The sequence below is a fragment of the Lepidochelys kempii genome, chromosome 21 (assembly GCF_965140265.1).
Source record: "Lepidochelys kempii isolate rLepKem1 chromosome 21, rLepKem1.hap2, whole genome shotgun sequence".
NCBI lineage: Eukaryota > Metazoa > Chordata > Testudines > Cheloniidae > Lepidochelys > Lepidochelys kempii.
This window is the reverse complement of record NC_133276.1, coordinates 9,266,826-9,337,283: the sequence shown is the minus strand read 5'-3', so window position 1 is coordinate 9,337,283 and position 70,458 is coordinate 9,266,826. Positions and strand designations below refer to the sequence as shown.

The 70,458-nt window shown below is 48.9% G+C and overlaps 1 protein-coding gene across 1 annotated transcript; it reads left to right on the top strand.

Moving 5' to 3' along the window:
* The first annotated feature begins 10,771 nt into the window (after nucleotides 1–10,771).
* Nucleotides 10,772–45,664, top strand: MDFI (MyoD family inhibitor). The gene is made up of 4 exons (XM_073320295.1): nucleotides 10,772–10,865; nucleotides 32,251–32,469; nucleotides 43,157–43,426; nucleotides 45,408–45,664. Exons 1-4 carry the CDS (start codon nucleotides 10,772–10,774, stop codon nucleotides 45,662–45,664), a joined length of 840 nt encoding a protein of 279 aa, XP_073176396.1.
* The last annotated feature ends 24,794 nt before the right edge of the window (nucleotides 45,665–70,458 follow it).

Sequence of the window (70,458 nt, the reverse complement as noted above, 5' to 3'; positions counted from 1 at the left end):
TGTGGCTGTTTTGGGTAATGTTGATCACTAATTTGGCTCCTGAACCACTGAGGGTCTGAGTATCAGTATTAGTAACGTATCAGTCAAGACCACCTGGGTTCAGTTCTCAGTTCTGCCACAGGTTTGCGGATTGACTTTACGCATAAGAACAGCCATACTGGGTCAGACCAAAGGTCCATCCAGCCCAGTGCCCTGTCTTCCGACAGTAGCCAATGCCAGGTGCCCCAGAGGGAATGAACGGAACAGGGAATCATCAAGTGATCCATCCCCTGTTGCCCATTCCCAGCTTCTGGCAAACAGGCTGGGGACACCATCCCTGCCCATCCTGGCTAATAGCCATTGATGGACCTATCCTCCATGACCTTATCTAGTTCTGTTTTGAACCCTGTTATAGCCTTGGCCTTCACAACGTCCCCTGGCAAAGAGTTCCACAGACTGACTGTGTGTTGTGTGAAGAAATACGTCCTTCTGTTTGTTTTAAACCTGGTAATTTCATTTGGTGACCCCTGGTTCTTGTGTTATGAGAAGGAGTAAATAATTTACTTTCTCCACACTTACTTTGTGCCTCAGTTTCCCATCTGTAAAAGGAAATATTCTTTCTTTTCCTCACCCATCTGTCTTGTTTATTTAGGCTGTAAGTTCCTTGGGACGGGGATGTCTCTTACCATGTGTCTATACAGCACCTACCCCAATGGAGGCCCTATTATAATACAGATAATAACATTGAATAATATTCTCTACAGTGATTCCAGTTTGAGAGCTCCTCCCACTGCTAGTCATCTGCACCATTTTCCCCACAATGACTCGTGCTGGGAGAAACTGAGGAACTGTGAGATGTTCCTATGTCACCAGGCACAGCATTCTGCCATCATTCCGTATGGCTCTGTCTTTCCTCTCTACCGATGAAGACGCCACACAAAGCCAGTAGGGGCAAAGTAATTTTTCAATTTCTGAAGGAGGATTTTTTTTTAACTTTTTGTCTATTCCCTTTTAAAAAAACTATTTACAGAAATAACTCGTGATCCATCAAAATATTTTTACTGAAAATATGAAACAGTGGGGTCATTCACTCAAAACCTTGCAAACCACATTCCCTCCACCCCTTACCCCATCCTGCCCCGAACAGAATGATTTGAGAGTGTAATTTTGTTTAGAGAGTTTGTGCGCACGCAAAGAACGGTAATTACGTAGACAGATCAGTTATGGCACTGGCCCTACTCAAACACGACTCAGCCAATTACAACTCCTCTCTGTATTGAGACATAGACTGAAATGTATGGCACCATTCATGGGAGGTTAACCACTTTGCTGCAGTGCGGTTTCTCAGATGGCCTGGTTTGGATTTTGTTTTTTCTCTCTCTTTTTAAACTGAGAAGAATTTGCCTCTGGTTAGATTTAGAGCATGTTGCAAAACATCCTGTAAAATGAAAAGTCAAGTCCTGTTGCTAAATTCTTGTGACAAATGGAAGGGTCAGATTCTCAGCTAGTGTAAATCTTGACTCATGCATTGACTTTGATGGAGTGACACTGATTTATACCAGCTGAGGATGTGGTCCAGAGGAGGAAATCTTCCAGGATGATAAGGTGCAAAATACCACCCTGAAATAGAAGGGAAGGACAGTCTTGTGACTAACTCACTGCTGGGCCCTGGGAGAGCTGTGCTTAATTGAGCTCTGCCATAGATTTCTTGTGTGGACTTAGGCAAGTCACTTATGCCAAAATTTGCAAACGTGTGTCTATAAAGTAGGCCTCCTAAATAAGGGGCCTAGTTTTCAGAGGTATGAGCACCTGCAGCTTCCACTGGCTTCAGTATGATTAATTGGTGCATTTTTGTGGGATCCGTCTTCACTGCAGACTTAACTCAGATCTTACTTAGGTGTTATCCTGAGCCCCCTTCTGATCCACCCACACAACCCTCTGATCTAAGTGGTGTTTTCTACCCCAGCTAGCTGGCCCGGCTGGGACTATAGATCTACCGTGCCAAGTGATCTCTCAGTCGGGCTGGTAACCCACCCAGGATGAAGGCTAAATCACTCAAGTACTCAGAAGGACAGAGAGTTTCTCCCACAATTCACTGGGAAAGAATCCTAAACCGGCTCAGCTTACTACAGCACAAAGGACCACGCGATGTGCCTCCAGAAATCCTAGCAACACACACTGCGGAGCATAGTATCAGGGAGGACAAACTAACTCAGGCCGGACTGTGCAGTGTGGCAGGCTAAGATCTGGATGATGGTCACCCCAAGTTAATTCTGAAGTGAAGACAAATCCCTGGAAAATCCCACTGCTTACGTAGGCATCCAAGTATGGATGTAGGTGTCTAACATTACTCACCCCAGATTGCAAATTTTCTTTCACATCTTTGCCCTTTAATTTCCCCACCTATAAAATGAGGATGATAATCACCTGCCTCAGTTGCCAACAGTCCCTTATTTCTTCATCTCTGTACAACAAGATCAGGTATTGCTGAGTGCCGCAAAAAGCAGCAACAGAAACTCCTGGCGAATGTAGGTGAGTGCTGCTTATTATTAATAATAATAATAAATAATATCAGGAGGAGGGGTGGGGCAGAGGTGCTAAGAAAACAGTCCTTTATTTTTGAAATACAATGTTGGCATCCCAACGTAGTAAGGCATGGCAAGGTTTGGTTTGTTAATAGTTGGGAAAGTGCTTTGAGATCCTTGTGTAATATACTTGACAAGTGGGTTACCCATCCTGCTCTGTACCTGCTCCACACAGCATGGCCGCCTGCCACAATTGCCAGCTAATGCACTGAGGCCTTATTTCAACATGGCTGCAGCTACGTTCTGCTCCTAGAGGGACAGGCCCTCCAGAGTCTATGGAACGTGCAAAACTGCCATAAAGGAACGTCTCAAGTTTTCCTCTGTATTAAAGAGGCGCAGGACCAATATTCACCCTCTGTGGTGCCTGTCTCAAGTGTCTGGGACTTTTAAACCCCTCCCAGTAGTATCGGAACAGGTGTCCGTGTGGTTACCAGAGCCCTCCATGCCTGTACCGCTGTAAATAGCTCGTGCGTCGGACGTGCACCTGTCGATGGCGCTTGAGAACATGTGGCCTTGGCCCTGGATTTTGTAGGACCTGTAAAGTTTGTTGTTGCTGGTGCTGCAGATGGCTTCCTTTGTGGCGCCCGTAAGACTCCTCACAAAACCAGCAGGTGCATTGGCACTGATTCGCTCCGCTCCGCAGGCAGCGAAAAACACCCCAAGCAGCAAGTGCAAGCTCCATGTGGCAGTAGGTGCCTCTCTCTCTGAACAGGCCACCGCCGAAGAAGTTGTGTTAAGACCAAGAAGTGGGTGTCTGATCAAGTCGTTACTGACAGGTGTCCAACACACACACACACAATCCTCTCAGCTATCAGGGGGAGATGATTTAAATTAATCTACTCTGACTTCCATCTTTAAGGCCTTTATTTGTGGGTGTGTCATGTAATTGGCCGAATTAGTTTGTGGTTGACAGGTTTCAGAGTAGCAGCCGTGTTAGTCTGTATTGGCAAAAAGAAAAGGAGGACTTGTGGCCCCTTAGAGACTAACCAATTTATTTGAGCATGAGCTTTCGTGAGCTACAGCTCACTTCATCGGATGCATACTGTGGAAACTGCAGAAGATTTGTGCTGGAAATGGCCCAACTTGATGAATACTTTAGATAAGCTATTACCAGCAGGAGAGTGGGGTGGGAGGAGGTATTGTTTCATGGTCTCTGTGTATATAATGTCTTCTGCAGTTTCCACGGTATGCATCCGATGAAGTGAGCTGTAGCTCACGAAAGCTTATGCTCAAATAAATTGGTTAGTCTCTAAGGTGCCACAAGTCCTCCTTTTCTTTTTGTGGTTGATACTGTGTTTTATTTTAACTTTATTTTATTTTGAATAAGGGAAGATAGAACCATAGCCACTGAGAAGAGAAGATCCTGACCCTAGTCATGGGCTGTAACCCTAATCCATGCCAGGCGACTACAGCCAGGAAACCAAATGTAGGTTTCCAGCATTCCCGTGTGTCACTGCTTTGTTACAGGTTTTGGTGTTGAGAAGGAAACAACCTCAAAGTATCTACTTGGATTTCTTAAGAAAATTCTTAAATGTTAGCGATTAGAGCGGGTTTTCAAAAATGAAATTAGTTCTGTGAAAATTCTGGAGATCGTTTTAGTTCTCCATTTTCTATATGGAGCTGATTTTCTTTTTCTTTTTGTTATTGTTTAAGAAATTCTGTGACATGTTTTTAATGGATTTTGAAATCTAATTTTGTTTTTGTTTTGAAAATATTCAGTTCTGAGCCCACCCCTGCCCCATTTGACTAAATCTACCAATCAAAATGAATAGTTGAGTAGGGAGGAGGGATCTACCAAAAAAAAGGAGGGTAAAAAGAAGCCTGGTAAATTAAAACTGAAAATGACCAGCAGAAATTTTCATTGAATAACATCGAAAAGTTTTCAAGAAAATTTTCATTTTTGAAAAAAAAAAAAAACACCTTTTAATTAGAAAAATTTCAATCCACCTATTCGACGTAGGAAAGAAATGGTAACAAATGAGCCAGCTAAATTATCTAACTGGCTTCCATATGCTCTTTTTAGTTGCTCTTCTTAATCCAGATTCATCAGGTGCAGGCTAGAACATGGTTTGCAACAATGCTATTGCCTTTCCCTCTTCTCAGAAACTTCTAGCTTATACGAACAGACCAAACATCTGGTACTGTCATTAACACGCATGTAAGGTACTCAGATAATTAACCCTCTAGCTGCTGGGGTAAAACAGGAAGCCTGGGTCACACCATGTTGGCTGCACATGTTGCGGCAGGTAGTTTTGGGAAGTGATAGCCGCTTCCAGGGAATGATAATAATACAGGCATTCAAGTGTAGTCTACTAACGCTCGACTGTCACTTTTTGCTCTAATAGCCTGGCTTAGGGTGTTAACGAGAGGCCCCTGTTAAGCTGCATGTATGTGCTGGCTGTGTTTTCCCTCCTGCTGCTGATTGTAATGAAGATAGAGAAGAAAGCTTTGACTCCAGATGCCTGTGGGCAAATACTTGGAGAAGCGTGGGTGGGAGGAGGGCGTTAGGTAGGGTCTAAGACAGCGCAGAGGGTGCAGAGTGGGCTCTGGTGTGGACCATAGGAAACAAATCTGACTTTGGCGTTTACCAGCCCTGGCTCGCTCTGCTCCACCCCTAGAGCTGGGATCGTCCGCCTGAATGAGCAGTTTGTCTACGGAGGGGGGCGACTTGTACAGAGCAGAGCAGCTGGTGTGGGGAGCTCAACCCTGGCCGTGGTGTGAGGCAACTCCGGGCATTGCTGGGTGGCCTGTCTCATTCCTTGTGTGTCTTACTGTATCCACTATCCATCCCACCCTTATTATTTATTTCTATTACAGCAGCATCTAGAGGCCCCAGCTGAGATCAGGGCCCCATTGTGCTTGGGGCTGTACATTCATAGTGAGACAGCTCCTACCCTAAAGCGCTTACAGCCTAAATAAATAAGGCAGACAACGGGTGCGAGGGAAACTGTGGCACAGAGCAGGGAAGCCCAAATCTCTTGATTCCCTGTCCATAGCTCTATCCCCCGGACCACTCTCCCTGCCACAGCCCCAGCACTTTCCCACCCATATGCAGCCGTTTTCCTTTTGGTGACGGATTTATTCGTTTCCTCTCAATGAGTGCCTCTGCTTTGATGTGGCAGAATGATTTCCAGCCGCCTCGCAGGGACGTCTTTTACTCTGGGAAACCCCCTGAAAATGTCAGGGCTGGGGTGAGGTGGCTGCTTCCCGGGTTGGGTTTCCATTGCAGGTGGGGTGTAGGGGAGAAAAGCATCGCTTTCCAGAACCTTGCTCTGAGCCCCGGGCTCTACACACTGGAGCTGGGAAGCTGGGATGCCCTGAAAATTCCTCCCTGCCCTCCTTCCCACAAAGCCAGATCATCAGCTGTGTGAGGTTATGGGCCAGGCCATCCCTTTGTCTGTTCCTGCTCCAGTCCTTTTCTCTGTGCTTTCCCAAGCCTCTGTGACTTGTTCTGGATGTGCCCCTAGGGGCACAGGGAATGTGTTGGGCTTCCTGCTGGAGTTTAGAGCAGCCTTTAGATCAGATACCAGGATGACAGGTGTCTTTGATTAAGTTAGATGGAATGAGGGTGGAAAGGGGAAAGCTGCTTTAAACATGTTTCGTAGGAGCAAATCCTGCCCTAAACTACACCTTTGTATCCCCATTAAATCGAACCAGGATTGCTGGGAGAAAATCAGGAGAGAAATCATTTGGAGTCAGTGAGAAAAACCATCGGAAAATCAATGGAGAAATCATTTGAGATCAAGGGAGAGGAATCACTGGGAAACTGGGGGGTAGCTTAGATGTGGCCTGTGATGTTTTTTAAGCCCTAAGAAAATTAGTTTTAGTTCTTTTTCTCATGGCAGTGCAAACGGCAAAGGATCAATAGGGAGCTGCTATCCGCAGAGGGTAGGCCACTCGTGGGTTCAAGGCAGATGCTCAACAGAGTAGCTTTCAGGATAATATTTATTCCCCTAGTCTAACAAAGTTTCTGGTTCAGTTTTTGAAGAAAACATCTTTCTGATGGGTTTTTTTTTTTTTTTTTTACCGCTCCTATGACCCCTCTGTAATACTGTCTTACATTTACATAGCACCTTTCATCCCAAAGGGTCCTGGAGCATTGGAGCTTATACACCGTGTTCGAGGATCACTTCACCACCGCTGCAGGCATGCAGGTAGCCTGGGTCCTGTGAGATAGGACAGGATATGAGAAATGCAGTTCCCATTGAACGGATGACCAAGGAGGAGATTTTCAAAGTCTCTGCAAGGTAAGTTCTAGATTGAACGATAATGAAATTGTGATTCCATTTCAATGTCCCCTCCAGTTATTCAGAGGGCTGCATCATGAGACTGAGCTTTCTGCTGGGAAGGAAATGCTGCTCTTAAAGAACTGAGAAATGGTTGGAATGGAGGACGTGGTGTCCGGACTCTCAGCGAGTGTTCCAGCAGGACGCCTGGGTTCTTTCCCCACCTTTTGGGGAAAGAGTGGGGTTCGCTAATTAAAGCAGAGACCTGGGAGTCAGGAGCTGGAGGTTCTGTTCCCAGTTCGGGAAGGTGTGTTGTCTGATGTTTGGAGCAAAAGAATAGGAGTCGGGTCTCCTGAGTCCTATTCCCAGCCCTGCCACTGATCTGCTGCGTGACCTTGGAGAGCCGGGTTAACCTGTCGGTGCTTCAGTTTATCCATCTGTGAAACAGGGATAATAACACTTACCCACCTCACAGGAGGGCTGTGTGGGCTTAATGAATGGTTATCAAGTGCTCAGATGAAAGGTGCTGGATAGCTGCAAGGTATCATTATAAAGACGCCGAGCGCACCCAGATTCGTCTTGGCAGAAATAAAGAACTGTCAGGGCCAAAGGAAAAAACCCAGTGGATTCGCCTGCTTGTCAGCATGAATCTTACAAGCGGACGAAAATGCAGCGCTGACGTTTCAACATCAAAGTGTCGGCCTTCGTTCTCATGGACCTGGGCCACTTCCTATCTGTAGCTACCAGGAAGCAGGAGGGTGGAGTGAGGGTCCCATATATCCCCCCGGGAATGGACGTGGTAAAGGGGGAGCTCGTGCTCTGATGTCGGTTATGAAGCCCCCTGCCCCAGCAGAAACAGGAGGAAAGCAGTGGATGTTAAGACATGGGGGCACAGATAAGCAAACAGGAATGTGCTCCTGCCAAAGCACAGGGCTGACCTGTACCTAGGGTGATTCAGAGGCATACTGCCTCCTAGTCAGGAAATCCAAGGCACACCCACTGAGACATGCTCAGACGTCCCAGCTCCCTGGGTGTCACAACTCACGAGCGAGGCCAGCTCCTCTGTTGTAGCTGTTTGAAACGAACCCTCGTGGAAAACTGGCTGGGTCTTTATGGTGAGTGCAGCGGCTGGCCGGAGTGGTGTCAGGTCAGAGGAATAACACGGCCACTGTTTCAAACACCAGGAGTTTCTTAGCTCGGATAATTATTTTTCTCTTATCAGGCTTGTCTGTTTAGATTGTAAACTCTTCAGGGCACGCTGTCTCCCACACTCTGTGTTTGTACAGCACCTCGCACAACGGGGCACAGCCCTAGCTGGTGTTTTGGGTGCTCCTGCAATACCAATGGTAAAGCAGTGCTCTCCATTTAGGATAGATCACTAAAGAGTGATCAACTTTTGCTAGGTTTTTTTATGCACCACCTTGTAGAATTGAATAGAGTATTCTAACGCCATGAAGGACCATTTAAAAAACCTCCATAGAGAGGGTTTCGTTCTCTATTAGATCCTGTTAGACTTTACAGCAATTTCATACCGCTGTTTAATTTCTATACATCTTGGCTGGAATTTTCACAGACGCCTCAGTGAATGAGTTGCCTTTCAAAACCCCAGCCTCCATCCTTGCTAACTTCTTTACTATTCTCGCCCTTTTTCCTTTAGATGCTTGCTTCCTCAAGGGCACCTCTGACTTTTCTTCCACCAGGATCGCTCTCCCGTGGATTGTGTGTCTGAATTAGATCTTATAAAGAGCTCCAATCCAAACACTCTGTGCTGGTTGCTCTTTGGGCAGGACCATAGCCTGTGTATATGGTACTGGGCACAGAAGATAGTAGCAGTCATATTTCAGCAATGGCTAGAGGTGCTAACAGCAACGGGACCCCCTTGTGCTAGGTGTGGTATATACACATAGAGAAACAGCCCTTGCCCCCAAAGAGCTTACAGACTAAATACACAAGAGAAAGGGTGGGAAGGGAAAGAGGGACATACAGAGGAGACATGACTCACCCATGGTAACAGCAGGGCAGTGGCTGAGGTCCTGAATCCAGGCCAGCACTTTATTCACTGAACCACACTGATGGCTCTCTCTAAATTATAAATCTATGCTAGCCACTACATGGAAATGACACCCACGCCTATTCACACTTACTGACACTGCATCAATTCTGATTTCATTGGCACTGGTTTAAATCCAGAATAACTCCACTGATGTCACGGGGGTTACTCCAGATTTACACCAGTGGAGAATCTGGCCTATTTAATAAACTTGGAAATATTGGATTGTCAGGTTCGAGGAAAAAGCCATCGGTGTAAAAAGCAGTCTTAAAAAAAAAGTGGCAGTAGATATTTTATCTAAAAATGTTACAAAGTCAGTTCCCCTAAAGCAAGATATAAAGTAATATCGCGAGTGAGTGTGGAAATAGTGACTCCAAATGTAAACTGCCCTTGTAATTAAAATATTACACTAGAAAAGAGAATTTGTGACTTGACTTCATTCTGTCACTTTAAACAGTAATACTGATAAGTCTAATCATATGTTGCCCTCCATCTGAGTATCTCAAAGTCAGTGAGTTAAACCACAAAACCCAATATTGTCCTCATTTTGTAGCTGGGGAAACTGAAGCACAAAGAGGGGAAAGTGACTTGTCCAAGGATGGACGGTGAGTTAGTAGCAGAGTCAGGAAGAAAATTGGTCTCTCCTAACTTCTGGCCATGTGTCCTAGTTCCATGACAATCCTTCACACAGGAATATGTAGTCGTACTGTAAGTATATTGGGCCACAACTACATCGGTATTTGGGAGCATTAGTGCTGGAGGAGACAGGCGTTCACGCAACGCAAGGGAGGTTTTGATGATTTCTCAGTTTTGGCTCGCTATCCCTTTTCGCTCCTTTGCTGCTGTTTGAAAATTGATCTTTTGAGTTTAAAGAAAAACAAATTTGGATTAAAAACGTGGAGCTCAAAGACTTGAGCATTGGCAGAGGGATATAGTAAGTCCATGCTTGTCCCACATATCCCTCTCCCCACACCATACTTTGACTGCTTAGCTCCACTCCCACAAAAAAGAAATCAACTTTTTTTTCATTCCTTTTTAAAGTGGCTTTGTGGATTGTTGTGTCTGTTTGTTTGTTCTCACTGCTTTTTATAAATCGTAGTGCCAACCAGCTTATTATAGGCTGCATGAACTCCAAATATCTCCAGCATGAAGGAAACTGGGTAATCAGCCCTGAATGCAATTTCCTGTGTGAGAGACGGGAGGCAGAGCTTACAGTCTGGAGATAGACTGCACAAACTTGTCCAGTTGTAACCTAACACTGCCCTGAAGAAAGAGCTGCACAGATAAAGAGAAGTGAAGTGTCTTCTTTATTTGAAATTGCAGGACATTCCTGGCAGGGACAAGGCACCAAGCAGGACACTTTGAAGGAATATGTAAAGACAAAGGAAGGAAGGAAGGAAGACAAGTTGAAGAAATCTAGCTGAAGAGGGCTGGAGGAGTAGGGTGTTTGGAGAAGGGAGCAGCTGCAGAGACCTGAAGGAGACCTTCACATGGAGAGGACAATAGGATGATACCCCACTTGTGGGAGTTCCATTAAAGTGTAAACAAAAAAAGTGAGTTTCTCCAATGTGTCTCTGTATTCTTGGGGGAGTGGGGGGGAAATTGGCCGATCACAGGATTCCTCAATGCAGCTGGGACTGAAATGTGTCTGGAGGGAAGCTTATGCAGAGCTGGAGTTTCCTGCAGCTGAACAATCAAGCAAACTATTGTGCATGTGGATGCGGCAGTTGGGGAGAGGTGTCCTGCCGGGGTGAGTTAGAAATCCCTTCTTGGGGTTGTGTGGTTTCCTTCTTGTCTCTCCACCTAACGTCTTCATGCTGATTCATTCCATGTGAGAGTTCCTCATGGCTGGGTTGTTTAGCAATCTTCAGTGAGCTTCTCTCTCTCACTCTCTTTCTCTGCATGTGGTGTGTCTGGCAGGTCCCAGTCAGATGTCCCAGGTGAGAAGTGATCTCTCAAGCCGTTCTGACTCACTCAATGGAGACCCCGTGCCGGATCAGACACCCTTCCTGCCCACTAGTGCAGGTAAGCACAAGGGGCTTTTGTCTCTCTCACTTTAAATTTACAGGGACTTGTCTCTCTCTGGCCACTGGCAGGAGCCCTAGGCTTCCCTGTTCTTTTTATTTGTTAAGTATAAGTCTTTGTCCAACTTTCTGGATTAGAAAGAGAATGGTAGTTCTTTGTGGCTGAGCACAATGTGAGCTAGATCCGCAGCTGGTGGAAATCAGCATGGCTCCTCTGGGCTTAAAATAGCTAGGCTGCTTTACACCAGCCGCCGTGTGCATACGTCCACCACACAATGGGGATCATCAGAACCCCAGCTGGTGAAATCCATTAAGGCTAATGGAGCCACACCAGCTGATGATCTGTGGGTGTGTGGAGGGGGACGGTGCCACTCGGACAAGGAACGTTCCTGGAAAGTTTCTGCAACTTTCCCATTTCCAATGGGACTTCACCAAGAGCCAGGATCGGTGGGAGCAAGGGCGCTGGGAATTAAAGGTGCTTGCTGAGCTGTTTTCCCGGCGGGCTCGTGGAGGGGAGAGGATGTTGGCTCTGCTGGAGCCAAAAGGGTTAAAGAGCAGGCAGACTAAATGTTGCAGAGACTTATTGGCGAGGGGCTCACCGCCAGGCTTAAAGCCCACTACTTCCTTTCCCATTTTCTCTCTCTCTCTCTCCAAAGACACTATTGTGCTCTCGCACGGCTGGCTGTGTGGGATGGAACCTCTCCGGAGGGGGGAAAAGGGAGCTTGGGTTTCTTTCTGCTGCCTCCTGTCTGTGTTGCAGACCATGCAGCAGGAGCCCTGATGCAGCTGCACTGGGGCTTTGGCTTCTCACAAGAACTTTTGTGTCTATTCAGCCGCCGTGTATTCTTGGGCTCGGGCCAGCTCCTTGCGAGATGCGGCTTCCCCCCTCCCTCACTCTGGGCCCTGATCCTATTAAATTTAATAACATTCTCTCGCCCCTGCTCCCTACCCAGAGAAAGCTGTCTCCTTTATTCCTTCCCCAGATCGGGCGTCAAGCCCCACAATCGGAAGGTGGGGAGGCTCTGTGTTGCTGTATGTAGGGGGCTCCATCCAATACTCATGGACTGGCCAAAGATCAGAGAAGATCAGTGCTCCGGTGGCAAACCATTGGGAGACCATGGGGCGGATCAGAGCCTGATCCTGCCACCCTTGCTCATGGCACGTGGCGCTGAGTCCCATTGATGCCTGTAAGATCGCTCAGTAAATGCTACTCACAAGGGGCCAGGGCTGCAGAATCAGGCCCTAAATAAGTGGGTTCCCTGGATCCCCGATTGCCTCCATCTCCTCCTCCCACGTGGAGCAAATCCAGTGAAATTCCACTCCCCGTGAGAGCCCTGATCTGGTTCCATGCATCGTGCTGTGTTAGCTGCAATGTGCTGGCTCTGCGAAAGCCTCCTCTTGGAGCGTAGCTATTGTGTGTGCGGAGGGGAATCGATTGGACCAGACGAGCTTTCCAGGCTACTAAATGATGACTCTCCCCCAGCTGACTCTGAACGAGTTGTTGTAGACGTAATAAGCGTTCCTGCAATGCACTAAGACCGGCTCTAGATCTCGAACTCTACGGGAATGTTATCCTGTTGTCGTTATTATGGCAACACCGTAACGCCTTCATTTGCATTTGCCGTAATGAGAACGCTGATCGGGCCGGGGTCTTTGGCTTTTTCCGGGAGAGGGGGGTGTCACGCACAGTTGGAGGACCTCCATCGTCAGCGCAATCGGCTTCTGCAGATATTTACATGGAGAAACTAGACTGAAGGGCTGAGAGAGAGGAATGGATCAGAGCAGGAAACTGACCACTAAAGGTGAAACACAGCCTACCGTGTGTGCTGTCAGAATGAGACACAAAAGAGGCCAAATTTATTCCTGGTGTAACTCCACTGATGGACTTATCCTGCAATGTGCCAGGGCCCAGATTTCAGAGAATACATTCCCTTGTTATGTTCCCCCAACACTTCCAACCGGATACTGTGTTCCCCGCTTCCTGTCCCACACTCTTGTGTGCTGCCGCTGTTTGCTGTTCAGCGGCTGACATGTTCCACCCCAGAGGTGGCTTCATTTCAATGGTGGGTGAGCAGTCCATAACAACCGCTGCGGGGCTGGGTGGGTTTTACTTGGGAAGTTAGCCCGAGCCTCCGCTGGTACTTGAATCCAAGTCTTCAAAGTCCCATGCTAGCACCTTCACCACTGGGCTACATCTCTTCACAGCCTGCTCTTGGGGCATGGGACTTTGGCCTAGCTCTAGGTTGCTACATAGAAGAGGTTTGACAGGGCAAGAGTTCTCAGCTTTCAAAACACCAGAAGCTCCTACCCCTGTTTGCAAAGGCACCAAGTGCCATTGCTTACCAGGAGACGCTCACTGGTCCATGCAGACCCAGAGTTCCACCAAGAAGAGTCCATTCCTGCTCTTTGCTGAGGACTGAGGTGACATGTTTGTTGTTGTTTTTTATCCATCAGGGTAAGAACAGCTGCTCCTTGCGGCCTCTCACTCTGCAGGATTTTCATCCTTGTTTGCAGGGCACTCCGGGGATGGCATCCAGTTTGTCCACACAGTGTTATTTGCTGACAGTTCCGTGCAGAAGCCTTGTCTCTTGGGAAGTTTCATCCGGCGATTCTGCCTCCCTGTTCCTACATCTAGGATTTGGTCATGGGGATTTGAACCCAATAACCCTTTCAAATATAATTAAGGAAGCCAAATTAACTTGGTGAGATTGAGTTGATAAAATAGGTGGGGAAACTGAGGTGCAGGGAGGCTCAAGGCGAGCGAACACGTGGCAGAGCTGGGGACAGAATCCAGGTCTCCCCACTCTTAGTCCCATTCCTGACCACGGAACCATGTGGTTTCTACCTTGTGAAAAATGACGTGACCTGGATATTTCTTCTGGGATCTGTGTCCCCTCTCTTAGTGGCCGTCTCTGAAGATGGATCCCAGGTTATCACAACCTTCTTCTCACCGCAAGGAGAGCTGGACCAAGCTCCCTCTAGGTACCATCAAAGCAACCCCTTTGAATTACCAGAGGGCAGCTCTAGAGAAAGATGAGAATGCTCTGGTTTCATGTCCAGCAGTGAACGAGTGAACACAGGCAGCCCATACACAGTCAGATGCCACCTTCGTATGGCAGCATGTTGGCTCGTACGGGCCAGTCTTTCTATGACCTTACTTTACCATGAATACCATACAGACTTCTCTTTCTTCCTCACTTCCCTAGAGCTGGTTGGAAAACATCAATTATTTTCTCATGTGGCATTTAGGGGCAAAGAAAATCTGGGGTGGGTTAGGGTTTTCTTTTTGGTTTTTGAAGAGAACTTTAAAACAATGTATTGTTTCACCCCCAAAAAATCTCCAGTTTCTTGATTTTTCATTTCCCTCCCCCTTTTCCAAAATAGAACAAATGGAGGAGACAGCTGACACAAAGATTGGGAAGGGTTGAAGAAAAAATGAAAATTGTAGAAAAGAAACGAATATTTGAGCAGGGTTTTTTTGGGGGGGGAGGGGGAGCCATTTTCCATCAAAAAATTGGTTTTGATGGAAAAATTTCGACAAGTTCTACGCTCCTCCTCTCTCTCTTTCCCCTGCCCTCTTTCTCCTGGGTACACACAAAACCTTTCCTCCCCTCTTTGTCCTGTGCACCCCGGATAGTCTCTCTGGCCACTCCACACGCAGCATAATCATCTCAGACCCAGTGAGCTCGACTCTGCTCCTGTCAGAGGCATGCCCAGCTGCCGGTGACTCCCCAGCACAACTGGGAGCAGGTCTTGGCCCAGGGTGTTTCGTTTCTTGGCTCCCCTTTGACTTCCACTCCCCGGCTTGGCTACAGCAGCCAGCAATTCTGTGGCTTCTTCAGTCTGAGCTGGGGAAGGGGGAGTGTACTTACCATGCGAGTGTGCGCACACAGTGGTTTTTTTGATCATTCACAATGAGTTTGCCCTGAGGTATAACACGGGGCTGAAAGCAGTTCTGTCTCGAGGCCCCAGCCCAGCCCCCCTGTACTGCAGGCCCAGCCCCTGTGACAGGCCCAGACAATGCCTCTTTCATAGAGGGTGCAGCAGACGCCTCCCTCGGAGTGAAGCTTATCTGGAAATGGGAGCTCTGCTGAGCTGGGTTTGCTGGGGCGCAAACTACAGGTTGCCCTTCCCAGTCCGTTGTCCTGCCCATGCCACAGTCAGGATCAATGGAGGAGGCACTGGGACTGGAGGCCTTGTCCACACGGGGGAGTTTTTCCAGTATACGTTTTTCCACTACAGCTCTACTGGTGTAACTATGCCAAGAGACTGCGTCCACACTGCTTTGTGTACGCCGGCTTAAGCTGCTTCTCTTGTGAGTCATGCAGCTCTGTGCTTTTTCAAAATAACTGCACTCTTGGCAGGTCTCCCTTGGTGTCCTATTCCACCACTGCATTCTCTGCCTTCAGGGATTTTTCTCGTGTTCCACGGTCAGGTACCTTCTGGAACCTGCTGGCATCCTGGGACTTGGGGACAAACTAACAACTCCCATGATGCCTTTCCAGAATCATTTGGTTTTAGCAAGCCAGCACCACTTTCAAACTGCTGTCAGGCCGTATGGGGAAAGCCCTTCTGCTTGGCACGATCCTGACAGTCGGGGATACAAACAGTATTGGGGACTGAGGGGTGGGGACTTTTGTTGTTTTGGTGGTCTCAGTCCACCTACCCTTCTGTCAGATGGGCTGCCAACTTGTCCTCACTGCTAAATTCGTACTTAAGACTCACCTACCTGCTGAGTTGCACCAGTTTAACGCCAGGTGCTGCTTGAAACCAATTTAGGTTCTGTCTACACGGCGGTTGGCAGTGTAATTTCCAGATCGGGTAGCTATACCCACGCCCACACGGATTGAGCTCACGTGCTAGAAATAGCAGCATCACTGCAGCTGTACAGGTGGCGGGACAGCTAGCCACCCCAAGTACATCCCTGTCTGAAAGCTTAGGTACGTCTTCACACGGCTGGCCCATCGCACGGCCCATGCTGCCACGGCTACACTGCTATTGTGTACTAGCTTGATCAGAGCTAGCACTGGGCAGACTCATGGGTTCCAAGACCAGAAGGGGCAATTATGATCATCTTGTTTACCGTCCTGTATAACACAGGCCACAGAACTTCCCCGAAATATTTCCTAGAGCAGAGTTTTGAGAAAAACATCCAGTCTTGTCTTGATTTAGAAATTGCCAGTGATGGAGAATCCACCACAACACTTGGCAAATTGTTCCAGTGGTTAACTACACTAACCATTAGACATTTATGCCTTATTTCCAGTCTGAATTTGTCTAGCTTCAACTTTCAGCCATTGAATTGTGTTCGACCTTTCTCTGCTAGACTGAAGAGCATATAATTAAATCTGTGTTGCCCATGTAGATACTTACCGGCTATAATCAAGTCACCCCTTAACATTCTCTTTGTTAAGCCAAATAGATTGAGCTCTTTCAGTCTATCAGGCAGGTTTTCTAATCCTTTAATCAATCCTTGTGGCTGTTCTCTGACCCTCTCCAATTTATCAACCTCCTCCTTGAATTGTGGGCACCAGAACTGGACACACTATTCCAGCCCTGGTTGTACCAGTGCCAAATACAGAGGTCAAATAACCTCTGTACTCCTACTTGAGATTCCCATGGATACATCCCAAGATCACATTCGCTCTTTTGGCCACAGTGTCACACTGGCAGCTCATGGCCAGCTCATTATCCACCCTAACTCCCCACATCTTTTTTCAGAGTTGCTGCTTCCCAGGAGAGAGTCCCCTATTGTGTAAGTATGGCCGATGTTCTTTGTTCCTAGATGTACACATTTACATTTAGCTGTATTTCAGTTCATATTGTTAGCATGTGCCCAGTTTGCCGAACCATCCAGATCGCTCTGAATCAATGACCTGTTCTCTTCATCGTTTACCACTCCTCTGATTTTTGTTTCATGTGTAAACATCGTCAGTGATGATTTGATGTTTTCTTCCAGGTCATAGATAAAAATGTTAAAATGCGTAGGGCTAAGAACTGATCCCAGCAGGACCCACCTAGAAACACATCTGCTTGATGACGATTCCCCATTTACAATTCCACTTTGAGACCTATCAGTTAGCCAGTTTTTAATCCATTTAATGTGTGACTCATTAAATATATATCACTCTAGTTTTTTAATCAAAATGTTGTGCAATACCAAGTGACCTCCAGTTCTAGTGTAGACCTACCCTTAATTAAACTTGTGCAAGCCCATGTATGGATGCTCTTACTTTGATTTAGTTTAAATTGCTTATGTTGGAGGACTATGTAGGACTGTATATAAGGAGTGAAACTAGAGAAGGAGGGCCAGATTTCAGGCGGGACCTAGTTTTGTGTGACATTCGGAACTTAGGACTGCAAACCAGTGGCCAGTCCTCTCAGTATCCAGAGTAGCAGCCGTGTTAGTCTGTATTCGCAAAAAGAAAAGGAGGACTTGTGGCACCTTTGTTAGGCTCTAAGGTGCCACAAGTACTCCTTTTCTTTGTCCTCTCAGTGTGTAACCTTGGCCTCTCTGCATGCACAGTGAAGGTCTCTTTGTACAGCTCTGCCTGCCTGCCATGTTACTTATTGAACAGATCAGAAACAGGTTTAAACTAAATGAAAATAAATCTTTTTTAAACTGAATTAAGAGAGTTGGCACACTAGAGTTGGCAACAGTTTAAGTAACTTGATTGCAAAATGCATGTGTAAACAGCCTCTTTAAAAAAAAAAAAAATTAGAAACGACCAACCAGTTTTTTTTTTATTTTGCCCCCCCAAGAAACAACAAAAAGCTTTCCGCGCCAAACATCTATATTTTGTTTCTCCAAGTTTCGTTGCAATTAGTGAAACTGCTGCATTTGTTTAAAATTTCAAAAAAAACAAACAAACAAAAGATGCTTTTTGGCATTTTCAAAGATTACAGTTTCAAAACAAAACAATCCCTCAACTGGGATCTGCTGTTTGCCCCGAGAGTGCCACGTTCTTCCTCCAGCTTCTAATTGAATTTCCTTTGAAATCGCCTGCCGAGATTCCGAGAGTTGCAGAAACCGGATAACACCCCTTTTGCTTTTTCTGGAGTTTTTCATATTTTCCCAGTAGCGTAACAAGGTGTGCATGGCAGTTGTGATCTCTCCATCTGTGTGCCCCATAGCCTGATCCCTCCTTGGGGGATTTTGTGTCAGGGCCTGGGTTCAACATGGGCCCTATGTATGGGACATCGTTCGTCTCTTTCACCGGCTTTGTGCTTGGGTTGTCCTGTCCTTGGCTTCTCAATGCCAGGCTGCATGGGAGGGTGGTGGAGATGCCGTGACCAAACATGGTCTTCTGGTTGAAGTGCTACTGTGCAACTCGGTAGCTCTTGGTTCAGTAGCTCACATTGCCACACGGTGCCCCAAGGCAAGTCACAGCTGCCAACATTTTCCAAAAGTGGCTAGTCTTTTGGGGTGCCTCCATTTCTGGGGCGCCCTATTTAGAGACATCTTAAAGGGGCCTGATTCCTGGCTGAGCCAAGCACCCGATCTCTGAAAATCAGGTCCCTTTAAAGGTGTCTCTAGCTGGAAACCCAAAATCATTCATCATTTTTGCAAAGTCTTGGCCTACTTTAGTGTGTGTGTGTGTTCCCCGTCTGTAAAATGGGGGTGACAATACTCCCTTCTTCTCACTTTTTGCCTTTCTTATCTATTTAGATTGTGAGCATTTTGGGGTGGAGACTTTCCCTTACGTGTAGTCTACACTGCAAAACAAACAAGCAGGGCAGTGCAGATGTTCTTACTGAAACCTAGTAACGGGAAGGGTCTCGGAGCCTAGACTCTAGCCCAAGCCCAAACATCTACCCTGATATTTTTGGCCCTGCAGCGCAAGCCCCATGAGCCTGAGTCAATTCACCTGGGCTCTGAGACTTACTGCTGTGGGGTTAGTTTTTTGTGCAGTATAGATGTAGCCTGTGAATACAGATAGCACCTAGCACAGTGGGCCTTGTTCTTGGTTGGGGTAGGTCTAACACGAAGAAGAAGAAGAAGAAAAGGAGAAACACTCTCTCTCTCATCCTCCCCAAACCTTTGCTGGGGTTCTGAAATGTTCTGATACTTGTCAGTGTTTGTGGCTTTTTATGGTCACTTCTGATTTTCAGCGAGGTCTTGTGAAAGTCCTGAACCCAAGCCCTGAACCCAGGCTTCAAACTTGCAGAGCTCATGGCTAGTCAGATCTGTGGTTTGTTTCCATTTGGAGAGCTAGGGCCAGATCCTCAGCGGGTGGCAACCATCATAGTGCCACTGACTTCAACAGAGCTGTACTGATTGACACCCGCTGAGGCTCTGGATGATAGATGAATCCAGAAGGAGATGCAGATTCCAAACACCTTGAAGTCCAAACCCCGTGTTTTGGCTCAGGCCCATTTCAGGTGACAGGAAACATGCATGCCCAAAAGAACATGAGCAAAGCGTTCACTGGGATGTCTCCAACCAGCAGCAGAGAAATCTGGTGAGAACTAAGCTTCTCTCATCCCTACAAGGAAGGGAGAGATAAAGGGGCCTCTGCTTGACCTTTGGCCAGTGCTTTGTAGGTTTCATCTAATCCCTCAAACTCTGCATAAGGCATCTTAACACCCGATCATTTTGGAATGTTTATTGCCCTCTCACCCAGGAATACACTCTGTCTTGTACATTCCAAGTTTGGCTGTAATGTCTCCTTCCCTGGATAAGGAGGTTGAAGATTAAAGAGAACGCGGTATCTGTAGAGGTCACGGGCTGCAGCGTCTGATGTAGGACAATAGTTTCTTGTGCTGAGCTATGGACTTTTGTGCCCAAATTGACCACTGTTTACTGTTGGCTTTGCTGAGGGGCACTCTTGGACCAGCATGTTAGGTACTGTTTCAGCTGCAGGATAAATAATATGATTGAAAGAGGAATGCAGAGACCAGGACTGGGTGGATTAGGGAATTAGCAATGGGGGCTGGAACTTCTCACCTCTTGGGCTAACTCTAGCCCTGCTTGGGAATGACAGAAAGATGACTGTTTGGTGTTCTCTATGTATGGCTGGGCTCGGTTCCTAGTGGGCTGGGGCCCTCATCATGAAATAGCCATCCCAAGTGGCACTGACAGGCATTGCTGGAGACTGAACTGCTCTTTCCTCACTATACGTGGCCGCTCCAGGTCAGGACTCAGGCATGTTGGCAGGGTGGGGAAATCTGGCCCTGTTGCTTCCCGTGCTGTACCTGTTTTGTGGATAAACAGGTGACTTCAGGCTGCACAGCTGTCAGTCCAGCCTGTCTCGCAACCGTTGTCAATTCAGATGCACCAAGCAGGATTGTGTTCACCCAGTCTGGCAACTCTCAATTCCAAGGCTAAGAACCCAGTGCAACGTGTTCTCAGGAGCCAATGCAAATTTGCATGGAAAGCAAGTTGGGCAATTTAAGGTCTTCATGAGAAATGACTTGCTCCACCCAAATGGCATAATCATTGGACTGCTTTGCAGTCATTAGATCAACAGCTATGTAATCTGTGGCCCGTAAAGCTTTGTGCTGCTTTTTTAAAAGGAGTTTATTTCCATATCGCCCTGACCCAGTTGAGGTAAGTGTTATGATCCCAGGCCCAGATTGGTCTGTCTATACTCAGTACCACCCCAGAAATTCTGGATTCTCTTCCCTCTTCTAGAAGGGGCGTGTTGTCTACTGCTTAGAGCAGAGGGGAAGCTGGGATTAAGGACTGCAAAATTCTGTTCTTAGCTCTGCTGCTATGTTGCCTTGGATGGACACCTCTCTGGCTTCCCCTTCACCTCCTTGGTTGAGTGGGAGTAGTAATAACTCTCTGTTTCACAGGGTTGTTGAGGTGAGATTGTATGAATGTAAAATGCACTGAGATCAGGTACTGTAAAGATGGGCCCTTGTACAAAACCCTAAGATGGCTAGCTGCATCTTAGAATGAAAGGTGCTCGATAGGTGCAAATTATTGTTCTTGTTAATAATGATGTGCATTTTGGCCTGCCTGAGTTCAGGGAACTGGACTTGATGACCTCTTGAAGTCCCTTTCAGCCCTACATTTCTATGGTTCTATGATCTTGGGTCCCTTGGTTTTATCACAACCCTCAGTCTTGCTGACACATGTACTGATCCAGCAAAGCCCTTAGGGACCATTCACAAGCTGGACATGTGCACAAATGTTTTGCTGAATCGGAACCTTACTGCATTTCAGCATCTCAAGATGTTTTGTAAGCTCCTCCATGGAGAACCCCTCTCTTGTCTGTTTAGATTGTATGCTCGGCAGGGCTGGGACTGTCTCTTTGTGCATATACAGCAGTTAGCTTGCTGAAGTCTCTAAGCATTGCTCTCATACAAATAAATAGTAATAAGGCTGCATTCTGATCTCCTGTAAGAAATATTCTTTGAATAGGAATTTCCCCATGACTTTCCACAGTAAAAGAATTCAGCTCACTTCTCTGCTACTACATCATCCTCTCTAATTCCCCACCAAACCTTCTCGCCTTGGGGGCCCGGGTCTCCAGTCGTGCACAGGCGGCTTTGTTGCTTCAAATGTACATTGGGAAACTATTATTTTTGTTCATTTCTGGCTCGCTGTTCATCACAAGGAGACTTATTCTTGTATCAATGGCTGTCTTCATTGCAAATGAAGGTGTGTTTTTACCTCAAGAAAGGTAGGGGAGATAGGTTTGATCTCAACTAGCTAAATCAAGAGACAAACTACCTGTGCCTTGTTGCCAGGTGGATTTTGCACTAAGATAGCTCTCTCCATGTAAAGACACACTTTGTTTTCGAAGTGAAGACATAGCCACTGACAGTGTTGAAAACCAGGAGGAATTGCACTGAAGTCAATGGGGTTTTAGCTGTTGTAGATAGCGGAAGAATGAAGTGTCTCATACGGGAGTTTATTTCCAGTTTTTAACCTGTCCTGAAATATGTTGTATTGTGTTGTTCAAACAGCTGGTGTTTTAGCTATGTGCATCTGCATTTAGCTGTGCTGGTTTCACTTTACTTCTCTTTAATTTGAGGGGGGAGGTCTGCTCCGAGACACACAAATGTTCTCTCCCTCTAATACCGCTGCTGAGTCTTCTCCCTCTCCTACTTCTCCATGATGAGACTTCTGCCATGTCCCGAACTGTGAGCGCTTCCTTGGTAAAAGGGTTTCCTTGTACCATGCTGGGAGTGGGACATGGTTTGGGTCAAGTCACCTGAATGGTTTAACCTTGACTGTTTGTTTGTATCACAGCAGTGCCTAGAGGCTGCTACTCAGCTCAGGGCTTTATGGGTGCTCTGTATATAGCCAGTGAGAGACCCTCCCTGTTCCAAAAAGCATACAGTCTGAAGGTGGGATTTTCAAGGAGCCAAAGGGAGGAAAGTGGCCAGATTCTATTTTATACTTCATGGGAGTTGAATGCCCTTGAAAAGCCCAACCTCAGTTCACAAGGGGGTGGGATAGGTTGTTTTAATATCCCATTTCACAGATGGGGAGCTGCGGCCCATAACGGATTACAAAATTGTCCATGAGAGGAGTTCTTGCAGTGATTCTGAAGCAGCTGGCACTGGCCATTGTCAGAGAGGGGCCCGTGGGCCGACCAGTCTGGCTGTTCCTATGCCTTTATGTCTCTACCCACCAGAGCACTATAAATAACAAATAATAATAACCCTGGTGTGGAGCTGGCGAGTTATTTGTGTTTTTGCTGAGGAAGTAACTTTTCATAGAAACAAACATTTGTGACCAAACGCCTCGTGGTCCAGAAGGCAAAATGTTTTATAAACCATCACCCAAGCGTGCCGAGAAACACTAGGGCAAACGCCACCAGTGTAACCAGCGAGGTATGGAAATCAGTGAAAGCAAAGCTGTGTTTGAAGTGTCAGGAGCTCACTGATTAGCTTGCGCTGTGCTGAGGTTTTCTGGGCATTTCTCTTCCCCTCTCCCCCTCCTTTCTCTGAATATCTTTGAATCTGAAAGGCTTTAGTGCATTAATTTCAGACTGAATGTAAATAAGCCATTTGGATTTCTCCCAGTCGAGCAAACTTTCAAAACAGAGTTTTGTTTTCTCTCTCTCTCTCTCCCCCCCCCCGCTTCTCCAATCTGGCACATGGGATTGGAGGATTTTTCTCTGCACTCCCTCCACCATATTCTAAATCGCTTAATCAAGTTCTAAAATAGTCATTTGGGGAGGTCAGTAAACCACCTGGATGGATTAGGCAGTATACGTGGGAAAAGCAAGAGAGATCACTCAATCATTTTATCTGAAAAAAAAACAGATTAGAAAGCTCCCAAACCGTATATTGTTTCACAGTAGCATGTTGATAATGGCAAGTACCTCAGTAGAGTATATCTTTGTTTATCTCTCCACCCACCATCATCTTTCCTCTGACTAGTCATCCCTGAGAGATTAAAGGAAAGAGAAAGATGAAGACAAAAATGGCAAGAGAATCCATGCCTTCATTCATATGAAAAAGGGACTCTAGCCAACACGCCAGATACAGATGCTCTTCAAGTTTGGAAGGGCATAAGTCTGGATCAAACCATGGTAACTCCCCCTCCCTGTCCTCTTTGGAATGGGTCAAACCAATGTTCTAGGTCCAAACACCCCAAGTTTTGCAAAAAGAAGAGGTTTGCTTCTGACCTTGGCAATCAAAATACATCTCTAACTTCAGGGCACAAGGCAACCTCTAGCTCAGAGAATTAGGGAGAAACTTTCCCTCTTTAATTGTATATAGTTTCTTGTACCGCTCTCATCACCAAAGCCTGAGCACGTTCCGGTAACGTATAAACAGACATAACTAGCCTCTGACATGTCAGGAAGTTATTCTTGAATTGTCCACTAGGCAATTTCTTGCCCCTTCCTCTGTAGCAGGTGGTACCACTAGCCATTAGAGATGGGACATTGGTCTAGCTCCACCACAGCTGTGGTCTAGTAAGGTCGTTCCTATGTTGTATTTACGACATGCTTGGGGCAACTAAGTAATTAGCGATGGGAAGACCTCTAAAGGTTCAGCTAAGTACCCACAAGTTTTAGTACTCCAGGATTATGTATATGTACACCATTGCTGACAAACACCTGTCAGGGATGGTCTAGGTCTTGTTCCTGCCTCAGTGTGGGGAGATGGATTAGATGATCTCTTGAGGTATCTTATAGCTATACATTTCTGCGATTCCTCTAACCCTTAGCCAAACCTCTTAGAGCTTTTCAATTGGGGTGTTGGCAATAACAGTCTTTCTTGGACACTTCCTCTATTGTGGTCCACAAGAACAAAAGAAAATGAAGAGGAATCTAAGAAAGTATGCCAGTCGTCCTTGTGACCCTTGACTTGTATGAAATCTGAGGTCATTCTAACTTCCCTCTGAAGTCAGAGCAAGGTTTAACCTGGGTTAGCTGAACTTGTGCTGACTATAGCTTGTCCCTTGTTTATACTCGAAACTAAACTGAATTCCGTCCTGGTTCAACTAACCTTGACTACTGATCATCAATTGCTGACGGTGCAATTTCCAATTGTTTGCAAAAGAGTTTTATGACATGTTGACTAGATCATGATAGCTAAACATAATCTAACTCCCCCCACCCCCCCTACACACACACACACACCCCTTTTTATCCTACTCAAGAGCAGGCCCAAATGTTGGCCCATAAGTTTCAGAGCTCCACTGGGAATGTAGTACCACAAAAATAAATCCATCCAATGAATGGAATGCCCTTCTACTTGTAGCAGGTGTTATTTTTGCACACCTTATATTGAATGAATGGTACAAGGTGCCCAATTAAATAGGTGAAGATACATGGCTGACACATTACTCAGTGTCACCAACTCTGTTTTTCCTGCAAATCCTGGGTTTTTTCTTAAAGTCCCAGCTTCTGGAGTCTAATGATGCCATGAACATTTCAGCTTTCCTTTTTTCTTAAGTAAGTTTCTAGTCCTTGTGGTTGAAGGAAAAAAATCCTGAAAATAGGATCCAAATGCATCCTAAAGGCTCAGAAACCAGAAGGCAATTGAAAAGAACATTTTTTTAAAATAATCTCTCACTCTTTAAGCCAATCTCATGATTGATGCCTGATTCATGATTTTTGAATGCTTATTGCATCCTTTTGTTTCTGTGCTTATAAACAAAAATGGTTTCCTATGCCCAGTTGGCATTCATTTTCTTCCCCTCCAATATATTTTAAAAATATTATGCAGAAGTTATGTTGTTTGCTTCGTTAATGATGCACTACGGCTCCATTTTGTTATCTAAGCAGGACTCAGGCATGTACTTGTAAAATGGAAGGGGAAATCCATTAAACTGCATGAAGCCAATTGCCAGCGTGCTATCCTGGTTAAGCAACGGGCTCTCTGATCTTGGGCCTGATTGAGGCGCAGACGGTATCAGCGTTTGTATAAAAGTGTAATTGAGGAAGATGCAGAAATGAGATTTTAGTCAGCAGAGTAACCCAGTGATTAGGCCAAGGGGCTGGACCTCAGGACCCCTGGGTGCTATGCTCTGCCTCAGTTTCCCCACTTGTAAAATGAGGATAATAGTTGTCCTATTGGGTGCTGAGGCTTGAATGAAAGGTGATATCAAGATGCCCCATGTGGTAAAGGGAGGCTGGTGGGATGCAGCAGCTATATGGCATATACATATCAGTATGTAACTAGGAAATGAGAAAGGTTAGGATCAGGCAATCCCCAATCCCAAAATGCCTGATGTTTTGTTAGCACTTAATGCATCAACCCCTAGTTGCTAGCATCTAGTCAGTGTCTGCTCACAGCTGTTTGTCTGGGGTCAGGGGTGACTCTGGATTCTGCTACAGGGGCTCAGCAGCTTCCCGGGGAGATCACTCGGAACCCCAGAAGATTTCAGGGCAGCCTCAGTCTGGTGTCTGCTTCTAGTGCCATGAACAGCTCTCTCCCTGGAGGTCAATGGAATGTCTGGCTTTGCGTGAGAGGAAAACAACCAATTCCTGGCCAGGGGGTGTTGAGTGAAGGATAATGTGGCTGAGCGGACAGGGCTCTAGGCTGGGAGTCAGAAAAGCTGGCTTCTGTTCCTGGCTCTGTTGCTGAACCTTCTGAGTGGTCTTGGGCAAGTCCCACTCTGTGCCTCAGTTTCCCTTCCCAGCCTTTGTCTGTCGTGTCTACTTAGATTGTCAGGGTGGGATTTTTAAAGACATTAAGGCTCCTAACTCCCATTGATTTCAGTGGGAGTTCAGTGCCTAAATACTTTCAAAAAATCTGGCCCATCGCCCTTTGGGGCAGGGATGTTCTCTCACCATGTGTGCGTCCAGCCCTCAGAACACTGGGGCCCTGAGGTGCGGCCAATAATACAAATAATTACGACAGCAAAGAGGTAAATATGCATGGATTTCAGGGGTCATTGAGGGTTGCTCAATGCCTTGCAGCATCAGTCTCTCCAGGTGTGTTGTGCAAAGGATTATCAAGCAGATCAGAGTCCCCAGGGCTGAACAAGGCTAGGTAGAAGCCCCCTGCTCACAAACACTGTGTGGGAAAGCAAGTGCTGTACACATGTCTTTAGCTCCTTCTTCTCTTAGAGCATCTGATCCAGACAGACCCCCACTGGGCACCAAACCCACACGTTTGCAATACAATATTGGGCACCTTGTTATGCCAAGTATCTATTTCAGTGATGCAAGAAGTATGCGAGTTCTATTTAGTGTTATACCTGATGAGACTGAAATAATATGTAACATGTGGCTACTTCCTCCCAGAAGGCATATAACTCCTGGGGTACCTCGCCAAGGGATGATTAGGAGCCAGGACTCCTAGGTTCTACTCCCAACTCTGCAGATGGTTCGCCATGCAAACATAAGGAGGTTATGTCATCTCTCTGTGCCCACCTGTAAAATGGGGATAATAATTACCTGCCTGTCTGTTTCACAAGGCTTGTTTCTAAAGCGCTTTGAGATCCTGAGATGAAAGCTGCTGTATGAGTGTAGGGTGTTTAGTTAATAGTATTGTTTTCCCCTGGGCCTGACTGGGTCTGGAAAGCTCCCAGCAGGGAAGAAGATGCAGGAGGGACATCAAAGCAGGGGTTGATCTGCCTTTTTGCAGGGTCCCTCGAGCCTGTTTGAAGTGTGAGCATGTCTGGGCAGTCTCCCTGACACCACTGCAAGGAAATCTGTCTGAGCTCCGGCCAGCAAAGGTGCCCACGCCCATGGGGCACTGAGCTGTTAACGATGAGACACGCGCGTTGACGCCAGATCATGCCAATCACAGAACCACAGAGAGTAGGAGCAACTCCTGCCACTCGGTCTCAGTGCCAGGAGAGGTTTTGGCCTGCTTCGGCAGCTCACGTGCTCTGTGGAATGCTTGTGAAGCGCATCGCGGCGGGTCTCACGTGTGGGCATGCGGCTGAAGAGATGCCAGGGAGTGAGTCAGTGCATCTCACGCAGGGGAGAACCAACTTGTCCAAATTCTCTCCTGCTCTATATTTCTGCCTGTTGTCTGGCCTGTTTGTTCCAATGGAAATGAATCTAATTGCCAATTTCCTCCCTCCATCTCTCTGTTAGTATAGGAGACCTTGTGTTCGGTGTAATTAACCATGTATGAGCAGTGTGCCTCCCAGCCAGGTATCTGTTCGTCTGTCAGTATTACTTGTTTTGCATTAGCATCGACAGCCTCCATTGTACTGGGCACTGCAGGTACATCAGAAGAGACTGTCCCTGCCTCAAAGACCTTATATTCTAAATGGACAAAAAGGGGTGTTACAATCCCCGTTTTATATTTGCGGCACAGTGACTTGCTGTGGGGTCTATTACAGAGCTGGGGATTGAAACCAGATCTCCCAAGTCCTTGTTTAGGGTCTTAACCACAAAGTCATCCTTTCTCTCATCTTTTGGCAGGTGGTAGGCCCCAATTATCTGGAAGACTAATTTTTCAGATGTTGGGTCCCATCCTTTAGTCACTTGCATTGGGGTAAACCAGGAATGACTTTACTGAAGTCGGTGAAGTTACAGGGGGAGGAAACCTGTGTATGTGACCATCAAGCCCCTGATAATATATTACATTGTAGGCTTTTCTGAGTAGACAATCATGTCTTTTCTAATTTTTGAAGTATTATGTCTATTTAGGGCACCCCATCAAAGTGTGTGAATAATAACCTCTGGGCCAGATCCAGCTGTCCGATAGCACTAATGTATGACCGTGTAATTCCATTCATATCAGTTCTGGGTTTACACAAATGCAGTGGAGAACCTTATGATCACATGGCCTGAAAGGTAACCTCAGGATCACGTGTGACTAAGGGCTTGAACCAAAGCTCACTCAAGTCAATGGAATTTTTGCCATTGGCTTTAGATCAGGCCTATAGGGCAAATTTTGCATGTCCTACTCAGGCCAAACTCCCAATAGGAGCATGATTGAGACCAGACAAATGACTGCAGCATTTAGCTTTGTGTGGCCACTATTTTATTTACACCCAGGTATGCACCTCTTTCTCCTAGGACTTGGGTTTTCAAGGAAGCATTAGAACATTTCCTCCCCTTTGCCCTGCTTTGAGGAGTTCACACACTTCTATTTCCTGCCCCAGCTCACTCTGAGTGTTGGACCCAAATTCTCAATGCAAACCTTTCCTGAAGCTGCTGAATTTCTCCTGGTTTCACATCAAAACTAAGCAAAATCACATGCCTGTGGGAAAGTCCGATAGAATGGAAGAGGGCTGAAGCAACAGGGTTCTACAGAAATTACGCTAACAGACCTCAAAGATTTCATAGAGAATGAAGGTGGGAGAGAATTCTCTGCTGGATTCTACAGGGTGGTTTGAAAAACCTCTGGAAAGATCACTGTTTTCTATCGGCCTGTCCCATAAGGGGATTTAATCTTGATGTTCGTTTGAAATCATAAACCAGTCCAGATTTTCTGGTACGTAGAAAACAGCTGGGAAGCAGTGTCTCCAGGGTGCACATTCCACCTCCAAGCACTGGAGGGGTTAAATTCTGGGGAATCCTTCTGAATTTAAAAGTAGGGCTTAGCTAGGCTGAAAGGCTCAAGGATCTTCAGCTGCATTTTTCAGCCAGGATAGCATCACACATGTTTTTGCCTTTCCTACCAAAATCTCACGTGCCTCTGTTGACTGTCTGTCTAGGTGTTTATATTGCCCCCATCCATCTCCGAGCACCTCACCATCCTGAATGGATTTTATCCTCTCAACAGCCCAGTGAGGTGGGGAAGGGTTATCCCCATTCTACCAATGGGGAGCCGAGTTAACCATTCAGGAAGACTGTAGCAGAGCTGGGAGTCAAATCAAGGTCAAGTCAATCATTTCAAGCACCGAGCTCATGCCCTATCCAATGGGCCATCTTCCCCACTCTCTTTGTTGGATAGCTTTGTGTGTACGAGGTTGCACTCTTCCCCTGCTTTTCTCTCCATTAGCCTCTCGGAATCTGGTCCAGAGTCCCCGAGAGTCAGGGCAGCGTCCCGCTGACCCCAGCAAACTTTGGATCAGGCCCTCCTCCTTCGTGTCATTATGGCCACTATAATTATATGTGTGAGGTCTGCCTCCCTTCCTCCCCGTCTGCCTCCTGCCCTGTCTGCCTGCATGAAGGATCTCTTGTTATCTTGAGTATAATGAGGGCTCCAAGGCCTGCCGCTCTCTCCCCGCCCCCTGCCCGCGTGCGTGTAGGACCTCTTGCTATGGTCAGTGTAATTATGGGTGCTTGGTCTAGCTTTATCCTCTGAAGGTATAATTTAGCTTTATATAAAGTGCGGTTCCGCCCCGATGCTGCTGCACCTCCAGCCCGTTGTATAAACGGTTGCTATTCTGGGAACCAAGGGAGCATGGGGGAGGGTAAGAGGTGGGTAGGCCGACTGGGAGGCCAGTGGAAGAAAGTGAGGGGGGCTCGGCAGAAAGGGGCCAACTCCTCACGTTCGCTGGGTCTCCAGCAGCCTCGTCCGCACAAGAGGAATGACCCATGTCCAACATCACGCGATCCCTCTAACACGTCCTGCATCCAGACACCAAAGCCATCTCAGGGTGCTGCAAGCTGTGCCTGGCTGCTGTAGGGTTCCCGCCCACCCCCAGAGTTAACCAGGACTGAAGCTGAACGGTGCCCGATCCATCGTGTTTCGGCCCATGTGGCTGGAAATCCGTGTCATGTCACAATAGCAGAGCCGAATGAAGTCCGCATCGGGCTGTCCCACAGTGCCGCGCTAGCCATCAAGCTAACCCAACACTTCATTCGCAATGGGCCCCAGACAGGTGGTAAGGATGAGGCTGCACAGGGCTTGGATTCTGGGGGATCTGTCCGTCAACTCCATTGCATACCAACCGACACCCCTGTCTGATCTTGTTTCCCCCATCTGGAGAAAGGGACTTGGAGGCCTGCCTCACTGAGGCTAGCATCCTCATCCATACCTTCCACCAAGTGCCGAGGGCTGGATGTCTGGTCTGTCCATCTCCTGTGGGCCAGGCCCCTTTGACAGAGACCTGTCAGACAAAAGCCAAGGCAAGAGAATTTCAGGTGCCGGGCAATCCAGAGGATTCTGGCTGAAGCTGGGATGTGTGACAACTGGCTGCTCAGTCTGTGTGGGTGTGAAGGAGCTGTAACTTTCCAGCAGGCTTCGGGAGCAGATGGCATGTGCCTGATGGCCACCTCCTCTTTCTCACTGGTCTTGCTGTGCCGCTGTTCTGTTGCGGTAACAGCTCTCCCCCATTTCTCGTGCAGCGGCGTCTCCTGGGTGCCAGCTGGGACTGCGGCAGCATGGGCTGCCTATCGCTCAGTGCCCTCTTCCTGCCATCTGGGATCGCCCTGGGCAGATCCTCCTCAGAGCAGTGCCCTGGCAGTGCCCCCTATGGTTCCTGGGCCTTTCTTTCTGGAAGTGCCCAAAGCCCATGCCGGCGAAGGCTCCCACAGCATGGGGCTTTTTATTCACCCTGTGATAGGATGCTGCTGTGAGAAAGCAGTGCTGTCTGCAGGAGTCCCAGGGAGCTTCCACACGGCAGTGCCCTATCCCTGCTGGATAGAACCCCTGGCAGTGTGAGCTTCCCCACAGCAGTGCCCTGAGGGTTGCTAACTGGGGCTCTGGTAGCGTGGGCTTTCTCCCAGCAGTACCCAGGCGAGACTCCAGGAGGGTCTGAGTAAAAATGTCAAATTTTTTTTCCACAAATTATCATGGGGAAAATACGGATGTTTCCAATTTCATACCAGGCCGCTATGTCTACCCTGTCTGCAGCAGGGAGCCTCCCAGCCCAGCTCAACAGATTCGGGCTCATGCTACCACACTAACAATAGCTGTGTTGGTGTCGCCTTTGGGGCCGGAGCTCGGGCTCTGGAGCCTGGGGCAGGAAATGGGCTTCAGGGCCGGAGCCATAACTTCCAAGTGCTGTCTGGTGGGTACTTTGAGAGCACCCGTGTGAGCTCTGCAAGGCCGAGGCTGGGAGCTCACTGCTGCGGGCTGCGTATGGGACAGAGCGGTTTTGCTTTTCACAGGGTAGCCAGTCGGACCTCAGACCTCATGACCGTTTCAAATTGCTGCATGTCTCCCAGGAGCAAACTTTCACATAGACACGACATCTTAACATTAGAAAATAAGCCGGGGGTGGATTTAAACAAAACCAAACGACACACCAGCCTGTTTCTGAGTAAAACACCGGAGACATTTTATATGATTTTTAAATTTGAATTGTGAAAACCTGGTGGGATTTTCAAAATGATGTTTATTGAAGTCTTTTAAATCATGATTTGAGGACTTCAGTATCTCAGTCAGAGGTTATGGGTCTATTCCGGGAGTAGTTGGGTGAGGTTCTGTGGCCTGTGATGTGCAGCAGGTCAGACTAGATGATCATGATGGTCTCTACTGCCCTTAAAGTCTAAGTGTCTTGTTTAATTGTTTGTACAGCGGTAGCGCCTAAGGGCCCCAGCCACAGACCAGGAGCCCATTGTGCTAGGTGCTGTACAAACACAGACCACGATAGTCCCTGCCCCTAGAGACTCAGCATTGGCCTGACTCTGTCCCAGCAAAGTCAAGGGGACTTTTACCATTAACTGCTTGAGGAGCAGAGTCGGACCGTGCCGAGAGCTTCTGAAAATGCCACCCAAAACGGCCAGATCCTCAACTGGTGTAAATTGATGTAGCTCCCTTGGCTTCAGTGGAGCTGTGCCTGTTTACGCTAGCTGAGAATCTGGCCCTAGGCTTCTTAACGTTCTTGTGAAGAGTGTGCCCATGCTAGAATCTGGGACGCCTGCTGCCTTCACACTGTTTAAGGGTTGTGAAGGTGGAACGGATGATGGAAGAGGTGCTCATTGTTTCCTGGGACTCCCCACTCAGTCTGTCTGACTCCCTCTGTTGTCTCTGGTCTTATATTGCAATTGTGAGCTCCTTGGGGGCAGGGACTGTCTAGGTTCTGTCTTTGTACCGCACCTAGCAAGGTGGGATCCTGGTCCGTGGTATGCCAGCACATATAATAATAATTAGAACCCTACTGTCTTCCTCAGATCAGGAGGAGATCTCGAGCGCTTCCTCCACGCAGAATCCAGCGGTAGCACCATCTGCTCTGTGCCACATCCAAGCTCCTCACCCTCAGGCCCCAGCAACGGAGGAGAAGGAGAAACTGCCAGAAGATGACAAGTCGCCGAACCTCCTGGCAAATGGAACACCACCTCCCAAAGGCGAGACCAAATCAGAGTCCATGGTCACTCCCGAAGCCGTGACACGTAAGTCTCTGCTTCTTTCCCATGGGTTCTGCTGGGGCGGGATCGGTGTCGTGGGCTCGGGTCCTTGAAATCACAATGGTCCCTCTCCCCTCACTCATGGGTTCAAAGAAACCCATAAACGATTTGGGGCGGGGACTGTCTTTTCATTTTCGGTATGTACAGCGCCTAGCACGATAGGCCTCGTCCCAGGTTGGGGCTTGTAGGAAATACCGTAATACAGACAAAAATAATGTCAGAGGCTCCTAGCAAGAGTGGGCACTATCCCTGTTCTTCCGTTATACTCCCACTCCCTGATAAAAGGAGGGAGCTGTATTTTTATCCCATACACTAGTATGTGGCACTAGTCCAGGTGGTGAAAGTAGGAGTAGCATCCAGTGAGGGGGTAATTGCTGCTGCTGTTGTCGGTAGTGTTAACCTTACCTGCCAAAGTTATACACAGGGACATGTGGGAAGAAGAATGCGGGACGTGCCTTCTAACTCCTGTGAAATGCACCAGACAGGGAGAGCTCCCCGGAGGGACAGAAGGAGGAAATGAGAGCGGTTTCGCTAACATTACAGACTGTCCCTCCTACACCGGCATGTAGGCGAGTTAAGCAACTAGGGGTTGAAGACATGGCAGGACCAACCTGCAAGGATTGAGGGTTTAAGGCTACAGGGCATCTCTCTGACTGCCCCAAACACAGCTAAGGTCACAGTAGGGATGAAGATCTGCAGTTCCCACAGGAGAGATGGGTCATGTCCTTTGAGAGAGATCTGATACCAGCAGCTCTGCAGAGGGACAACACAAGGATCCTCTGCCTGGCACAAAGTGGGGGGTACAGCTCAGCTGGGGTAGCAATGATGAAAGCTGTGGCATAGGCAGGTCGAGAGCGTTTCTAGCACTGTGTGGTCTAAAGCTGGCTCTGTGAAGGGTCAGATGACACAGTGGGAAGATCGCCAGAGTTCTGTCTGTCTGTGGCCCTGCTATCGAACTACAATCGGAGGGTCACTGCAGCTCAGGCAGGCCTACCCATGCTAGCTTTAATCGAGCGAGCGTAGCTATGAATAGCCGTGATGGCCTGGCCACCAGACTGCATCCCTGGCCCTGAGCTTGGATTTAAGGATCTTGCCCTCAGTCTGGCCCTTATGCACACAACAGTAAATCCTTTTTTGTTGGATAGTTCAGGAGAGTCTGTACTTTTCCAGGGGCAAGAAATGGACTGAGGCTTCCCATTGGAAAGAGGGACGGTGGGGGCTGAGGCTCTCCGTGCGGTTGACAAATTACCTGTAGTGCTGACTAGCGGGTAGGCCGGAGGGCAGCCAGGGAAAGGATAGCGAAGTAGGGTTGATGCTGATGGATGGACAGGATGCAAGTATGTGGAGTGAAGAGATCGCATGCTTCCTGTACGGGAGCTCGGAACTCTTTCGGGCATCTGTGTCACTCGGCAGTCAGGCTGTGCCCTGCATGGGGAGCAGGCTCTCCGCCCTCCTCTCTTTGCCGTGGATTGGCCCACGTGTGCGGCCTCCGCATCAGCCCCTTGGTGGCTTACCTGGAAAGACAGCAAACTCCCTTTGGAGTGGATGAACAACAACAAGGCAGTGGACAGGTACGCAGGCTGGGGGTGGGAGGGGGGAATCCAGCCTCATGCTTCAGGGCATCATCAGATTGCAGCAGGAGTCAGGAAGAATTTTCCCCGCTAAATACAACATTGGTGAACTGCACTGAGATGAAGTTAAATCTTTCCTCTGACTCTCCAGCCATGCAGCTGGAAGGATGATATTGGACTGGACGGAACAATGATCTTAGGTACTTATCTGGCCCCCGTACCACAATATCTGAGCCCCTCATAATCTTTAACATATTGATCCTCCCAGCACCCGTGTGAGTACGGGACTGCTAGTATCCCCATCGCACAGGTGGGGAATTGAGGCTCAGAGGCAATTCCTAAGTGAGTTAGGTGCCTAGCCCACTGAGGTGGCTTTGGAAATCCCATATTAACTGATTTACCCAGGGTCACACAGAGAATCAGTGGCAGAGCAGGGAATTGACCCCTAGATTAGCACCCTGGCCCATTCTTCTTTTCTGATTTAATGGCGGGGTGGACAAGCAACCATGGAACTGGATTTGTTTGTGTAACTTCTCACCTAGCACCAGGAAACTTGAGCTCTGAGAGTGAGGCTCTCTCTCTGCCTTAAACCTCAATGAAGGGTCATTCAACTCTGGAAGAGGCTGTTGTGTCCCCATCGTTGGAGGTTTTTAAGAATTGGACAAACACCTGTCAGCAGGGACGGTCTGGGTTCACTTGGTCTTGCCTCGGTGCAGGGGGCTGGGCTGGATGCCTTCTCGAGGTCCCGTCCAGCCCTGCATTTCTTTGATGAATTTCTCTCCCAGCTGCTCTTTCCAACAGCCGCACCAACTCTGTCACTCTCCAGTTATGCTGTTTTATGGCGTAGTTACGCCGGCGTGTGTGACAACCGGACAGGGGGGACCTTTAAACAGACACTTCATGTTTCCCATGTGGGGATTAAACACAGTGAAACCTGTTCTACCAGAAGCTGCCATTAAAAAGTCATCATTTTCCAGCAGTTACTCCACGCTGCTATCTGAGGCACCCATGAAATTCACTGTGCTTTGAATGGGAAAAGTGGTATCTCAGTAAGGTGCTGAATGTTTTAATGATGACCTCCGCTAATGGCCAATCAAAAATCCCTTGTCTGGAAGGTGTGGGTCTCTCCCTAATGATGAAACAACAATGAGCTGCAAATATCTTCAGGCTTTCAAGACCTGGGTCAAATTTCAAAGAGCTCAGGTCTAATTTCCAAGTGCTCAGGACCCAGAATTGGGGCCAGATTTTTCCAAACAGTTCAGTTCCCTTTTAGGTACCTAAGTAAATAGCCGGAGTTTTCAGAATTGCTCAGCATCCAATGTGCTGAGTTATTGGGAAAGTCTGGCCATAAACATCGCAATGGAAGCGGCTGGGGACTGAGTTCCTGTGAAAATCTGATCTGTGGTGCAGGGCAAACAGATCTCGGGTGCATCTTGATGCATCTCCCTGTGGATAATACCAGAGGGAGGTGAAATGGTGCGTTGTGAAGTATAGGAATGGTTATAGCATTGGGATCCTGTAATTTATTATCCGAGAGTCAGCACTTATGGGGGAAGGCAGGGGGCTTTGGGAAGGGGGCTTTGGAATTGTTCCATGGTCCTGGTATTATCTCAGTATTGTGAGGGACTCCGAAAAATGACCTTCAGCAAAGTTGATCGTTGTTCCTAAAACCTGGTTTTAGCAGGAAGACACACCTCTGTGGTCAAATCCTCAATCCACTCAAAGTTCCTGGTGATGTGATTAGAGCCGAATCTACATAGTGCTAGGAGCTACTAAAGGACTATAGGAATTAAAATCAACGTCCTGGTCTCTTTAGGCCATTAAATATCCAATGACAATGTCCCCAAAATAGGGGCACTGGTCCTGGTTTCCTGGACCATTTCTAACTAGTTAATTGCATTCTAACTCTCTAAATTCTCCTTGAACTTGAAATTGGATACGAGACCCTCCTGGACTCACTTGTCGTGCAGTGTTTCACTGTGCTGTTAAACAACCGTTGCATTCCACCCCAGAGGCGGCTGCATGTCGGAGGTAGAATGAAGTCATTCCTCCATCTCCTTTTGAGTGTTTTGGGTTCCTTTGAGTAGAAAACCGCCCTATAATTGTAAGATATTATTACTAACTCTGATGGGAAATTCTGGCCTGGCTTCTCTGCTGCTCCGTGCTTGTTTGAATCAGGGAGTGATTTTGATTTACAAACAATTTAATCTGAGGAATGCAAAGAAACAGAGCAAGCCAAACCATGTACACCAGGCACTTTTGTAAACCCTGCCATTTTCAAAACCATTGAACGATTGAAGCTGTAGAATATTTGTGGGGAGTGGCATGTCTGAAATTCCTGACCTGTGCTTCTGGCTTTCTCTCTGTGGACTGTGTCAGACTCATGGGCCCCATGGGCCTTTCTTGCATCAGATTGAGCAGGATTTTTGAAGCCTAGCTTACTAAAATCATACTGGAACACGCACTGCTAGACTCTGTCTACATCAAATGAAGGCGGGGACCTGGTTCCAACTGGGCAATAGAGACTGTTTTCCCCATAACTGGGTGAAAAAGATTAGTGTATTAGAGGAGGGAGAGTAATCTAGTGGATGTGGTGCTTTGCTAGGAACTCAGAAGATGTAGGTTCAATTCCCAGGTCTGGCTTTAAGCTGCAGTCAATTCACTTCCCCTCTCTGTGTTTCTGTTTAGACTGTAAGCTCTTCAGGGCAGGGACTGTCTCTTACTTTGGGTATGTACAGCACCTACCACAATGGGGCCTGGATCTTGGCTGGTGGGGGGGGATCTCTCTGTGTGCTACCGTGTGTGTACGATAAATAATAGTTTAGTTACAAGTAGGCTAAAAGTTGCAAAAAGATCAGGGGACAATCATTGGTTGTAACTGTATTCCCTGACTCTGGGCTTGAAAGACTTCTGTTGGCCGCAGTGGGCTTTGGACAGGGTTGACCTGAAGATGGGGCCTTTTAGAGGGGCTGGGCCCCAGACATGAGTTAGGGTCGAGCAGGACTGCACCCTCTCTACCTCTCGAACACTAGTCTCATGACAGTCCTGAAACACACCCACCCGCCCCCTGGGCTATTGTATCTTCTCATCCCTTTAAGGACGGGAGAGATGCCATTCTAACAAATCATGCCTGTGAGCGGTGCGTCTGGGGGAAGAGCTGTGAGCCCGGCCTCCACATAGAGAGCGTGGTGGGAGAACTGGGGAAACGGTCATGAGCAGGTTTCAGAGTAACAGCCGTGTTAGTCTGTATTCGCAAAAAGAAAAGGAGTACTTGGGGCACCTTAGAGACTAACCAATTTATTTGAGCATGAGCTTTCGTGAGCTACAGCTGAGCAGTTTCACTCCTGCCACAGGGGTTAAGGTCCTGTCAGCGCAAACCCATGTTCTCAGGGGCGGATTTAAACTCCACTGTTGAAGTACACTTGGAGCTTAGCCGAGGATATAAATGTATGTCCATGTGTGGCTATTTTATTATTATGCTAGCACTGAGACACCCCCCTGAGACAGGGGCCCTATTGTATGTAATAGGTGCTGGACAGACACAGTACTAGATAGATCGTCCTTGTTCCAAAGAGCTGACAGTCTAACTAGACAAGGTAGAAAGGAAGTGGTATTATTCCTAGTCCCTATACAGATGGGGCAGGAGTTAAGGGTCTGCTTATCTGAAGTGCTGAGAATTCCCTCCTTTAAATGACCGATCTAAGATGACACAGGGAGCCTGCGGCAGAAATGGGTATTGAATCCAGCCCAATGCTTTCACCACAAGACCATCCTTCCCCTCAACACAGGCCTTCATTGTGGCAATGGGAGAGCATCTAAAGGTTTCCTGGTTTGGAGAATCAGCTGAAAGTTCAGATCCTGCTCCTCTCTGTTGGTGTGTACGATCAGGCTGGGGATCTCACAAGGACAGGTGCTCACGTGCTCTCTGGCGCTTCTCCTCCTAGCTGGAAACTGAAAGTGAAAATCACCAAGCACCGCAAAGAGAAAAAGTTTGCAGGACGGGAGTCTGATTTAATCCAAGCTCAGTTTGTTCTTTCTTTCATCCCCTCCCCTTCCTTCCTATCCCCCCTCACCCCTCCTCTATCTATCCCCCTCCTTCTGGATCACTTTGCCCGGTTGTTTTCACCTCCGTTTTCAGTCCCGCTTTTCCCAGCATGCTCTGCCATGGAGCTTCTCACACCATCACCCTCCTTTAGGATCTAGTTGCTTAAACTCCCCCCCCCCCCCCGGCCTCGTTCATGCTCTTAAACCAGGCTTAAGCACTAGTGACTGCCTGGGACCCCCCGCACCCCCACTATTCTGTGGGGGACGAACCTGCTTTGCAAGGCCTGCTACTTCCCTGCCAGCCATTTCCCCATTTCTGCTAGCCGGACCGAGTGTAGCGCTCGCAGCCCTGCTAGGATACCCAGGCTAGGAAAACAAGATGCTGTTTTCTTACCTCCATCGATTTTATTTTTGCCTGCGAGTGGCCTGGCATCCCCGCCAACGCGAGACAGAAGCACCTTGTGTTTGGAGGTCTTGCTCAATGCAGTCCCGGCCCTTCTCGTCCCTGCAGTTCAGGCTCCCTGTCCCACTGACGCCCCGAACAGAATGCGGCTACTGTTCCCCAGCTTGGCTCTAGGTGCCTTTGCCCTCAAGCCTTTCTCCTGAATCATCCCTTGTTTACTGACGAAAGAGAGAGAGAGAGATTCAAGGTTTGGCACAGACAAGGGCAGGCAAAGTTCTATTTATCTGGTTATGTTGCGGGCTGGTGAGATTGATGTTTAACCCTTCCTGATCTGGATTCCAAATCCTGTCTGTGGTCGATAATCAGGCCGACTAACCAGGCACGGGGGGGGGGGGGAAAGGCAGGATTAAACTATTCTCCAGCTCCTCCCCCCCACCCCCCCGCAATGCCTTGTTTGGCCACGGCAAAGTACAGCCCTTTGGCCCCAGCTAGGGAGATTCGCAATCCTGCCTTGTTTCTGCAGAATGCGAGGACAAGAGGGAGTCGCCGCTAAAGCAGATGTTTGTTTTCCTCCCCTTTAACGGCCAGCCATAGGTTGTGGATCCCTTTAATTACGGCATTGGTTTGTTTGGAGAGAGATCCATAGCCCAGCTTCCTTTTGGGGCATCGTCTTCTCAAGCTCCCTCCTGACTTTCAGCCCCTGGGGTCAGGGTAGGGGGAAGCAAGCTGGGATCCACCCTGGGTTTTCCAATGTGAACACACAACTCCTTCTTGAGGTCAGCAGCCCACTTGTGGCCCTCAGACAGCGGATCAGCCTGGGCTGTGTCTGGGCTAGCCTGGTTTGGGAAATCACCCCGTGCTCTGAGGGTCATACTCGCATAGTTCAGTCCAGAGGAGTTTTTATCCAGGGCGTCATTTAGACCCTCTCTGAGCAGTGGTGGCAGCCCAAGTCCGGCCACGTTACCGCCAGCAGTGGAGCTGAACCGGTGGTGGACAGCGCCTCCACCAAAGGAGTAACTTCATTATTTGGTAGCAGCAGTAGGCTTTTATCCTTTTATATGGACCAGGTTTTCAGAAGAGCTCTGCCTCTTTGGTGATGAGCGCTCTTAAAACCCTGCTTTCTGGGCTCCCTTCTTTCCCGTCCTGTTGGTATGAATATCTTAAGTGACCCCGTCACCATAGCAATTGAATGCATTGCAATCTGGATTGCGTTTATCCTCACAGCCCCCTTCTGAGGGGGGGCAGGACTATCACTGAAGCAGAGACACTAAGTGACTTGCCCAAGGTCACACAGAGCAGGGTCTGAAACCCAGGTCTCCTACGTACCAGGTCAGTGTTCTAACCTCTGGGCCATTCTTCCACCAAAGGACTCCACTTGCTTGTCCCTTTATTTTCCATCCCTTCTCCTCCCTCCTCCTCCTGTCCCCCTTGCTCTACTATGTCATCTTCTTCCTCATCTCTCCCTTTCTCCCACTCCCCCCTTTGTGCTTCCCTTTCCCCCTCCCTGATGCATCAGGCCAGATCAGTGTAGCTAAGCCAACGGGGCTGCACCAGTGACACCAGCTGAGGATCTAGTTTCCAGCAGCCTCACATCTCCCTGTTTGAAGTTGGGGCAGATTGGAGGCCGAGGATTGCCTGGTTAGGCCGAGAAGGGAGAGAGCCTCACAATCTGGAGATGGCCCTTGCTCACAGCCCTCCACAAAGGGTGATAAGGAATAACCAGCATGGATTTGTCAAGTACAAATAATGCCAAACCAAGCTAATTTTCTCCTTTGATGGGGTTACAGGCCAAGTGGATAGGGGGAAGCAGTAGGTCTCACGTGCCACAGTCTCACGTGACATTTTCATAAGCAAACCAGGGAAGTGCAGTCTAGAAGAAATTACTATTATGTGGGTGTGTGAGTGGTTGAAAGACCGTACTCACCGAGTAGTTCTCCATCGTTCGCCCTCAAACTGGGAGGGGTTATCTAATGAAGTCTCATGGGGGTCAGTCCTGGGTCTGGTACTATTCAGTATTTTCATCAATGGCTTGGATAATGGAGTGAAGAGTGCGCTTATAAAATTTGTGGATGGCACCAAGCTGGGACAGGGTTGCCAGCACTTGGGAGCACAGCGTGAGAGTTCAAAATGACCTTAAGTATCAAGGGGTAGCCGTGTTAGTCTGTAGCCACAAAAACAACAAGGAGTCCGGTGGCTCCTTAAAGACTAACAGATTTATTTGGGCATAAGCTTTCATGGGTAAAAAAACCCACTTCTTCAGATGCATGGAGTGAAAATTACAGATGCAGGCATTATATAATGACACATGAAGGGAAAGGAGTTACCTCACAAGTGGAGAAGCAGTGTTGACAGGGTCAATTCGATCAGGGTGGATGTAGTCCACTCCCAGTGATAGATGAGGAAGTGTCAATTCCAGGAGAGACAAAGCTGCTTCTGTAATGAGCCAGCCACTCCCAGTCCCTATTCAACACAATGGTGTTAAATTTGCAAATGAATTTTAGTTCTGCTGTTTCTCTTTGAAATCTGTTTCTGAAGTTTTTTTGTTCAAGGATAGCTACTTTTAAATCTGTTATCAAATGTCCAGGAAGATTGAAGTGTTCTCCTACTTGCTTTTGTATGTTACCATTCCTGATGTCCGATTTGTGTCCATTTCTTCCTTTACGTAAGGACTGTCTGGTTTGGCCAATGTACATGGCAGAGGGGCATTGCTGGCACATGATGGCATATATCACATTGGTGGATGTGCAGGTGAATGAGCCCCTGATGGTGTGGCTGATGTGGTTGGGTCCTACAATGGTGTCGCTAGAGTAGATATGGGGACAGAGCAGGCAACGAGGTTTGCTAATTACCTTGACGTATTGGAGAATTGGTCTGAAATCAACAAGATGAATAAAGACAAGTGCCAAGTACTTCATTTAGAAAGGAAAAATCCAATGCACAACTACAAAATGGAGCATAACTGGCTAGGGGGTCGTACTGCTGAAAAGGATCTGGGGGTCATAGTGGATTACAAATTGAATGTGAGTCAACAAAGTGATACAGTTGCGAAAAAGGCTAGTATCAGTCTAGGGTGTATTAACAGGCATGTTGTAAGTAAGACACAGGAGGTAATTGTCCTGCTCTGTTGGCACTGTTGAGGCCTTAGCTGGAGTATTGTGTCCAATTCTGGGTGCCAAATGTTAGGAAATATGTGGCTAAATTGGGAGAGAGCCCAGAGGACAGCAACACACACGATCAGAGGTTTAGAAAACCTGAAGAAAGCTTAATAAAAGTGGGCGTGTTTAGTTTGAAAAAAGACAAATGAGGGGAAACCGGATAAGTCTTCCAGTATCTTAAGGGCTGTTACAAAGAAGATGGTGATCAATTGTTCTCCATGTCCACTGAAGGTGGGACAAGAAGTAATGGGCTTACTCTCCAGCAAGGGAGGTTAAGGTTAGATATTAGGGAAAACCTTCTAACCCTCAGGGTAGTTAAGCTCTGGACCATGGTCCCAAGGGAGGTTGTGGAATCTCTGTCACTGGAGGTTTTTAAGAACAGGTTGGATGAACACCTGTCAGGGATGGTCTAGATTTACTTGGTCCTGCCTAAGCGCTGAAGGCTGGATTTGGTGACTTCTCGAGGTCCCTTCCAGCCCTACATTTCTGTGATTCTGTGAAAGGCCTTTAAGCCCAGTAGAAATGGCCTTTCCAGATACCTTCCACGAAGAACAAAAAATGGCGTCAGGGCTCTCCCGTGTCTCCGCAGTTCAAGTAAAATGTTCCCAGATGGTTCCATTGGACCAGGGCTGTTTAACGTTCTCTTTATAAATCTTCCCCCTAGATGTGCGGAGCCTTAAGCCAGCCTAGCTGGGTTGTACTTTCCACTCAAACATCTCTTTGATTATCTTAGTCTTGTCTACACACAGGCTTAACTGCATTTCGACAGGGGGAAATTTCCCCTGTCCATTCCTCCCCCACTTTAGAATTTATTTATTTTTCTACCAGCTCCAATTATGAGCTTTGTAAAGAAGTCACCTTATTTATAGTGTTTGCTGTCCATGTTTGCCAAGAGATTGGCAAACCTTGCAGAGGCTGTCAAGCACAAAGCCTTAGATGCTGTATGAGGAACAAAAAAGCCTCCTCTGGCCCAACTCTGAGCCACACAGGGTTGGGCTGTAGCTACATGCAGAGTTGCACCCATTTAATTCAAGGTGTGATTTTAAACCGATTTATTTAAACCCACACAAACCACTAATATTTGGGTCTGAGTGGTTTATTTCAATGTAGCTTAAACATGTTCCTAATCGATTTAAACTAAATAGAAATAACCCTGGTCCGAGGACAGGGTGAGGGGTGTGGGTCAGAGCCTGAGTCCCGCTGTGACTCGAGTCCAAGCCCTGTCATTTAGCAGCGTGGACGCAGCTCAAGCCATAGACCCAAGTCCGAAGGTCTGCGTGGTGCAGTGTAGACGTGTTAGTGTGGATGCTCAAGCCTGGCTTGGAAACACATCCACACACCCGGGTTCAGAGTGCAGCCTAGAAACCCCCTCTGTGTCCAGCAGCATCAGTAAGAATCCCCTTTATATGCATTAGAGCCAGGACCGGTCTTTTCTCTGCCACGCGGGATTCTCCTCTGAGTGCAGCTTTCTCCAACACACTGCTGTCTCTTGCCCGCAGGCCAGCCCCAGGTCCGAACACCCCTGCGGGGTCTCCAGCCGTCCAGCCCCATGGACTGCACCCCTCTGCTGCAGAACGGTGCCAGGTGTGTCCCAGACCTGGGCGGCGCAAACCGAGATGCAGGGAACGGCGTCCTCGGCTCGCTGCCCAGCTCTCAGAAGCCTCATCGGAAGCTGCAGTCGCACTATTCCATCAACAGCCAGGGCAGCAAGAAGAGCAAAGGCAGCTCCAAATCTGCCTCCTCGCAGATCCCTGTGGAGGCCCAGCAAGGTACCAGCTGTCCCTGCCCACCCTCCACCCCCAGCTCCCCAAACCTCCATGTCCACTAATGGGAACAAGAGCTACAGTGCTCGAGAGAGAGATGGGAGCCCCCAGGATGAAAGGGGTGACGCCCACAGTTACTGCTTTGTGCCGACTGCCCCATGCTACCGTTCAAGCCAGGGAGCTGTGTGGATCCTGGTCCAATTCCCCCCACATTCTCTCTATTTGCTCTGGGCTGGCCTCCCATGTCCCTGCCAGGTTCTTTGCCCCACCTCCTCGAGCCTCATGCTGGTCCTGTTAGTTCTGGGATCCCTGCCCCCTAATCTCATGACCCTCACATAGTTTCTGGATCCTCTTCAGTCTCAGTAATGTCCCTCCCAGCCCTCCACTAAGAGATCCCTTCACTAAGGGAGAACTAAGCCTCGCACCTGCCCCATAGATTCCGGGATGCGCTCTTCCCCCTCACACTGGCCTTACATCTGCCCCATAGATTCCGGGACGCGCTCTTCCCCCTCACACTGGCCTTACATCTGCCCCATAGATTCCGGGACGCGCTCTTTCCCCTCACACTGGCCTCACACCTGCCCCATAGATTCTGGGACGCGCTCTTCCCCCTCACACTGGCCTCACACCTGCCCCATAGATTCTGGGACGCGCTCTTCCCCCTCACACTGGCCTCACACCTGCCCCATAGATTCTGGGACGCGCTCTTCCCCCTCACACTGGCCTCACACCTGCCCCATAGATTTTGGGACGCGCTCTTCCCCCTCACACTGGCCTCACACCTGCCCCATAGATTCTGGGACGCGCTCTTCCCCCTCACACTGGCCTCACACCTGCCCCATAGATTCTGGGACGCGCTCTTCCCCCTCACACTGGCCTCACACCTGCCCCATAGATTCTGGGACGCGCTCTTCCCCCTCACACTGGCCTCACACCTGCCCCATAGATTCTGGGACGCGCTCTTCCCCCTCACACTGGCCTCACACCTGCCCCATAGATTCTGGGACGCGCTCTTCCCCCTCACACTGGCCTCACACCTGCCCCATAGATTCTGGGACGCGCTCTTCCCCCTCACACTGGCCTCACACCTGCCCCATAGATTCTGGGACGCGCTCTTCCCCCTCACACTGGCCTCACACCTGCCCCATAGATTCCGGGACGCGCTCTTCCCCCTCACACTGGCCTCACACCTGCCCCATAGATTCCGGGACGCGCTCTTTCCCCTCACACTGGCCTCACACCTGCCCCATAGATTCTGGGACGCGCTCTTCCCCCTCACACTGGCCTCACACCTGCCCCATAGATTCTGGGACGCGCTCTTCCCCCTCACACTGGCCTCACACCTGCCCCATAGATTCTGGGACGCGCTCTTCCCCCTCACACTGGCCTCACACCTGCCCCATAGATTCTGGGACGCGCTCTTCCCCATCCCTGCATCCCCACCCCCATTTTAAATGAAACAGCCCATTCTGGTAACGCTCCGTCCGTTTCTCACGGCTGACCTTTGGGGAGTTTTTTGTTTGCCTTCAGGTTTTGGTCTGCCTACCTCAGGGTTTTATTCTGCTGCCCATCACCGTAGTATCTGGGCACCTTCCACACACAATCATCAGCAATGGCCAAGACCCGAGAGGATTCCATGGAGTCTCTAAGCTCCCCGGGCAGCCCTGCTCAGCCCTCTCGTGCCTTTCGTGGGCCCCACCCCTGCCTGTGCGTCTGCAGAAGCCAAAGGCCCAAATAACCAACCACCCTGAGCCCAGCAGCCCCGGGCTCGTCTCAGCTCTCTGCCCTGAGTGTAAGCGATTGTTTGGGGTGGTCTCTGTGGGAGCTGGGGGGGTTAAACCCTAAAACACCTGTTGGGAACGTTCCCATCCAAGCCCTGGGACGGTGCTGTGCCGGGCAGTGTCCGTGAATAATGGTATCATTCATTTCTCTCCTCTCCTCCCCCCCCCCCACGCTCCCTCCCCGCCTCTCCCGTCCCCCTTCTCAGATTGCTGCGTCCACTGCATCCTCTCCTGCCTCTTCTGCGAGTTCCTGACCCTCTGCAACATTGTGCTGGACTGCGCCACTTGCGGCTCCTGCAGCTCCGAGGACTCCTGCATCTGCTGCTGCTGCTGCGGCTCCGGGGAGTGCGCCGACTGCGACCTGCCCTGCGACATGGACTGCGGCATCGTGGACGCCTGCTGCGAGTCCGCGGACTGCCTGGAGATCTGCATGGAGTGCTGCGGCCTGTGCTTCTCCTCCTGAAGCGGGGCCGGGGGCAAGGAACCCAGAGCCAAATCCCTCGCCCAGGCATAAACTGGAGGGGGCAGGGGCGGGGCAGGAGGGCCTGGGATTGGGGATCCCTTCTCCCCGCCCCGCCACTCCTTGGGCTCTCATTTTTCTTGACCTGCCCCGTGTCATGTGTTCGGAGGATCCTGCCGGTTTCCTGAGCCAACATTTGAGAGGGAGATGGAAAGGGGAGGAGTCCAGAGACCCCATCAGAGCCGGTACCCTGTGGCTGGAAAGCACCCGGGGATGGGAGTTGCCGCCTTAGAGCCATGGGACAGCGGACGATTCATTGGATACCTGCAGGACCCAAACACACTCTCTCTACCTCCCCCGGTGCTGTCCGGCTCGGTAATCCCAAGCGGTGGCTGCTCCCTGCCGCCTGAGCCAAGAGCAGGAGAGCAAGTCGTACAGAGACCCGTCTCTCCCGTCTGGCAGAGACCCTGAGCTGCCTTGTTGGGCCAAAGATCGGACGTGCACTGAGCCACCGGCTGTCTGAGGAATCGGTGAACGGGGCCCCCCCAACTGGCTGGCTGCTGGAGGGCTGTAGCAGCACGAGTACCCCGTGGCTGGCAAAGAAAAGTGTCCCAGGTGCACGGGTGCCAGCTGCTTGGCAGCTATCGCAGGCGCACCCAGGCTGCTGGTTCACAACTATGGCAAGGGCTTGGTGCCCGCTCGCTGGTATTCTAGGCTAGTTTGCAACTCGAAGGAATAGGCTGGTGTCCCCTGGTCAGCAGCTGGGTGTCGTGAGCCCACAGGGGTTTTGCAGCTGGCCTGCCAGCACCCAGAGTACAAAGACAGGACTTTTTCACAGGGTTCCCACAGGCCCGTCTAACCTGACGCCCTGCAGACTCGGGCGACGGGGCCCAAGGCATGGCACAAAACGCACGCATCGGCCTCATCCTCCCGCCCCAGGCAGGAAGCGGTGGCGCTGGGTAGCAAGGCACCGTGAACTTCAGGGGGCCGGCTGGGGTGGGAAGTTGGAGCTCGGATGCCTCCGCCTCCCTTTGCGGTTGGAAGTGGCTTCCCCGCCCCCTTCTCAGTGCTGAGGAAGACAGGCAAGTGCAATGAACACAGCCAGCTGCTCCCTTGTGGCCCCAGCACTTGAGCTCTCGCACGCGTGTGTGCAGGGGCACACACACACACACTTTTGCACAGAGCCTCTTCCTTAACTGCCCCTGTGATGGTTGACAAAGGATGCCCTGAAGAGCCTTCCCTGCAGAGAAGCTGCGTGTCCGTGCACAAATTGGTGGGGAGAGGAGATTCCAGATTCTCCCTGCTGCGAAACGTCTTCTCTCCTGGCCGCCTAGTTACAGGGGAAGGACAGACCACTCTGGGTGCAAGCCATGCAGCAGCGGCTGTTGGACACTGCACCTGCCGGGAGGGCCAGTGGCTCCGGCTCTCTCTCCCGCTGGGAGCACAGGCTATGCCGGCCCACCCTGCTTGGGCCTTCAGCTGCAGGGCTGAAAGGAAATGCGCCCTGCAAAGGCTGGGGGGTTGTGCGGTTTTGACTGTTTGATTTGTTACTGTAAATAAAGATCTTCCTGCATTTCTGACCCCCGACGTCTCCTGTGTCGTGTGCTCGGCCTGGGGCAGCATCGGGGGACCAAGGCCTAGAGCCCGGCAAACGTCCCCTAGGACAACTTTCCCCCCACCGTCCTCAGTGCCATTGAGCAGTGGTTCTGTCCCTGCTTAGGACGGGGTCAGGGATTGAGTGGGGCCTCAGTAGCAGTCTGGAGTGTATCCTCCTTGTTCTCTCTTCAGGGACACGAGGGAGGCTGGACAGAGAAGCCCGCTGGGATTTATTCCTCTGAGTATCATGCTAGGGGTGTTAAGGGAGAGCCCCCAGGGCACAGAACTGCTGGTATTTTGTCCCCCACTTTGAGACAGGGTACTGGGATGGATGTCTGCTTAGATATCTCCTGGGGTTCCTCCCCATGGTTCTATCTAGACACTTGCATGGGTTGTTCCACTGGATCTGCCTTTGTTAGAGTTTGGAAACAGCCACACAGAAAGGTGAACTGGTTTTAAGGAAGTCAGGGAATAAGCCTCTATTTCCAGGCTCTGTACCTGTGCCACTTCACCCACCTCTGGGGCTGGAACGCAACAGCTGCTCTGTGCGATGACGCTGAACGCAGTGTTTTCTGAAGGAGGGGAAGCCACGAACAGCGGCTGCAATTAAAACAGCTGCCAAGGGAACTTGGGGAGGCAGGAGATAACATGACTGCTAACCCTGAGTGTTCAAAAAGCATGAGTCAGTCCCCCAAAATCATGAGATTAGCTTAAAAATCGTGAATTTTCAATTATACATTTTGCGTTTGATTTGTTTGCCGTCTGGGGTTCGAGCCTGTTTTCCAGCTTTTCTCTGCCATCACAAAGGCTAGAACGTTTCTTTTAAAAAATGCGAGCTGAATGTCTCACAAAATCACAGGACTCCAGGATCTGGGGCTTTAAGGAAAACAGCAAATATTGCAAGACTTGCCATGAAATTGCAAGAGTTGGCAACACTGACCAGGACACTGAGGTTAAGACCCTGAATTCTTGAGAAAGGGGCCAGGGGATAAAGAACATGAGCATGCTGGAAGACAGTCCCTCCAGCAGCCCCTAGTACCTTGGTAGGGACTTTGGATCATTCAGAGGGGAGAGTTCTCCCTAGTGAATCCTCCACACCACTGCCTGCCTGGATATTCCTTGGAGATCTCTGCATATAGCGAAGTCAAAGCCTAAGGGTGGCCTGGTTTCAAGCTCATCTTAGGGGTGGGGGGAACCAGGCCAAATGGGTCAGTTGGCCAGAGTGACACATGTTGGTTTTGCGCTCTGGGCTGCTTGCCCTCTGGGGATAAAGTTTCAGTGAACTAACTTATTTTTAGTGCTGACCGAATGCAGCACTGAGCCCGAGCCTCACAAAGTGAAAGGCTACAAGTGCACCGAGGGCCTGATCCAAATCTCACTGAAGCTAATGGAAAGACACCCCTTGATTTCGGTGGGCTTTGCGGCAGGCACAGCCCCTGAGTCTAGGCAGAACAGTTCTGCAAGCCTTCTGAGCTGACCCCCAGGCTCGGCCTGGCACCCTGATCCAATCCCATCTCCGGCGTAGCAGACAGAAGCTGGGTACAGTCTGTGGCTGGGCTAGAGAGCCCTCCTCAGCCCCACAGTACAGGGCCGGGGTAGAGCCTAGACGGGGAGAGGTGGGGATGGAACTGAAGAGCCGAAGGCAGTTCTTGCTCCTGGATTCGGTGACCAGATGTCCCATTTTTAAAGGGACAGTCCCGTTTTGGGGACTTTTTCTTATATAGGTGCCTATTACCCCCCCACCCTCAGTCCCATCTTTTCACAGTTGCTATCTGGTCACCCTACTCCTGAAGGGCCTCCTCCAAAGTCCATTGACGTAAATAGGAGCCTGTCCACTGGGTCCTGGATCAGGCCCTAAGCTCTGAAACTGCATCCTTGGCAAGGGGGGCCGGGACAAGGCCTTTCCCCAGCCCCCCAATCCCTGGCCTCACTTGTGGTGCTAATTAGTGACTGCTGGCAGCTCCCGCGCTCTCCCCTCGGCCGGCCGGCGTGCCAGCTGTGGTAACGAACTCTGCCAGAGACGCTAATGGAGAACAGATTTCTCCAGCTGAACCGGGGTCTGCTGTCAGAAGCACAGTGCATGCTTTTGTCTGACGGACGGACAAGAGGAGAGTGGGAATGAGCACATACCACGCTCTCCCCCCGCACCCCCCCTCACTCATCCCCACCCTCCTGTGCCTCTCCCGAGCTCTGCACATCTGCATCGCTTGCCGCCATATGCGGAGAGAGGCATTTACGTGCTGGCCAGCCCCGAGGTGGTGTAGTTGTCCGGTCTCAGATGGGAGCTTAGCCTGACCGCCCTTGCGTCAAGACTGCCTCTTCTTGTGTGCAGGATTAAAAACCCTGAGTCTAATTTTGTAAAAACAGCATGCACGCCAGCCACACACCCTGACACGCATGTCAACGAGAAAGAGGCCAGATTTTCAGAAGAGCTCAACACGCTGGGAGCTGCGCTCTCTGCCAAGTACATCACCAATTATGGGTGATGAGCCCTTGAAATCTTGTCCCCCTAAATACCTCTGATGTTCCTGTGTTCATGAGCAAATGGGATCTTCTGGCAAACACATACACGGCCACCTTGATTTATCTGCCCCTTAAATAAGTGGCTTAAAATTCGTGAGTAAGGAAGGGGAGTTTGGGTTCTCTGCATGGTGGGGAATGATGTATTTCTAAATGTATGTGACATTAACGCCTACATACAGAGGCATCCGATGAAGTGAGCTGTAGCTCATGAAAGCTTATGCTCAAATAAATTTGTTAGTCTCTAAGGCGCCACAAGTCCTCCTTTTCTTTTTACATACTGACGGCTGCACTAGAAAATGCAAATAAAAATCACTGCTCACTGGAGCTGGGCCTAACCGAAAGTGAGGCTAAATGCTGAAAAGTGACACTGTAAAAATGCTCTCAGGAGCACAGCTGGGCAAACAACACATTTTTTGGTTCATTGGCAATTTGGAAAAGTGGAAGAAAAAAATCATTTCAGGGCTAAGGCGGTGTTTCGGTTTGACAAAAGGTTTCCTATCGATTTTGCCCATCGTTTTAACGTTCTTGGGTGTTTCTTTAATAACCTTAAAGGATGTTTTGAAACAAAAAGTTTTTTCAGAACCAAAATAACCCAAGTGTTTCATTCTGAAAACGTTGAACGTTTTGATGGTTTTTTTCCTGATTGTTGTTGTGTTGTTTTGTTTTGGTGTCAAACAAATAATTCCATGAAACTGACACGAATTTGTGACACGTTGCAGTGTTGTGATAGCTGCCTTTTTTGCTGAAAAAAGTTTCGTGTGAAAGATTTTCTCCCGGCTCTAATCAGAAGGCTCCAAATTTACTGTGTCTCTGTGACTCCAGATCAAATCTACTTGGCTTACAAAGAAAAATGATGTTTGTTTCCTACCAGCCAGCCCTGCACAGAGGCAGGCTGGCCTCTTTCCTTCTCGCTCCAATCCAGCAATCAGAACTGCTGACAGTGCACGAACCATGCTAGACTCCGGCTCACACCCACCCAAAGCCGAGCCGGCTCTGCGGAGTTCACAGGAGTAAAGAGCAGTCAGCAGATCTGATTGTGAATACATACAGGTTCACTACTGCAGTGCAACCGGTGTCATCATTTACACGTGTGCAAAGTGGGTGTTAAATGCTGCTGCTCTCCTTTGGTGGCATTTAAAACTTATAGGTTTAAATGATGACACAAAGCACAGAACAATGCTGAATTAACACCCCAGGGCAGCATTTCTGAGTCAGGAGGTTTTCTTTTTAGAGAGCCAGGGTATAAAACCTGAGAGGACATGCCTCTCCCCAGCTTGTGTGCCATTGCAAGCTCAGCGTGATTTCTCCCTCTTATCCCAACTCTCTCCCGCTTGATCTGTGTTATACTCTCTCTGCTCTTCTCTTTCTAGCTCCCGTCTTGGGTTTTCTTGCTCCTTTCTGGGCTCACTTTCAGCTGTTTCCCTTTCTCCTCCTCCTCCTCCTTTTGAGTAACAAGTTGCACCCACATAGCACTTTTCATGAAAAAATGTCAAATCTCTCAATGAAACAGGGTAATGCGACTGTTTTACAGATGGGGAAACTGAGGCACAGAACAGTGAGCCAAAGTCACACCAAGTAACTTGGCCGAAGTCACCCAGTGAAACAGTGGTGGAGTCAGAAATCCAGTCTCCCAGTTTCCCCTGCTCTAACTACCAGACTCTATTCCCAATCCCTCATTTCCTTTCTCTTTTCACCATCTCCCTAATTTCTCATCCTTTCTCAGAGCAAGTTTGGATACAGAATTGCCCCTCCCACTAATTAAACTGGTTATCCTTCCTGGTCTTTCAGCAAGCCTATCCCCATGCCTTTCCCTAATAACCCAGCAGGAAGTGAATTCCTGCTTGGGATGGGGCTTGAGTCTCCAGAGCTCACAGAGGAAATTTGGCTCATGAATATTAAACAGAAAGCTACAGGGGCCTCATTCTTGTTTCTGGCATCAGGTCACCAGCTGGGTTCTGGTGTAACTCTCACCTCGCTTGCCTGCTTCAGCCCTGATGGACTATCCCCGAAATCTAACAGGATTTTGAGAGGAACTATGGGCCGGTCGCTCACCACAGCTTCCCAGGTCCTTCTGGGAAGGCAAGGCTTAAAAATGGAGTCTGCTGCAATTGCAGATCTGGCGGGCTCCTTTCCTGCACAGCAAAGCTGTAGCCTGTTATCTCCAGGGGGCTGCAGCTGACACTCATCACACACCTCTGTTTCTCCCTGCCAGTCTTAGCTTCAACCCTGTGATTTCTCCTTTGGAAGCTGAGGAACCCTGCACTGGCCCGTGGAATAGAATCCAGGAGGGAAGCCACAGGGCCTGAACAGAGCGGACGTGGGGATAAGCGCTCCTGGGATTCATATGGGATTTACTCTTTCCCAAGCGCCGCCTGTCCTGGAGCCCCCCGGGAGCTGGCTTTCCAGCCGAGGAAGCAGAAGGTGAGAAATGTTGACTTCGACACCAAACCTGTGCATCTTCCAAATGGTTCTGCAGGAAGGAGCCCTCAGCCGAAGCCTTGGCCCTCGAGTTCTCTCTCCTGCGACCCGCTGGTTGTGGCGGAAGGCTGGGAGCTGTGGGGCCAGATTTGCAAGGGCTCAGCACCCAAAATGGGAGCTAGTTTTTCAGAAGAGTTCCTCTCTGTGTGCTGGGCTCCACTGCAGATCTGGACACTTCTTTAAGCACTTGGATGGGAGCAGAAGCTCTCTGGAAGTTCTGGCCACCTTCTAGGGGCGCTGGACGGGGTCAGAGGGTCTGTTTGAAGAGGGCACAGAATGAAAATGATCTTCCTCCAGCAAATAAGGGGCTGGAGAGTGGAAAGACTCTCTTGGGGTTTGAGAAGTAAATTGTAGCCAGGTGGGTTGAGCAGCAGCCAGGAGGCTTGCCAGGAGCAAGAGCTCCAAGCTGGCTATTGAGTAGAGGCTAACATCAGCATATGAGCGGGGGAGCAAAGCAAGGGCAAGGAAATGCCAGGTGCATTCTGCTCGCCAGTGGGGAAGCAGGAGGGCCTCACCAAAGGGTGAGCAGGGGAGGTTGGGATGGTTGGACAGCGGAGCTAGACTTCCCATGCGGTGATTGACGCTCGGCTGAGACCACTTTCGAGGTCCCACCAGGACCGTTCCAGATGTTCTGAACCATCTCCCATGTGCAGATCAGGCTCCACTCTCACCGCAAGACTCGCTCACATCCCCCGTGTGTCCCTCCTATGTTCCAAACTAGCTTTGGGGTGGGAAGAGACGAGTTTCCTCCACCCCCATGACTCCCCGGTCAGCTCCCTACTTTCAGCCCAGCTGCCCCCACCCCCACCCCGCGTTTTGCTTTTCCCTAAAACACCGTGGGGGCAGAAATCTCCCCTTTGTGCTTGGAAAAGGGCACAAGGCTTTGAGACTAGCTGGAGCAGGAGAGGAAGGAGTTAACCCTGCTGCTTGGGAATTAATTAACAACAGATGTGTTCGGTTTCAATTAATTAATCTCCTGCCGACACTTGGTTTTTACAGTTCCCTCGGAAGCCTCTCCAAGTCAAGGAGCTGTCCGGATGCCAAAGCTAGCTCTGTGGCTGCAGGTCTGGTAGGTCACAGACTGCCAGGGCTGCCTGCATGGGCCGCAATGGCAATGCAAGGGGTTTGTTATTCTCCTGTTTGCCATAGGCTCCAGCTGGCCAGGGCACACACCCAGCCTCTGACACTGGAAGTAGTGAGCTGTGACACTTCTTGGACCATTTCCCAAGGGCATGTAGGCTATCAGCTGAGAATTGCTCCCGGCTGGGAGTGTATGCACATGGAGGCTAAATGCCCTGCCAGATCTGGGGCAGAGTTAAGGTTGGCATTGGTACAGCAAGTGGGGTGGCTGGGTCTCCTGCTTTTCTGCTAGCCCCTGTTTGCATCGTTACCCCATTCCGTGCGTCTGTTTTGCTCTCTTGTTGCACGTTGATATGTAAGCACCAAGGTCTTATGCACAGGGACGGCTAATCTATAACCTGGGGACAATTACTACTTCCCTACCCCACGGCAGGGAGACGCAAGGATGAATTAGTCACTCTCCAGTGGGGCCCAGCTCTCATTTAAAACCAGCATGCGTTCAATTCCCAAACTCAAGGCCCATTCTGAAACTGGCTGCGGTCAGTGGAAAGACTCCCAGGGCAGGCAGTAGACATAGGATCAGTGTCCGGCTGTAGAGAGAACCTGGATGAAATCGCCTTTGTGAGGTGCCTTGCAGATAGCAGCGGTTCTCTCCAGGTCGCAGTGAGATGGGCCAGCCTGGGCCGTAAGCCATCCCGAGCCAAGGGTTCACTGGCTCAGGCGGGGTGTTCTGCTCCCTGTGGACTGGGCTGGCCTGGATCTGAATGTATCTTCTGGAACTCGAGCCAGGCCTATTAATGTATGGAAAGCAAAAGAGACGGTGGGCTCCCAAAGACTTCCTTAGCCTGGCTGTCTCAGCTGGAGGGACCCTCTTTGACTGATTATATTTAATTTGTGTCAGGCTCGCTGCTGGTGATTTGTTAGGAGCGAGACACAGGGCATATGAATAATGAAAGTTCATTGTCTAATTGCTGATTGACCGCAAGGGAACTGCACTCCCAAGCTCGTAGGAAGGCATTAAGGCACCATTCACTCGACCTGCCTGGATCTCACTTTGCCTGGATGTTGCTTTTCGCAATGTCCTCCGCTGTAGGAATGGCTGAGTTGGGAAGAAGACCCAAACGGAGAGGTGGTCAGGCCAGATGGAGGTTAGGGCCAAGGGCATGGGATGTCTGGAAGGGAGTGGCGGGGACCTCATTTGTGTGGCCTGGACGATATTATTACGCTGTCCTGCCATTGCTGTTCGTGAGCAAGAGCCTTCCCCTCTGCAGTCCCTACCACCTGTAACAGTCTCTGTGTGTCATTCGGCCTCATCAGCTCTCCGCCTCGCTCTCCATCTCTTCTTCCTCCTCCCCGGCAGGTTATTACTGAACACTTATGGCTACACTGCCATCAGGAGGTGTGATTGCATACAGCTCTTATCTTGCTCGATCTAAGTTAGCTCAAATGACTACAGCAGTGAAGCTGCACGGGGGGAGGGGGGTGGCATGGGCTAACCCTGCCCACACAGGATGTGGGGTACGTACACAGGGGCTAGCCCATGGCGACCGGGCTTTGCTGCTATTGTTATAGGGCAAAGCTAATTCACCTTTGCGATCATGCCTCTTAATAGCAACATAGACGTGCCTGCTTTGTAAAGTGTTCTGGGACATGTAGGAGACACCCTTGCTCTGCAAAATAACCATACTGGGTGGGGATTGAACCCCACAGTTTGGCCAGTTCTGAACAGTGACAGAGTCCAGGGGTTGGGGGATCTATGGCCCCATCTTAGAGAGAGAGAGAGAGAGGCCAGCCATGAAAATTAGCTCTAGGCCTGATCTTTCCTAATGGTCAGGGATGAATATGACCCCTTGCAAATCCCCATTGTGACAGGAGCCTCCTTGGCAGGTGGAGAGATGGACTAAGGGCTCTCCAGCAGCCCTGCTTCCAACCCCCGGCAAGGGGGCATGGCTGTAACATACTACACTATGGTGAGTCTCTGCTTCCCAGGGGCCTTGGGATGCAGAGTGAGAGTTAAGAGCAGCCTCAGGGCTGCTGTAACTAAGATTACAGAATACAGCAAGTACAAAGAGGCCTTTTCCCCTACATCCACCCCAGATCTTGCCACTCCTGCCGCCCCCTCAAGCACAGGACTGGAATAATTGGGAATCGGTCCCCTTATTCCTATTACCAACACCAAAGAACTCAGAGAGGAAGGACAGTATGTCCTGTCCACCCTTCTTCAGGCAGTGTAGTACTGTTCCACGCAGTCGGCACACCATGGCATCCTTTGCACCGGCTAGTATTAAAACCCAGCATGAGCAACGTTCGCTTTGGACTCATCTTGCTTTCTTGACGCTGCTCTTTAGCTTGCTGTGAAGGGCTCAGAACAACATGAAGCTGCCCCCAGCCTAGATGTGTGTTTAGCAGCACCGCATGTGGCCTTAGACATTCAGCTAGATGAGAGGCAACATTTCCAGAAGTGCTGAGATTATGTCCCATTTTTAAAGATGACTTGGGCACTTAAGATTCTAAATCCCATTGACTTGACTTGGACTCCTGAGCGCGTAAGTCACGTGTCAAAAATGTCTTGAGTGACTTAGAAGCCTACGTTACTTTTGACAACGGGCCTATGGGTTCTAAGTCACTTTGACGCTTTTGAAAATTGTACCCTACCAAAATATCCAGGTTATTTGAGAGACATGGTGGGTGAGGGAATATCTTTTATTGGACCAACTTCTGTTGGTGAGAGAGAGAGAAGCTTTCCTTTCCCAGACCAGAAGAAGAACTCTGTGAAACTTGAAAGCTTGTTTCTCTCTCCCACAGAAGTTGGTCCAATAAAAGATATTCCCTCACCCACCTTGTCTCACTGTGTTATAATAGAAAAGATTCAAAAATAACCAGGAGTTTTGGAAGGGGTGTAATAAATAGAGCGGGTCAGAAAATGAATTTTGCATCCTGTGGGGGAAAAATGAGATTTCCATTTTATTTTTTAATCTCAAATCAGGATGAAAACCCAACATTTTGACATTTTTGGCAAAGCATGAAAAGATTTATGTTGGGTCCACCAAAATGTTTCCATTTTGATAAATGTGGAATGGTTCATTTTGATTTCAACCCCTTTTAATGTTTATTTCTCTATATAAAATAAGTTTTGAAATGAAAAGTCAGTCTAAAATTTAAAAAAATCAAAACTCTTCATTCTGGACATGTCCATATGTCCCATTTTGACATTTTTAAACTCAGGGTTTTTTTCATTTTTTCTCCTTAAACAATCAATACAATTTCACAAAAAATTCACTTTAGTCAGAAGGAAACTTTCCAATAACAAACTGTTTTAGATGAAGATTTTTTGACCTGCTCTAATAACAAGTCCATCTCCTCCAGGGCATCAGCCAACCTCTAACTGGCTGGAAAGAAACTACCCCATCTTTTCATGTGCTGTATATTTATACCTGCCTACTGTATTTCCACTCCATGCATCTGATGAAGTGGGTTTTAGCCCACGAAAGCTTATGCCCAAATAAATTTGTCAGTCTCTAAGGTGCCACAAGGACCCCTTGTTGTTTTTACCCCACTAGGCTATGTTATCCTATCACTTCCTTGGACACAGACGCTGGTCAGAGATAGGATACGGGACTAGAGAGGTCCCATGTCTGATCAAGCCTAGAAGTTCCTTGCTTTCAACAGCGTGCCCTACTTGCGACTTGAATCAAAACCACTCAAATGCAAGTCAAAGGATTTTTCTTTTTCAACTACAAAGACCTTTTTGATCCTGTTTCCTGTCTGGCCACACACCGAAGTGGCTCAGTCTCAGAGATGGTTCACGAACCCATTGCCTTTCTTCTTGCTAACACGAGCTGCCCTTAGTTGGGTCCCACTTGCTCCTTATTTGCAGTCCTGACCCTGCCTAATTGGCCTCCTCCCCTTTAATTAATGGGGATTTTAAAGGGCTGGGGGATGGGGAAATAAACAAACACATTGCACAAAAATCTTTCAAGCCAAAGAGAAAACAAATCATTGGAAGGCAAGGACGTTTGTTTAATCATCTAGGTTCTGGGAGGCTGCCTCTGCTAAGCAGAGCCAGTGGAAGGATGGGGGCAAGCAGAGAAGCCTGTAGTCTATTAAACTTCCTTTGAGAGCCTGCCAGACTGACAACAGCTGGAAGAAATTAACATTTCAGGTCTGTCAGCCGGTTCGCTGGGTCTTTTTTCCCCCAGAAAACAAACAGCTTGATGACTGTGGTCTCGGCAGCTTCACCTTCTCACTCTCTGAGGTCCCTCGCTGCAGACAATAGCTGGCTTCATCAGATTTGATGAAAAAAAAAAAACCTGCAAAGAGAATAGAGTGGATCACACTCTAAAGCAGGGCTACCACTGGGAGTGAGGGTAGAAATGCCACCTTCTTCTGCAGCATCTTCTGTGTGACATTTACTGGACCACAGATGTGCATTGGTTCCCTTTAGGCCTGTCGATTTGGTACCTCTAGGGAGCACTCTGCCTTACGCCACACAGCACCATGCTGAACAAAGAGCACTGCCGGTTAAAAATCTGACCTCCGATCATTAGCGGGATGTGTCCCCCCTACACATGTGCCCTGAAAGGGTTAATGGAGGCCAGAGGAGCCAATTAACCTATTAGGCTGAAGGCGGAGAAGAAAGCCCTAATTAGGGGAAGCTCACCTGTGCGGGAACAGATGGGACTTCTATAAAGCCAGGGAGCTGAGAGCAGGCAGGGGGCTCCAGGGAGTCTCCGCAGTCACTCCCTGGGAGAAGGGAGGTGTGTTTGGGGGCTGTAGCCCATGGTCACTCCCTGGGAGAAGGGAATAGAGAGGCTGGCAAACCCCACGAGTGCTGGGGTAGGAAGTAGTCCAGGGAATAAGCAGCAAGGTTGGGGACTGAACAGACCTTGGCTGCGTGTTGTAGGGTCCCTGGGCTGGAACCTGGAGTAGAGGGCAGGCCTGGGTTCCCCGACCCACCACTGGGGAAGCGGCACCAGCGGGGCAGTAAACTGGAAGACTTCCTGGGTCTCTGTGGGAATGCCACACACTTGGAAGGACTGTGCCCCTGAAGGGGGGACGCTGAGCGATCTGGCCAGAGGGCCGAGTCACGGAAAGGACGCTGCGGTTCCTGGAGTGAGAGTAGGGCTGCAGACCAGAGAGAGACGGAGTGACGGCGTGCGACCGCGGGAAGAGGCGTTGACCTCACGAGCTAATCCCTGGAGCGACCAGGAGGAGGCGCCAGCCAAGCAGTGAGTGAAGCTCCCTGCCACAAGGGGGCTAAAGCATTCAGTTACCAGTGTGCCTAGAGGCGGCTGTGTGTGAGTAGTGGGGAGAGCCTTGCAGTGTATGCAACACCCTTGAAAACGTTCATCCTCTCTCGGTCATTGCTAGGTGAGCGTCCTACCTTCAGGATCGCTCATTGGCCGATGGCGGCTGGTTCTTATGACATCATGCTTCTCTTTCGTGTTTGATTGGCAGAGTATGCTGCCACTTAATATCCTGCTGGGGGAGTTATTTGAAAACTGGTCCGAGCTGGAACGGCCTCTCACCTGCTGATATAGCTGAATTAAGCTGCCTTATGATGCTCGTTGTTTTATGTAACAATCCTCCCGAGACTGCTTAGACTCTTGATCACGCTCCATATGCAGCAGCCCTTTGGCTCGCCATTGTTTCGTGTGGGGGTGGGGTCTCAGTCAGCTTGGCATTGTGTTGGCCTCTAAAGAATACTGAGAAAATTATCTCGTGGGGTCAGAAGCTGTCTGAACTCTACTACATTTGAAGCGTGTAGAACTGGCAAACTCCAGCTGATTTCTGTGCCAAACTACAATCCACCTGACTTCTTCAGCCAGCCTGTGTATGCCGGGGCCTGAGCATAGACCATATATCTCCAGGTTCTGCATTGCTACCAAGTTGGAGAAGAAAAATACATCACGGTTTGAGTTTACCCTCCACTGCGTATGGTGAGTAAAGGGACCAAAGACCACATGGAAGGCAGCTCAGAATATTCTATTCTGTGCAGTTTTTTATACGATGCTCCTCACAGATCTGAGCTTCTGACTGGGATCTGATCAAGATCTACCAGCCCAGAAGTGTTGAGCACTGGGTTCCAAGGTGCTGTGTCACACAGGAGAGCTCACATTTGCTCCAGCATTGCCAGAGAGCAGCACAATCCCCACAGATGTTTGCTTGAGTCTTGGAAGAGCCCGGAGAGATCAGGGCAGACAAAGAAGAGCAGTACTACCTTGAGTCCTCAGTTAGTCTTCCACCACCAGCAAGCCCATTCTCCTTGTACATTGCTCTCTGGTGATTGATCCAGTGATGCCAAGGAAGAGAATTTCCCATTCACTACAGTAGACATAGGCTAGCCCCTTAAATCTCCTTCTGTTCTCTATAGATCCCCTTCTGACCTAAGCTTGTGTCCCCCCCCCCCCATCCCAGTCTGTCCATTGCTGGTTTATACAGCTCCAGATTCCTCTCCAAAGTGTCCTTAATCAATGAGAATTATAGAAACCTTGTTCCACCTTTCGTCTCCAAATCATTTGATCATGGTTCTGAAATGTAACAAACCAACCAAAAAAAGACTCCATTCAATAATGGCAAAAGACAGACGGAGATGGCAATCTAACTGCTTTGGAAAAAACTAGGCCCAGATCCACAACTGGTGGAACTCAGCGTAGTTCCATTGAAGTTGATCGAGCCACACCAGCTGAGGAGATCATCTGTGGCATGGATTGCTCTAAGGAGGTGCCTACCAGCTTAGTGGGATCTGGGCAAGTCTTTCTTCTTCAGCCTTGCTCAGTTGCAGTTTGCTGATATGTAAGTTGGCCTCGGTAGAGTGTCGTACTTGCAGGGGTTCCCCACTTTGTAGGTACTCATCCCTGAAAAGCCAGGTGAGGTCTGCTCACACCTCCGAGAGAGCTGTAACCATCCCCTGGATGTTGACTTCATTTAACACCATTCTTCTTCCCAACCCCAGTAACTAAGCCTTGACTGAAGGCCAACTGTAGGGCTACGAGTGAACATGCAGGCCCTGCTTTCATACAGACATACCAGGCCTGATGAGACAATAGATCAACACAGTGCTGGTGTCGTCCCTTCTGGCTCGGCTTTCTGATCTGGATTGGATGCTTAGGTGCCCTTCTCAAAAGATCCAGGGCCTGATCCTGATCTCAGCTACACCAGTGCAAACGCAGTTCACGTATACAGGTGTATCACTGACATCTCACTCCCGAGATTTTGTCCTGTGTATTGTCTCTCATTAAAAAGACATTGTCGTTGGAATGAGATCTGTGCTTTTGGTTGCCCTTGGAGCAGGAGTTCAGATGAATTTTTTCCAGCATTGGAGAGGTTAGTAAAACAATTGGGAGAAGCAATTGCTACCAAATGAGTTGACGCTTGGCCTAGGTTTTGTGTAGTGGCTGTGTGTGTGGTCTAGGCCTGTTCCACCATCTGCCAGCAGGAGTCACTGTAGGGAATGGCTTAAGTGGACTATTCTGGGTGAAACTCACAAGCTATTCCTGCAACCCAGCCTATCCCATGCATGCGGGAGGGGATGACAATGGTGAGTTGTCTGGAAGCAGGCTCACAGCTCCCCATGTCTTACCTACCCCAGCAAGAATAGCTGTAGGGAGTGGAATATTATTATTATTCATTATGTGTATTGCAGGAACACCTATGAGCCCAGTCATGGACCAGGACGCCATTGTGTTAGGTGCTGTACAAACACAGAACAAGTAATGGTGCTGAGGCCAGGTCTACTCTAAAAACTTTTGCCAGTGTAGCAATGTGATGTAAGAGTGTAACGTTTTTTTGTAATGAAATTTTTATACTGGCAAAAACAGTAGCAAACGCCCAGTTATACCAGCAAATTTCAGTGCTTCTTTCGTTCAGCGAACTGATACAAGCAATACCAGCAAAAACACACTTTTGACGGTAGACCCTGCATCTGCCGTAGGAGATGGCTTACCCTACTTTGCTGATACTAGTGTAGCAACATTGGCAAACCTTTTCTAGAGTAGAGTAGACTAGACTAGTGGCTCTCAACCTTTCCAGATGACTTTCAGGAGTCTGCTTGGTGTTGCGTACTCCCAAGTTTCACCTCACTTCAAAACTACTTGCTTACAAAACCAGCCATAAAAATACAAAAAGGGTCACAGCACAATATTACTGAGAAATTGCTGATGTTCTCATTCTTACCATATAAATTATAAAATAAATCGACTGGAATATAAATATTGTACTTACATTGCAGTGTATAGTATACAGAGCAGGATAAATAAGTCATTGTCTGAAATGTTAGTTTGTACCGACTTTGCCAGGGCTTTTTCTGCAGCCTGTTGTAAAACTAGGCAAATCTCTGGATGAGTTGATGTCCCCCCTGGAAGAGCTCTGAGTAGCCTCAGCTGTACGCGTGCCCCTGGTTGAGAACCACTGGCCTACACCTTATTCTCCAAGCTCCCGTTGTCCAGATTCTCCCAGCAGGAGTCAGGAAGGGAGCAGCCATGTCGATCTAGCAAAGGCTTTTCCAGAGAGGATGGTCAGGAAAAGGTGCCTCATAAATCCAAACAGTGATTTCCTGCTGTAGGCGAGGGGAGTTGTTTTCTTTAAAAACGCAGCTGAAATCGGAGAGGGGCTGGTGTTAGTTTAAATCTCTCAGAGCTGGGGAGTTTGCTGTATGATCAAGACAGAGCCAGCAGCCAAGGCGTGTACACCCCCCATTTGAAAGCCATTAACAGGAATATTTCTGGAGGAGAATTAGGCACATATTTTTAACCCACATTGAAATGCACTGAATGGGCTTAAGCCTCTTTGGGTTATCGAGTGAAAATATGGCAAAGACTCTGTTTTAAAGCAAGAGGGACAGGGAAAGCTGGCACACGTTTCGCACACATCCATTTTCAGCGTGCACACGTGCCCATCTGTGTACAGCCCCACATGCATTCTCGCACATATGCGCCCAGCCTCATGTGGATTCTCACGCCCGCACACATTTCCACACGTGCAGCGTCACGTGAACGTGACCGTCACAGGGTTATTGTTTCTATTAGAGAAAAACAGAGAGACCCCACTGAGATCAGGGCCCCACTGTGCTAGGCACTGTATGTATACACACACACACACAGAGGAAGCGATGGCTTCAACCTTGACAAGCTTACAGTCTAGACAAGACCGACCAGAGGTGGGAGGGGAACCAGATTGACACAAGGTCACACAGCAGGTCAATGGCAGAACTGGGAATTGAGCCTGGGGTTGCCTCTTCTACCACACCGTGCTTCCTGCCTGCTCATCATCCCTGGCATTCGCACTCCTACCTGGTCTCACCGGCAGTGCTGCATGTTTTCGAATGTTCTCCCACACAGGCATGCAGTCCCGCACGCTTTCTCTCACTTGGTCTTGTACGTTGCCACGCTCACGTGTGCTATCCTGAGTCCTCACGCATGGACAACCAGCACCCTGCTGTCACACACACAGCCCACCATCCCCAGCTGCTTGCTCCCTAACTCACGTTGCCTCATACACATTGTCACACCCATTTATAACCACAGTTGCAGAAGACATGACAGCTATCTATCATGCTGAACTGAGCCCCATTACCATAGCACTGAGCACCTCACTGTATTTATCCTTCCAACCCTCCCCCCATGAGGTAGGGCAGGGCTATTATCTCTGTTTTACAGATGGAGAAACTGAGGTACAGAGAGGTGGAGTGACTTGCTCAAGGTCATGCAGGGAATCTCTGGCTAAGCAGGGAACTGGACCCCAGTCTTCCTAGTCCCAAGCTAGCACCCTAACCACTGAGCCAGACTTCCTCTTAAGTTAAAGTCAATAAAAAAAAATATACAAGGTCTAAAAGGTTACATGCCTTTCACTGGGAAGTGTTCCCGGGCCAGATTTTCAAATGTTCCGCACCCACAGTCGGGGCAGATCTTCCCAAAAGAACTCTGCTCCCATTCAGCCTAAATGAGGCCGGATTTTCAGAGGAGCCCAGAACACTGGCCGTGCATTGGGTGCTGAGCACTTTGAAAATCTGGCTGTTCGTTAGGTGTCTGACTGGGAGTGGTGCGCTTTTGAAAAATCTGTTTTCTCTTAAAGGCACAATGGCAGTGGAGGGGGGGAACCAGGCACTGATACAGGAGAGTAATAGTTTGCTTCTAGCTGACCTAACACATTCTCCTTACAGAAGCTGTTTTTTTTGTTTTGTTTTTTTCCCCCTAAATAACTGATTGCTCTTATCTCTTCAGGTAACGTTTGTCATCAGCATTTTTTTCGAAGAAGCTGTATTATTTACAAGTGCTCCCGCCCTGATTTTAAACACTACCCGGATGCACACATGATCCTAGTGCAAACACATGGTCTGATTAGCTTCAAATCCCAGGCAGGCCTTGCCTCCGGTGATGGGTGAGTTTCAGTGCTGCAGAAAAATTTAATATGTAGTTTTATAACAGACCCGGTCCTGTGTGTCATGGCCACCCCATTGGGCTGGGGTCTGAGCCTAGTTACCCTGGAGCAGTTCGGCTGATGTCAATTTTACAGTGGTGTGAGTTAGCGTAAAACGGAGCCATACTACGGGATTTGCTTTACCCACCACTCAGCTGCAACCCCTCTGGTTGAAACGCAGCTGTTTATTGGTATGAAGAAGTTTACAAAGGTAAGGAAGGAAGTATTAATAGCCCTGTTTTATAGATGCAGCAACTGGGGCACAGAGAGATCAAGAGTTTGGTTTTTAGAAGTCCTGAGCTCTCTTTGACCTCTGAAAATCAGCCCTTGAAGACCTGCCCAATGTCAGAGAGAGAGTCAGTGGAAGAGCATTCTGGTTTCCTCGCTTCCCGTCCGCTGCTTTAGTAGAAGTTGCTGCCTCTTTGTTTAATCGTTCACCACCGAGCAGCTGAAGTAAGTTGTTTTTGGAGGAAGAGTCGGATTCTCTACTGCTCTTGGGTCCCCGCAGAACAGCAAGTGGGGTGGAAGGCATCAGAGCACCAGTTACAGCTGCCTGATTCTCTGGCCAGTTCAGTCCCAGAAATGGGCCTGGTGGAGTTTAGAGGAACCTGGGGGTCGCTCTAAACTCCACCAGTTCCTAACAATCCAGCTCAGAGATGGCTGGTGTACAGTGTACTTTGGCCACTGCCCTGCAACATCCGCCTCCCCCGCATATCCCCTGCATCAGTTTCAGGAAGGGGAGGTGATGTAAGAGGCTGCTGAGAATGCCCATGTGCGGGGAGAATTTTCTGGGCCCTCCCCCCCGTTTTAGCCCCTGGAGCGCAAGCTCTGTATGCACTGTTAACTCTTTTGTGTGTGTGCCCTTGAGCATTATGGGGAGAATGTTTTCCTTCTCCTGTGAATTGATGGTTGTGAATTGCTTCACGCTGATTGCAGCGTATCTCAAAACACTCACTGACAGTGGGACTGTTTGAGCGAGAGAGATTTCAAGTGCCTCACTGAACTGCACTGCTGACTCCACCCTGCTTTATAAAGAGCCCCTCAAAGTGAATTGGAGAGTAAATGCAGAGTGGAAGGAGCCTGAGGAGTGTGTATTCAGCTGTCTTTGAGGTTTGGATAGGTGCAGTCATTAGCTGGAGCTGTATCTTGCTTATTCAAGGCAGCAAGCCAACTCCTGCCCTCAATTACACCCGTGCAACCACACTGACTTAAATGGCTTGTATGGGTATAACTAAGGGCAGAATTTGGCCTACTGTGATATTTATACCTGGAGCCAGCTTGGTTGGGAGGTTCTTTTAATAATGTTTTCATTTGACTTGCGGGTCTGCTTTTTGATACTGCAGTGAACTAGCTTTTGTGTGTGTGTCTATTTTGGAGTGAGAGAGAGAGAAAGAGGGATCACTGCCCACTACTGGATGGAATAAGAACTGCTCAACTGTGTGTCAGAGGCCCCAGGCTGTTAATGGAGATTGTCCATTGGCTTAAATGCTAGTGATAATAGTAACAATTAATATCTAGCTCTTATCTAGCACTTTGCTACAGCAGATCTCAAAGTGCTTTACAAAGAAGGTCAGTGTCATTATTAATTACTATTATTATTTATTAGTAGAGGCTGTGTTTTCCTTGTGCGGCAGGAAGACCAGAGTTCTACCCCAGAGTTCTGCATGGTCCTGGTGAGTCCCAATGTGCTGTGGCATCCTCTCTTCTCCCTGTTTAAGTGCCTTTAGTGTCATTTTTTGCTCTTCACCCCAGGCAGTGCTTGACATTATCTTGATACTGCAGTTTTTGGTCTGAGAATATCTGGCTTCCAGTTGCCAGGCACCGCATTTATTCATTTTGCTGTTTGTTTGTTTCTTCTCGTGACAGAGTGGGATTGAAAAATGTTTCACCCTAGGGGTGGATGCATAGATTCCAAGGCCAGAAGGGACCCTTGTGATCATCTAGTCTGAGCTCCTGCGCAGCCCAAGCTAGAGAACTGCCCCAGAATAATTCCTAGAGCAGATCTTTTAGAAAAACACCCAGTCTTGATTTTGAAATGGCCAGTGCTGGAGAATCCCCCACGACACTTGGTAAATTGTTCCAATGGTTAATTACCCTCCCTGTTAAAAATTCCCTGTGGAAAGGAGAGACTAGTGGTTTCAAGAGTGCAAGACATCTCCTTCAGCTGGTTGGGATGTGTCCATATAACTTCCATTTGTGGTTAATTTTTTGACAGTGGGGCCTCATGCAATGTGACGAATGGCAACATTTTCAAAAGCATCTAAGACCCATTTTCAAGAGACTTAGCCCTATGCCCTTTCAGGTATTTTGGTGCCTAAGTCCAATCCTTAACTCTATGGCGTGCCTAGTGAAAGCAGTGGCCCTCTTACAAAACCGGTCTAGCTGCTACACCAGTTCTGCACATCGCTAAGGTAGTGAATATACTTCATAAATGGCTTCCAGATGTTCTCAAATAATCATCTCTCTCCTGCAGTCTGTGTTGTGCTTTCATATACTGCCATGTGGGTCAGAGCATCTCTCCAGTCCTCCAGCCTTTAAAAGGTGACCTGGGTTGCTGCTGATCATGAACTCAATCTCTTTCTCAGTTTGTCATGTGAACGACTGACCCTTGCATTTTAAAAGGGATATTTGGTTGCCAGCAATGTGCTCAGCCTGTAGCTCTGACGGCATCACGGCAATCTGTACCCATCTCTCTCTATGCAACTGTGCTTGGATTTTGGGCCAGAACTTCAGCTAGTGTAAAAGGATGTAGCTAGGGAGCGGAGGATCTGACCCATTATACACAATCCTTGGCATCTCAATAAACCGCAGTTACTAAGGTGTGCAGTTTTTCTTCTGGGAGCCTCATAGCTTGGGTCATTTCAAACCAGGCTGCACAAAGCCCTGTAGAACAATCTATAGGGAACAAACGACACTGACCTCTATGGGATGGACTAGAGCAGTGCTTCTCAAGCTATCGGATGTGGGGGACTGGCAATTTTTTTTCCCCTGTTGTGCGCGCAGACTGGCAGCCGATGGCTCGTGGACCGGCACCACTCCGCAGACCACCACTTTGAGTAGCACTGGACTAGAGGACCAGGCAGGTCCAAATTTTTCCAAGGGTTCTATATTAGCAGGGACAATTTCCCGGCCAACAGAGCAATGCTGCTGCTGTGTGATCTTCTTCTCGGTCAATATATTTGAGGGTGTGTGGAGGAGGGGTGTAAAATCAGGACACTAGGACTCCAGTGGGAGCAAGTGAGAACTTCAGAGGTGCTGAGCATCCACAGCGCCCAGGGACTTCAGTCAGTCATGGTAGGGAGAGTTTATGGAATTTGATCTGAAGTGATGTCTAGTCTGGAAGCACAGAGACGTCTCCCCAGGAAAAGAATAATTACAACAGTGATTAGAAGAGGTGTCGGAGACAGAGTAACCAATGGATTTAGACTCCTTGAGTTCTACCATGTCAGGAGGAGGAGGAGAGCAAGCGAGACATGGAAGAGACAAGGGCTGAGTCTGAGATGGATATTCTACAGGTCCATTCCGATTCTGGGGAGTGATGTGTTATGGCCTTTTGACCATGGAATAAGTCCCCTCATGTAGAGGGAGGCACTGATCAAACCCGATGACGTTCTGTGCCTCTTTGGCGTAGCTGAGCCCAAATCAAAGCCTCAGGTCGAAAATCTGGACCCAGATCTTGCAGATGGCACCCATTTTTATAAAAATCCTGGATCTGAGTGGCGCTGATTTTTGGGGTGTTGGACATTTGAACTTTGCAGCTTGGTTCCCGTCTCTGCTGCTCAGGTCTCTTGTGGCTGTCCAGGCTGTTCATGGGTCACAGACATGTTTCAGTCCAGCACAGGTTGAGTTAGGGAAGTTTTACCTTCAACTCGCTGAACAAGTGACCTGAGCAAGAACCCGGGATGCCTGACTTCCGATCCCTGATGAAGGGACACTGAGAGTTTGGAGCTGCACGGCCCCAATTTGAATCCCAGTCCCTCCTCCTGGTATCTCAGATCATAATGGCCTGAGCACCAGTAAACCTATGAGACTCAGAAGTTCCTGAAAAGTCCACATATACCAGGGGTGTCCAGAGTTTGTCCAGCCAATGGGGTTGCACTGGAAACTTACCAGCAGCCAAAGGGGTTGCCCTTAGATTGCATTAATGGAACTCCTCTACTCATGTGAAACAGCCGGGTTCGAATGACTCCAATGGAGTGATGACAAATTTACACCAGTTGAGGAGCTGAGTCATAGACTGCAACAGCTCCCATCTTTAATGAGGGGATGCCACCCATGGAAGCTACAGGTCCAGTGTGTAATGCCTGACATTGATCTTCTGCTGGCTGCTTGGATTGAAGCAGAGCAGTGTATGCTGGGAGATGTCTCCGCAGGCCACAGCTCCATACTGAAAATGAGCATCTGTGAACCTCACTGGAAAGTTTCTGTTATGTGCAATTCCCAGAGGAGGCACTGTGGGGGCATTTCTGCTCTCATCGGACTATTATTACTGTTGGTTAGGCTTTCTGTAGTGGTAGCACCTTGAGGCTCCCATCAGGGTCCCATTGTGCCAGGTGCTGGGCACACCTGCACTCCAAAGTCCGTGTCCCAAGGAGTATACGATGGAAAAGAATTAGGTCTAATCCAGACTTGCGACTTGAGAAGGCAGAAAGAAGTCCAGCAGTGGGCTCTCAGCCCGTTCAGAATACTGGATGAAAATGAAATTCTCCGTAGGACCAGGAGGAGGTTCCACACTCATGTTAATGCCTTTCCCCCGTTTGCTATCTGTGTAGCCACAGCATCTTCCTGCTCTGCGCACGTATCCTTAAACACCAGTTCATGTCTGTCATTCAGCAGTAGCATCTTCTTGCCATGGCTTCAGATCTTCCCTCCCAAACATGCAACCCTCTCCCCCGGCTTTAATGAGCAGCTTCGATAGATTTCACTCTGCACGGGGGTTTTATTCTTCCCTGTTTTCTGGTTCCTCCAGCTATTGTTTCACACAGCAGATATTTGTTTTCTAGGAGCCCTGGTGGGGATGGTGGGAGGGGATCCAGTCACAATTAATTTCCTTAACGAGCCAGACAAATCTCTGCTCTGCCCCTAAATCTTTTGTGCACGGGCAAGATGAAGAGCAATCCCTGGGGTGCTTCTTTCGATCCTGGCCCATGGGCTGTTTTGTTGAACTTGTTTGATCCCAGGGTACTTTCCATGAGAGCTGAGATTTTCTTGCTTTGGTCTTCTGGCCAGATTCCAGTTCGAATGATTACATTCAGGCTCAGTCAATTCTCCACAGCATTCTCCTTAACATCACTCTCCCAAACCGCTGTGCAGAGGAGCTGTTCACGGCACACAGCTGCTATTCTACGTTCCACCCCAGAGGTGACATCATTCCAGGGGCAGGCAATTCCTGTGTTTGTCGAGTGCCTCGCATCCAACACGCTGAGCTCTCCTGGAAACTCAGCCGCTTATTTAGGTGGCTGTGTGGGAGCTGAGTCCTCCTAAAAAGTCTGTCCTAGGCAATTTGCCCAGGGTCCCATTGGAACTCTGTGGGTGAGGTAGGAACTGAACCCAGATCTCCTGAGTCCCAGCCAAGTGCCCCACTATTTTTCATCCACAGAGGTCAGCACATGCTAGATAGGGGTGTAAAGCATGATTACCCCCACTTTACAGATGGGCAACTGTGACACAGAGAGGTTGACTGACTTTCCCGAGGTCGCACCGATACAGAGGGGCAGAGCTGGAAATGGAACCCAGGAGTCTTGACTCCCAGTCCCCTGCAGCAAACCTATCCTACTGAGGCAAGCAGCTTGACTTTTCAATTCCCTTTCCTTCAGGATGGGTTTTAGTGATCGCGCAATGCAGTGCATCTTGGTTGACTCTTGCCGGGAACCATGCAAAATAGAAGACAGAAAACCCCAAGTGGAAGATGCTCTCTCTCTCAAAAAAAATAACCCCCCAATGAATTGTTACGCGACTTCGCACTCACCTTTCCCAATCACTGTTTCAGAATGTTTACCACCTTGCATGCAACATTAAGAGGCGTCTGGCAGCAGAAATCCCATCATCCTCTACTTGACTTTCACAAGCAGCTAATGACCAAACTCCAGGAAGAGAGCGGCTGAAACTTCACTTTGGTACGGTGACAATCTGACACAAAATTGTTGTGGAAACCATCTCCGTGCTTGGAGACAAGGGAAGGCCACATCTTCAGTGGGTGTAAATCAGCATAGCTCCATCAGTTTATTACCAGCTGAGGATCTGACCCTAAACATGAGCACTTCTATCCTATCGGTGACCATGACAACTATGACAGCTGGAATAAGAGTGGTGTATCTTGGGGTTTTGTGCCTTCCCATTTATCTTTCCTCATAATATAAGGACAAAGGGGCATCCAATGAAACTGACAGACATGATGTAGAAAATTGATCAAAACTGATGCTTTAAAACACACACAAAATGCACACAACCTGTGGGACTCTGCCCCGTGATATTATCAAGGGCAAGTGCTTCACAGAATTTAGATTGGAGCTGGGTAATAAGAATATTCATAGAGAACATGGAATTGCCTTCCCAGATCAGACCTGAGGGCCATCAATCCATTGTCCTGACTCCAACAGTGGCCAACGCCAGATGCTTCAGTGGACAGCGCAAGAAACCCCAAAGTAGCCAGGTGTAGAATAGTCTGCCTCTGACAAAGGCCCCATCCTAATCCCGGACAGCCT

Excerpts from the sequence above, each read along its gene's own strand:
- MDFI (XM_073320295.1), top strand. The coding sequence starts at position 10,772 with ATGTCCCAGGTGAGAAGTGATCTCTCAAGCCGTTCTGACTCACTCAAT. Across the intron at positions 10,866-32,250 it reads CTTCCTGCCCACTAGTGCAG|ATCAGGAGGAGATCTCGAGC; the intron begins GTAAGCACAAGG and ends TGTCTTCCTCAG. Across the intron at positions 43,427-45,407 it reads CCCTGTGGAGGCCCAGCAAG|ATTGCTGCGTCCACTGCATC; the intron begins GTACCAGCTGTC and ends CCCCCTTCTCAG.